Here is a 72,089-nt window from a genome sequence, read left to right on the forward strand (position 1 = left end):
ATGTCTTTTAAGCATCTTTTTATTTGACACTGGATTCCTGAAAGCAAAAGGTGTGAACTTAATATAGTTTATTGTGGAGTTCTTAGCAAATGCTTCATGTTTTTCATATATAACTTAATTAACTTATCTCATAATTATCATCATACATTTCAAATATCTTGTGTTTTCTGAACTGTCTCTAACAACCTCATTATACAAATACTAAAAGTATGGTACAGAAGCAATCAGTAAACTGGAGTTCCCTAGGCATTATGTTTGATCCAATAACTTCCTCTTAATAAGTTCCCAACTACAGTGTAATTTAAAAAAAAAAAAATCCCTCTTTCCCGAACAAATAACTCTGTTGACTATTGTCATGAAATGTTCTAGTGTATTTATTTCAATTTACAAAAACAGCAATCCATGGATTCTTAGATTTGTAAAAAAACTGAGACCATGCCAGTCCTACTTCTAAACCAAGAGAAGATTCAACAGGTAAGGGAGGGCAGATGAGAACAATAGGAAGGGGTTGCAGATTGAGAAAAGAATCTTACATTTTATTTTTTTACCTTAGCTTGACACTTCATTATTATTGTTGTTCAATGGGCTACTACTATGTTGTGCAAATCCAGGGAGCATATAGGAAATAAATAATGTAACAATTAACTTATTCTCTGTATGTATAGGTCTGATTCTGCTTTTTGTCTTTCTGCTTTTTTTTTTTTTTTTTAGATTCCCCATTTAACTGATGGCTGCCAGAGAAGAGGAGGGCAAAATGTATGAAAGGGAGTAAGAAATGGAGACTTCCGGGATCCCTGGGTGGCGCAGCGGTTTAGCGCCTGCCTTTGGCCCAGGGCGCGATCCTGGAGACCCAGGATCGAATGCCACGTCGGGCTCCCGGTGCATGGAGCCTGCTTCTCCCTCTGCCTGTGTCTCTGCCTGTGTCTCTGCCTCTCTCTCTCTCTCTCTGTGACTATCATAAATAAATACAAAAAAAAAAAAAAGAAATGTAGACTTCCAATTATGGGATGAATAAATCACAGACATGAAAAGTACAGCACAGGGAATATAACCAATGGTACTGCAATAGCATTGTAGGGTGACAGATGTAGCTACACTTATGGTGAGTATAACATTAAAGTATGGACTTGTTAAATCACTATGTTGTACACTTGAAACTAACGTAGCATCATGTGTCAACTATATTAAAAACATATAAGTAATGTAGTGGCCCTAAAATCTTGCAATATGGGAATCTTGGGGAGTACTCACTTAGCCACGTTCTGTGTGATACTTTATAGTATGTGAATCATTGCAGGACGCAAATGTGGGGGCCATGGCAGGCCACTTGAAATGTGCCACCTAGGCATATTGATTATTTAAAATAGAAATTTTTTAAGAAGACAGCCTGTGCAAGGAGGACACTCTGATCCTCCTATGTCCCCCTGAAAACAGGAATGAAATCTCCCGTGAAAGGTACCAGGAGGTAGAGAGGTAGAGACACCAGATGTCTAGAGCCTAGAAGGCTGTATAAACAACTCTTATTACATTTTACTAATTTGCTACCATGGACCAAATTCTGTTTGAAATTTCTTTTTTTTTTTTTTTAAGATTTTATTTATTTATTCATGAGAGATAGAGATAGAAAGAGAGAGAGAGAGAGAGAGAGAGAGAGAGAGGCAGAGACACAGGCAGAGGGAGAAGCAGCCTCCATGCAGGGAGCCCAACGTGGGATCACGTCCTGGGCTGAAGGCGGCACTAAACCGCTGAGCCACCATGGCTGACCCTGTTTGAAATTTCTTAATTAAAACTTGAGAGTTCAGTTCTCTTTGTTCTGCCAATCTCTTACAGATTTATTATCCCTTTGTAAACGTAATATATAAAAACTGCCTGCCTTGGTCATTTCTTTAGATCTCAAATTCATTACCGGGCCACTGTGAGCATGTAATAAAATCTTGTGTTTTTTTTTTTTTTTTTTTAATGCCTGCTTCGCTGTTTCATGTCAATTTCATTCCTAATTCACCTAGAAAACCTCCAAGGATAGAAGGAAATTCCTTTCCTCCACTAACAAGAACAGATGTATATGTGTCATTAAAGTCTACTGTTTACTCCAGTGTATAGTGATGCATTTCTGCTCTATATGTTATCCTATTGAAGTTAATTTATTTCTTTAAACCAAACCAAGTAATGCCAGATTTGTGTGTTCAAAAAATAATTTATGAAGTAATAAGCACAACCAGTGTATGGGTGATTTTTCTTCATCTGATCCTCACTAGGGACTAGACAGGGGCATAGTCTTTTATAATGGTTCCTATAAATCTAGATCACATCATAGGTTAAAATCATTAAAATAAAGTATTCTTGATGTGGGAAAAATGGCTTTGAGTGATACATTTCAACAGCCTTTTTATTTATTACTATACAAACATACTGAATCTCCTGCCTTCAGAGATACTATTGTAAGTAAGGCCAAACTCAAACCAAGTAATTGCAATAATTTGCCACCCATTCACCTGAAGACATAAATGCAGGAGTGGTACCCTAGAACCGTACTATCATTATTTACTTCTCTGGTTCATATTAAAGGAATGATATTTATTCTAGGTCACTTTATATGATTCCTTTCTAAATTCATTTTTACATCAGGTGTTTCTCTGTGTCTAGGAATGACAAACCTCTTCAGGTGTTATGTATACTCTGTTTAGATAGAAAGTAAATTTACCTCCCTAAGCTTGACTGCTCCTTAGATCATCTAGTTTCACTTCCCTTTAAACTTTTCCATTAAAATCTGAGCCTTAGTGAGTGTATTATTATTAAAAATTGGATAATTAACATCTCAAAGGATTTGTATTTAACTGAAGATGGCTTTCTTAAATAATGAAAGATAATGACTTTGTTGCAGTGTAAGACACCAGAGACGAACAAGTAAGGAAAAAAAGAGTATCTAAACGGCTTCTCTCGTGCCACTTTGATGGATGTAGGCAACTCTACTTATAAAATCCATCCCTCAGAAAGCAGTTGCACAGCTGAGTCATAAGCCTTTGTGAATAAGCTTAGTGCATGATAATGATATCAAGGAAAACAAGGTTTACTAAGTCTCCTTGTTGCTGAAAATAACATTAGAAGGGCTTACAGGTTAAATAAGACATATTTGCTTTATTAAAAGGATAGCAATTTTTAATAACAAAAGTCATGGTTATTCATTGAAATATTCTATGAAATTTGCACCATTTATTTTATAAAATACATATTGAACTTTGTTGTCTACATGGCCTTACTAGAGATAAAAATTTATAATAATAAAATTCTGAAATTTCCTACAATATAATGGTGAATATACTATGTTTTGGAAAGTTACTTGATATTTAAAATACATATAAAAATAAGTAGATGATAAGTATACCCCTAGATAAATGAAAGCAAAACAAAACAAAACAAATACCTGTAACCAAGACACTGTCCAAGAAGTAAAACATGACCAGAATGACCAAAGCCTTCCACTTGTTACTTTCTGAATTACTAGTCTCTTATCCCCAAGGAATATTTACTTTCTTACCTCTTATCACAATAGATTAGTTTCATATTTTTTGAGTAATATATATGAAAATTCCTGCCTTGTATACTGTGTTATTCAACAACATACTTGTGTAATCCAGTTCATTCCTTCTTATTGCTGTATATACAGATATAGCATTATTGATTTATTTTCTCATTGATGTGGACACGAGTTTGGAAAGGAATCATATAAAGTGACTAAGGTTAAATCCCATTCCTTTAATATGAACCAGAGATGTAAATAATGGTAGTAAAGTTCTAGGGTACTATAAATGCATTGGTGTCTTCAGTTGAATCGGTGGCAAATTGATTTATCTACTTTGATTATAGGAAATTTCAGATAGGTAGTCAAGTTAATTTCCCTTTTTCTATTCCTAATATTGTTGAATGGACATTCTCATATATGCATTCTAGTAGAGATATACATTTATTTATTTTGTGTATGAAGCCAGGAATAGGAAATGTGTGTTCACATGCGCATGTGTATGTGTAAAATTTAGATTTACCTAGTGTTAGCATACAGTTTTCCCAAGCAGTATACCAATCTACACTTCTGCTATCACTCTCAGTGAGTGAATCCTGTGTGTGATCCACATCCTCACTAGTAGGTAATGTTGTCTGCTATTTTAATTTTGGCTATTTTGTGGAGTACATGATTCCAAGTTGGATATCCACTTTTATGAAATGTGTCTTAAAGTCAAAATGAAGAATAGAAAGTCAGTTGAATGGGTCCACCTTCTTGGTATGGGAGCTCCTACAGTCAATGCTATCTGTCTGTCATTAGTGCCAATTCCATTTCAGGTCAAATTGGCCTGGGATTATAATATAGTCCCACCCATCTGTTATATTCCAAATCTCCCCAAAGATAGAAGTGGTTTTATGCATTATGCATTTAGAGAATCATATCAGTATGGGTACAAAATGTGGTATCTGGAATGCACAATGAGGATTATTCAGTTTAAAAATCCTCTTTTGATAGAGTGAAAACTGTGGCCCAAAAAAGAAGAATGATTTGGTGAAGGTCACAATTACTGTGACTTGATAGTAGAGAGTCACACCCAATTTTGCTGTCATTGCTTTTCCAATACACAGCGTGTTTGCAGAGTTCAAGCAAAATTTGCTTTCTCTGAAGAACTACACAACTACCAGTTTGTGAGAATTATTACTGTTTTGATTTAACAAATTTTTCTAACCAGCTCTTCCTCAATATAGAGCTGATTGCTTTAATCATTATACACATTTCCTAATCTTTTATCACAGTAACATTAATGTTTAGGGATGCCAGTCCCTGGTCAGAATAAGAAATTTTTAAAAAGAAAGACCTATAATATTGACTCATTACATAGAAGCATTGATAAATGAACAATAATCGCTGCCAATTGGTGGTGGGTATATTATGAGAAGCATATGATTTATGGATAAAGAGAGTCTAAGAAATAGTTAGGATTAAATTAGATAAAATGAATTAAAGTATTTTGTTACTAACATTCCCTGATTTTCTATGGAAAATAAAGATATAAGTCTTCTGTAGGTCATTAGCCCAAGCCCCTACTTCATTCATTAGTTCCCTAAGTGATTATTTATCCTCTAGTATTACAAGTTTAGGCATAGGCATATCACAGATTTTCTAATTCAACTCCCTTTTTTGGACACCCTTTTATTGAACTTAAAATACCTCATTTAATAGACTTAATATTTTTTTCTCTAATTCATGCATTAGACTTAGATTTGCTTATAGAAACCAAGATTCAGATCAAATACATTACAATAGTCTTATGCGAAAGTAGTGTGCTAGTTGATGGCATCTTTATGACTCTAAAGACACCCCTCTGTGTTTGGGATTTAGTCTGATTCAAATCTTCTGCTGTCCTGATCTTCAAGACAATGCCTAATTCATAGGTAAATTTTTGAAAAAAAAAAAAAAAAAACAAAACAGAATCATTGAGGAGAGATTGTAACTAAAAGAAGCATCCCCTGCTTGTTTTGTTTACTGTTTGTTTTACTTTTACACCTCCTCCTTCCATGTCTCAGAATCCCAGGAAAAAATATCATCCTGGACAACAGAAGGAGCCTCATTATTCTACATGAGTTTTATTGGCAATCTGAAAGGTTTTCACCAAAGCCTTTTATAATGGCACCTAGGTAGCATTAAACATTAAATAACTTTAGCTTATGTAATTGTAGAAAACATTTAAGAGTGCCCCTGATTCTTGTATGGGCCTTCAAATATGTCATTGTCCCTGCTTACCAAACAAGTCACCGCAGTGATTTGATCATCATCAAACTAGAGCAGAGCCAAGGTTAGTCACAAATATCTTGTAAATGCCTGAAGCTCTTTGGTTTAATTATTTTCCAAATAACTTTGCTCTAATTATTTTCCAAATGATTTGTACTTCTTTAACTTTTCCTTATGTTTAGCATCCACAACCATTTTATGTGCCTATATATATGATACAAAAAATGTATTTAAGACACATACTTGAACTCAGTGATTTTTTTTCTTGCTGCCCATGAATAAATATTCAATAAAAATTAACTTTTTTTTTTGTATGTTTCTTCCTTTCTTAACCCAGATGCTATGGTGGTGCTCAGGTAAAGAGAGACAAATACATAGTCCTTAAACTCTGAGTGTTCATTACCCCATATTGAAGGGAATAATTTAGGAAGCAGTCATAGATTCAACAATGTTCCCAGACACGGGGTGGTGTGTGAACCAAGATTAACAAATGCTGGAAGAAGGAAAGCCCCTGGAGGAAGTGACTGATTTGTGAAATGTGGCACTAGAATCTACTGGTTTTCTTTAAATTCTACAGTAACTATAAGGTCTTGTGCCACTGACAACCTTCTAGTTGCTGATCCATCTGCATAGAATGGTTTCTCTACTTACATGCCTCTCTCCATTGATGCTTACTATTCATTTAGATCCCAGATTGTCTCCATTACCAGAAAGCACTTTTCAACATTCTTCACTCTATTTGAACATTGTGCATGGTTTCATAGGGCTCAATCCTTTTACTTCATGGCATAATTACAGTTTATCATAAAAAATTTGAAAAATATTTAATTAATATTTGTCATTTCCATAGGAAGACAAGATTCATCAGCGTGAAAACTACTGGATTTGCTATAAAATGCAAAACACATAGAAATGGAATAAGTACCTAGAAAACGCTCAATAACATTTAGAAAATTCAATTTATGCACAAATGAAAGATTGAGGAAACAAAAATGTGGCAAACTAGGAGTCTAGAAATTTTCAAATAAATGCTACCAAATACAAACTCAAGACATAAAATGAAGCATGGAGTATTTAGGGAATGACACATTTGGGTACAGCAGAAACGTATTACAGATATTTTTTAGATCATACCATATTAGTCAAAACAATTTTGATTTTCTTGAATTATAGGGTAAGACTGGGAGAAAAATATGCACATGTAAGTTTTCAATGAAACCACTTTTTATTTTTAAGTTTCTTCAGGGCCTCTTTCACATCCTTGTTCCGTAGGCTATAAATCAGAGGGTTTAGCATGGGAATCACAAGGGAGTAAAACAATGAAATAATTTTGTCTTGATCAAGGGAGTAGGAAGAGCTTGGCCGGAAATATATAAAGAGCAGAGTTCCCTGGAAAATTGCAACAGCAGTTAAGTGGGAGGTGCAGGTGGAGAAAGCTTTGAACCTCCCCTCAGCAGAGTTGATCTTTCTCACCGCTAGGATAATATAGCAGTAAGACACAAAAAGCCCTGAAAGAGTAATCAGTTCAATGAAGCCAAAAATGGTGAATATCACTAACTCATTAACTTGTGTGTCTGAGCAAGATAACAAGAGGAGAGGTGGGACATCACAGAAGAAATGGTTAATCACATTCGACTCACAGAAACATAACCGGAATGTTAATATTGTATTTACTGAAGCATCCATAATTCCCACCAAGTAAACCCCAGCCATCAGCAGGGAGCACACTCTGCTGGACATGCTGACTGTATAGAGCAAGGGGTTGCTAATGGCTTTGTACCCATCAAAGGCCATCACTGCCAGCAGCAGATACTCAGAATCTATAAAGGTACAGAACACCAACCATTGGATAGCACAGCTGTAGAAGGGAATTGAGTTGTTCTTGGCAATGAAGCCTACCAGCATCCTGGGTCCAACTGCTGTAGAATAGCAGAGGTCACTGAAGGAGAGATGGCTGAGGAAGAAATACATGGGTGTGTGAAGCTGGGAGTCCATCCTAATTAAAATGATCATCCCGAGGTTTGCAACAAGAATGATGAGATAGACAATTAGAAATGTGATAAACAGAGTCACTTTAACTCCAGGCTTATTGCTAATTCCCACGAGAAGGAATTCATTCACAGAAGAGCAATTTTTTCCATCCATTCTTCTTGATTTTTCTAAAATGCTACAGAAATGATCAAGAAATGGTATATCAAGGTTTTAACTCTTTTTGACACTCAGAAAAATATAATCTATGTGTCAGAAAGGATTTATTTCAGAAAAAAACCTGGACATATATCATTGTTATATTGCTGATAAAGTTAAAATTGTTTGATATAGTATTTAGGGAAAGTTTGATTCTAAATTTGGAGATCACCCACAAAGTATATGGCTTGTGTGCACTTTCCCTGCTTTATCTCAGTAGCCAATTAAGAATGAAGTCTCAACACAGGTCAAATATAATTTGAAAGACATCTAAATTAAAGACAAAGCTGAATATACATCCTTGTATCTGAAAAACAAATATCCAGTTGAGTATGAATGTAATTACACTTACCAAGTTCAAGAATTATGATTTCTTTAAGAATGTATTAAATTTGATAATAGTAAACAGATATCCAATTTTAAAATAATAAAGAATACAACATTTTTACTGCTTTGCCACATTTTTATTACTTACACTCAGGGGTAGTCTGGTGCTAGAAGTCATGTCCCTTGACCAGCAAAGGGAGAAATGCTAAAAACAAATGAAAGTAAGAGAACTTAACATATACAGTTCCATCTTTTTGGTTATTTAAGTTGACTTTTTCATAAAAAATAAGACAAGGGAGTGACACTAGGGTAGTGTAATTGGTTAGGCATATGCCTCCTGGTTTTGGCTCAGGTCGTGATCTCAGAGTGGTGGGATTGAGCCCCAAGTCAGGCTCCACACTCAGGGTAGAGTCTATTTAAGATTCTCTTCCTTCTCCTATTGCTCCTCCCTCTGCTTTCACACTCTCTCTCTCTCTAAAATAAATAATCTCAAAAAATTAGAAATGGGAACAAAATATATATTTTTGATATTTTGCAAATTTTATTTGTATTGTGATATCTTATTATTGGTTTAAAACTAGAACAAATGATTAAAAATGATTTTCTTTCACATGATTAAAAATGTTTTTCTTTACTTTGGTTTAGGTATAAGTAAAACTACACATTTGCTAATGAAAATTACTCCAAAACATCCTACTTTATAAGAAAAAATATATTTTTGCCACTAGATTGATGATTATTATCCAAAGGAAGAAAAGTAAAAAAATATTCATTTACAATTTTCTTAATATTTGATTACTCATTTTTTCAAATGTAACATTTTTTATTCTTCATTCTTTAAATTTAGTGACTTGGAAACCTACCTGTGATGAGCAAGTCCTTCTGTGCTTGCCCCTGTTAGCTGAATACAGATTGCATTTTGTTTTTATTTAGTATCATTTGGGACTGAAGTATCTCAAGCCTCTGCCCTTACACTTCTTTATTATACAAACATGTGATTAATTAGATTTCTAGTTCTGTGTTTTCCCCCTTGAATGTTGCAACAGTTTTAGCAAAGGCTGAATTTAAATTCTTTGCACTTGAACCAGATGGATCATCTTTAGGACCGTAAAATGATTTTTATAGTGTGATTCATTCTACCCTGAGTCTGTACCATCTTCCTCCAGACTTCTAATGAAATTTAAATAGACTATTATGTAATTATTTTATCTCAATTATTATTCATTATGCTTAATTTATTAAATAAAATTACTATTTTATTTGTTAAGCATTATGTATTACTAATTACTTTTATAGTGTTTTTTTTCACTTCAGAAACAATCTCTTTTCCTTTCCCATTTAGAAGTATAACCATTCTTCAACTGTTATATTTAATACGTTTTTATCATGAATCACATTTGATGCCATTCTTTCAACTACATGTTATCCAACAGGATTTCAATTATTTTATGACAATAACATCCATATACCTAGCAAACGTTTTCTTGAATTATTTTTATTTCATTCAGATGTATGTCTTTTACTATACTGTAAATTCCTTAGAAATAATAGCTGGCCTTGGCTAATTTCTGTATATCCTATAGCCCTAGCACCAGGATTTGCACAAGCAATGTCTAATTTACTGCTAGTCGGTAAATATTTTAAGTGATTAGATGAATTGGTGACAGAAAGAAGAGTAGATAAAGAGGTTTTACAAACTACTTCAGCTTATAGAAGTCATACATACATTTATACAGAGAAGAGGCCTGGGATGCCTGGGTGGCTCAGTGGTTGAACATCTGCCTTTGGCTCAGATCAAGGTCCAGGGGTCCTGGGATCAAGTCCCATATCAGGTTCAAATATCATTGTTATATTGCTGATAAAATCGCTTCTCGGCCTTTTGGCTAAGATCAAGTGTAGTATATTGCTGATAAAGTTAGGGTGCCTGCTTCTCCCTCTGCCTGTGTCTCTGTAGGTCTCTTTCTATCTCTCATGAGTAAATAAATAAAATCCTTTTAAAAAAGAAGTTTTAGGGAACACCAGGGCTCTATTTGTTTCTGTTTTGTTTTTTTTTTTTTTTAATTTTTTTTAAATTTATTTATGATAGTCACACACACAGAGAGAGAGAGAGAGAGAGGCAGAGACACAGGCAGAGGGAGAAGCAGGCTCCATGCACCGGGAGCCCGATGTGGGATTCGATCCCCGGTCTCCAGGATCGCGCCCTGGGCCAAAGGCAGGCGCCAAACCGCTGCGCCACCCAGGGATCCCTGTTTCTGTTTTTTTTTTTAACAGTTTTCTTTCATTCATTGCAACTTTTACAAAGTTAAGAAGTATTGAGATGTAATTTTGTGTCCTCTCCAAATATTTTTAAAATAGCCATCATATTACCTACAGTTATCTACATATTCAATGCAATCCCTATTAAAATTCCAATGGTCATTATCACAGAAATAGGAAAAACCATATTAAAGTTAGTATGAAACAAAAAAACAAGTTTAAAAAGCCAAAGCAATCTTGAGAAACCAGAACAAAACTGGAAACATCACACTTCCTGATTTCCAACTGAACAGTAATTCTTCCAATATATAAGCATGAATTTATATATTCTTATATAATTCTTATATAATTCTTCCAATATATAAGCATTTATTTGTGTCTTCTTCAATTTCTTTTATCAATAACTTCTAGTTTTTAGTGTATAGTTCTTTCACATCCTTGATTAAATTTATGCTTAAGTATTTTATTTTATGTTAATGTAAGTGGCATTTTATTTTTAAATTTCTCTAACAAGTCACTGTTGGTGCATAAAAAAACAACTAATGTTTTGTATATTGATTTTATATCCAGTAACTCTACTGATATATATAATATATTATTTACTATCATATATAATATCTAATATATATTTTTTATAATGTATAACATATATATTATTAGTTCTGGTTTTTTGGTGGAGTCTTTAAAGGTCCTATATATATTATATCATGTCATCTGCAAATAGAGACAATTGGATTTCTTCCTTTTCAATTTGGAGGATTTTATTTCTTTTCATTCTTAATTGCTATGGTTAGGATTTTCAGTATTTTCAGTATTGTTTTCAATAAAAGTGGCAAGGGTGGATGTCCTTGTCTTACTCTTCATGTGAGAGGGGAAGTTTCACCTTTGCACTGTTGAGTGTTATGTTAGCTGTGGGCTTTTTATATATTATCTTTATTTATGTTGAGGTAATTTCCCTCTCTACCAAGTCTGCTGACAGTTTTATCATAAAAGATTGTTGCATTTATTGAGATGATCATATATTTTTTTAAACTCTTGTTTTGTTAATGTAGTATAAGACATTCATAAATTTAGGGATGTTGGAAATTCCTGTATCCCTGGATTCTTGATTATTGCTTATGATTCTTTTTACTCACTGTCGAATTTGGCTTGTGAATATATTGTGGAAGCTTTTTGTATCTATGTCCATCAGGGATATTGACCTTTAATTTTCTTGTAGTGTCCTTCTTTGGTTCTGGTATCAGGGTAATGCTAGTCTCATAAAAGAGTTTGGATTGCTTCTTTTTCTAATTTTTGGCAGAGTTTGAGAAGATCTTTCTATTACATCTTAAAATATTTGGTAGAATTCACCAATGAAGATATCTGGTACTGAATATTCCTTTTGAGGAGGTTTAATTTTTTATTTATTTTTTCAAATATTTTATTTACTTCTTCATGAGAGACACAGAGAGGCAGAGACATACACAGAGGGAGAAGCAGGCTTTCTGTGGGGTGCCTGATACAGGATTTGATTCCAGAACACCAGGATCACAACTTGAGCCAAACAGATGCTCAACACTGAGCCACCCAGGTCTCCTTTGAGGAAGTTTTAGATTACTGATTTAATCTCCTTGATAGCAATTAGTCTATTCTGATTTTCTATTTATTTGTGATTCAGTCATGATTAGTTGTGTGTCCTAGAAACTTACTTTTTACTTCTAAGATGTCCAAATTGTTGGCATATAATTTTAGTTGTGTGTCCTAGAAACTTACTTTTTACTTCTAGGATGTCCAAATTGTTGGCATATAATTGTTCGTAGTAGCCTCTTATGATTCTATATATTTATGTAATATCAAGTGAAATGTATCTTCTTTCAGTTGTAATATTATTTATTTAAGTCTTCTCTGTTTTTGTATTGATAAGTCTAGCTAAAGATTTGTCTTTTATCTTCCCAGAAAACCGGGTTTTAGTTTGATTGATCTTATTTATTTTCTTTTTAGTGTCTCTTTCACTTATTTCAGCTCTGATCTTTGTTAATTCCTTCCTACCACCAACTTTGGGCTTAGTTTGTTTTTCTTTTCAGGTTCCTTGAGGTGTAAAGTTAAGCTATTTATTTCATTTCTTTTTTTTCTTTATGGTAACATTTATCACTATAATTTCTTACTTAGAATTGTTTTTGCTGTATTCCTTAACTTTCGATGCATTGTTTCCATTTTTCTATCAAGATATTTTTTGAGGTATTTCTGAGTTTCATCTTTAACCTACTGTTGTTCAAGGACATGGTGTTTAATGCCCACAAATTTGTGAAGTTTTTGTCTTCTTTTTGAGTTCTAGATTCATACCATAATGGTTGGAAAATATGCTTGAAATGATTTTAAAATCCTATGGTATTGCTGAATGGAAACACTGTTGGCTATCAGAATCCGATGATGTGGGAATACATTCCTAAGAATACAGTTGCAAAAACTGGGGTGCAGGCATGTGTACAAACTCTTTCCCGGGAGATATTGGTGATTTGGGGTCAACGGGAGGGAAAGTTGGGGACATATCCATAGGCTTCTCTGGTGTACATAGAGGATCCCAATCAGCTCCTAGAAGCATGCAAAACCAGAAGCCTGACACTTAGGTTTCTAAATTGTACAAAAGACAAGACTGAGAGATGGGCTTTTCTGTTATCTTTGCTCTGAGCTCTGGTGTGATAGCTGGAGCTCTTATTTTATTTGCTATAGTCTTATGAATCTTGTGATTTAAGACTAATTGGCCTTTGGAGGGAGAGGATTTGGAAGTCAGTCCCTTTAGTGGGACTATTAAATGTTGGGACATTGGATGTGGGGTATAAACCTTTCACTTCTCATGGAGAGGCTGGGAGCCAGGGGATCCCTCCCAACTATATGTCCCTGTGCCAAGGGTGGGGTTTATAGCAAAGTTGTGTCTTAGCTTTTCTTCTGATTTAATGTGGATATTTTCTCATTTGTGCATTCGGTAATAGTTACTCAGATAGTTTCTTGTTTTCTTTTAGAGGGAGTTGTACTGTCTGTAGCTGTTAATTTGGGGTACCCATGGGAGGAGGAGAATTTGAGGTCTCTTAAAACATCATCTTTAAAGACCTCTCCTTTACTCCAAAAAGCTGCATTTTGACTATAATATTTGCTATCAGTCATTTGGTATATGTGATACAGAGATTATGGAGGGAAGAGAATGATGAGGATTGAAGTAGGCTAGAATATATCAAAGCCCTTTGATGTGAGGTTCCTTATTTAGGTAAAATAACAAGATAGAAGAGTTATGGTAAGCCATATACTCAAGCTTCTATATGAAGCACAAATCCCCTAAAAATTGTTCCCCACAATTGTTACTAAACCTCTCAAAATTCAGGGAAAGGAAGTTCATAATTAATTAAATTAGTCAATTCTACATTTGAAATTACATTTTTTGGGCTTAGAATTTCCTTCTCTTTAAAATCTCCTTCCCTCGAAAGATGAATGGATAAAGAAGATGTGGTTTATGTATAACGATGGAATATTACTCAGGCATTAGAAATGACAAATACCCACCATTTGCTTCAACGTGGATGGAACTGGAGGGTATTATGCTGAGTGAAATAAGTCAATCGGAGAAGGACAAACATTATATGGTCTCATTCATTTGGGAAATATAAATAATAGTTAAAGGGAATAGAAGGGAAGGGAGAAGAAATGGGTAGGAAATATCAGAAAGAGAGACAGAACATGAAGACTCCTAACTCTGGGAAACGAACTAGGGGTGGTGGAAGGGGAGGAGGGCGGGGAGTGGGGGTGAGTGGGTGACGGGCACTGAGGGGGGGCACTTGACGGGATGAGCACTGGGTGTTATTCTGTATGTTGGCAAATTGAATGCCAATAAAAAATAAATTTATTATTAAATATAAAATAAAATAAAAAAATAAAATAAAATCTCCTTCCCTCTAGTTCAAACTCACTAGATCTGATAAAACTGCCAATATATAGATCAAATTAGTCTAAAGACTGATGTCTTTAGATGTTGTTAATATATAGCTGTTGAAAGGGAGAGAGATGGGTTAACTAAATAACATATCACATTCCCTAAATTACCAACAATCTACTTACACCTTACTTTTTTTGTACAATGTATTTCAAATAGTATTTTCTACTATGCTCCTGCTCATAAGTAACAATTTCAAAAGAATATGTGTTAACTGAGGACATACGGTTCAGATACAAACATTTAAAGCCTTTTGTATTAAAAAAATATGCTCCATAGATTTTTTTTCCCCAACATGATACTGTATGACAGGTGAGGGGTCTCACAAATGCTCCTTTGAAAACTGGAGAACCTTCTTGGGTTTATGTCTTTTTTTAATATGTTTTTATATGAAGGCATTTCAAAATAGCAACTAGAAAATCTAAGATATTCAATGGCTTTTTAAAAAAAAGATTTATTTATTTGTGAGAGAGAGAGAGAGAGAATGCACAAGTGGGAGAGGGACAGAGGGAGAAAATCTTTAAGCAGACTCCCTGCTGAGCACCAAGCCCAAAATGGGGCTCAATCACATAAACCACGAAATTATGACCTGATCCAAAAACCAAGAGTCAGATGTCCAACCAACTGGGCCACCCAGGTGCCCCTATATTCAGTAGCTTTTAATTTTTATAATTGTAATTAATAATTAAGAGTGTCCTTGCATCTTATATGATCCTGCAAATATATGCCATGCCCATGTTGTCTCAACAAGCGAATGCAGTGTTTTAACCATCAGGAAGTAGAGTACAGACAGATGAAATGGCATATATCGAGCAAGTACATGGAAAGACACTCTATTTCTAGTGTAATTAATATGTAGTTCTTTATAGATCCATTACTTTAGTATCCACACCATTTTATGTATGTTCTGAAGAGATATAAAATATATGTGTATGTTTATTCAATCCATATCTCATACCCTCAGTTAATTGTGTTATTGATGTCTAATAAGCTCTTAAAAATGTTACTTAATATCTCATTTGATGTATGTTTGTTCTGCCATTTCTTGTCTTTGACAAGACACAGGTGCTTAGGATAACAGGTATAGAATGCTCAATCCTTGAACAAAGAATGCTTACTATCTTATACTGGAGGTAGTGATTTAATAAACCAAACAATATTAAAACAATACTTAAAGGAGATGGTTGCCTATGAATTATAAAAAGGGACATTTAACCAGAGCTAAGAAGGGGAAAGATGTTAAGGAAACTTTAAATTACTCATCAAGATGTGATGGACTTAATAATTTCAGCACAATGATGTAATTTACCAAGGTACTTTACATCACTCTTTATAACCTATACATGTTGGACTTTGTGAATTCCAAAAATACCAAAAAGGGATAAGGTATAGAACTATTCACCTCAAGACTTCTGTAACTGTCAGACTCTCTGCCTAGAATCTTTTACTTTCCAACTTGCATTTTTTTTTTAAGATATGAAATTGAATATCATCATCCAGGGAAGTCTTTCTTCTGCACACTAGCTTTTGACATTCTAGAATTTTTCCATTTATTTCTAGATATTTTTCATTTTTTTTTGATATTTTTCATTTTATCTAGATTAACTCCTAATATTTTACTTCATGAGAGTTTTAAGGCTTATTATGAACTATTTGAGTGCTTAGCTAATTAACATTTGTTTATTCCTCTAGATTATGGAATTAATTAGTTTAGAACTACTGGGTTTGTGATGAAATGCAAAGCCTGTAAATGTACAAAAAGTACATAATGACTACTCAACAGTAAATCAGAGTATACTTGTAATAATGCTTAAATGAAAAATATACAAATAGATATATGGCAAATTTAGAAGAGTCAGGATGTTTTGCATAAAGTAGTTTCATAAATAAATTGAAGACCATAGTGAAGCAAGATAGGTTTGAGGAACTAGAGCATTTTCCTATGGATGAATTTTAGTACAGATACTAATTTATTTAAGTATTTGAGAAAATTGTGTTTTTCATAGATCATACCATATAATTTTATGAAAATAACAATCACTATGTGTGCATGTGTGATATATAAATACTTAAAGACATATTTTATTTTTCAATTTTTCTAGAGCCCCTTTCACATCTTTGTTCCTTAGGCTATAAATCAGTGGGTTTAACATGGGAATCACAAGGGTGTAAAACAATGAAGTAATTTTGTCTTGATCAAGGGAGTAGGAAGAGCTTGGCCGGAAATACATAAAGAGCATAGTTCCCTGGAAAATTGCAACAGCAGTTAAGTGGGAGGTGCAGGTGGAGAAAGCTCTGAACCTCCCTTCAGCAGAGCGGATCTTTAAGACTGATAAGATTATATAACAATAAGAGACAAGGACTCCTGTGATGGTACTCAGTTCAATGAAGCCGAAAATGGTGAATATCACTAACTCATTGACCTGTGTATCTGAACAAGAGAGCAATAGGAGAGGAGGTACATCACAGAAGAAATGATTAATCTCATTTGACCCACAGAAACATAAACTGAATGTTAATGTTGTGTGTATCAAAGCATCTGCCGTTCCCAGCAAGTAAACTCCAGCCATCATCAGGGAGCACACTCTGTTGGACATGTTGACTGTGTAGAGTAAGGGGTTGCTAATGGCTTTGTAGCGATCAAATGCCATCACTGCCAGCAGTAGACACTCAGAATCTACAAAAGTACAGAAGATCAAGAATTGCAGAGCACAGCCTATGATAGGAATTGATTTGTTTTTGGCAAATAGATCCACCAGCATCTTGGGCCCAATTGCTGTGGAATAACAGAGGTCACAGAAAGAGAGATGGCTGAGGAAAAAGTACATTGGTGTATTCAGCTGAAAATCCATTCTAATTAGAATAATCATTCCAAGATTTGCCAGGAGATTAATGAGATAAATAACCAGAATGATGGTGAATAGGGTCACTTTCATCCCAGAATTATTGGTAATTCCCAAGAAAAAGAATTCAGTCAAAGAAGAGCAATTTCCTTTGTCCATCCTTCTTTCTGCTTCTTCTGAACTGTTTAAAAAATGATCAAGCAAGTGATAGATCAAGATTCGACTTTACTGAATACACAATACACTATCTGTAAGACAAAATATGATTTAATATTATCTTCTTAACCCTCAGGAAAGAGCCCAATGAGTGTCACATTCAAAGAAACATCATTGTGTTATGAAAAAACTAAACATGTTTGGGATAGAAAGTTGATAACTGTGGGTTCTAACTACATATGTCATTCCTGAGATATGTTACTTGTCTAGGCTTCTGTTGTCCAGTGTCAAGTACTAGATCTGAAAAAACTGAAAGTTTGCTCTAGATCCCTAATAGTATAAAAGAAACTACAAATTGTTGAGAAAACTCCAGAAGATACTGGGCAATGTGTGTTAGACAATAATAACTTAAATAAAAAATAATAATAATTGCATGTGCTGCTTTATTACAGAAAAATAATTGAGTTTATCACTGAAAATGATATTGCATATAATACATGAAAATTATTATGGTATAGTGTTTGATGTATGGGTGTATGCTGACTTTGGCGTTTACTGAAATATGAATATATTCTATACAATTATTCTATCACTCCTCCTCACTGGTTTGCCACAGCATTTAGAATGCATTTAAAAGACTGACCTTTGCTATAGGACAAATCCCTTGAAAGACAAAGACTGTGATAAACAGAAGAGGAAATAACAGACTATCATGTATAAATTTGCATATCTTTGGGTTTTAAGTTGTCTTTTCCATCAAAATAAAAAAGGAAAGAAGAAAAACAAATGTTTCTGAGATATATAACCTCCTGTCTTGTGTTTATATACACATTCTGTATGTGTGTGGGTGGTGGTCTCATTTTTATTTTTCTAGACTTAAATACTAGGATATGTAGTCTATATACACTGGGATTTATTTGTAATGTGTTATCTTTATTATTTTTTTTATAAAACTAGAGCAAATCTCAAGTTTACATGTACAATATCACTTGCATGGTGATAAACAGTGATAGTGTACCTATTGAACTTGGTTAAAATATAACTAAGTAAAATCTTTACTAACCTTACACAAATGACAAACAAGGTCAACTCCACACAGGACTCATAAAGAAATATCACTGTTTGGATGATAGGTTGCAGAATTTGTTTAACTTAGTTAAGCAAGTATAAAATGATTCATTTATAAATTCCTTAATACTCAATTCCTAATTTTTCCAAAATTAGTAAGGTACTCTGCATCCTATGCTTTTAAAATTTAGTTATTTAGAAACTTACCTGAAATGATCATATTTCTGGTCTTATTTCTGGCACATGAACAGAAAGCAGATGGCATTTTATTTCTACTGTGACTTTGGGGACTTTAATCTCTAAAGACTGCCTTTAGTCTTCTGGGTTATATGAACATGATTAATTAGATTTCTGCTTCTGTATTTTCCCTCATGAATGTTGCTTCAAAAGCTAAACTTTCAATTCTTTGCTCATTACCAACTGATTGTCAGAAATTTACTAGAATTTATTCCAATGCTATGCTCATGGCCATGAATCTACAGCCTCCTCCAGTGAAAACAAATGTCTAATTAAATTCAAATAGACTTTCAACTTAATAATTTTCAGATCCTTTTCATTGTTCACCCTGTTTCTTCCATTTCTGCTTCATCTTCCATTTGAAAATATGATAATCTTACATACTGCTTTTTTAAGTAGTCATTGTTTCCTTTCTCTCAACTACATCTCAACCACCTATATTTTTGATTGTGTAGAGGTGCAAAACTTTTCCCTTCTTGTAGGTTCTTTCAGTGGCCTAGTAATTAAATTGGCATAAGACAGATTAACAGGAGAAAACAAATTTAATTTCATACATATGAAAGCCCCATATAAAATATGAGATTCAAAGAAGTAACCAAATCAGGCAGCCTTTGTACCTTTGGTCAAGAAATTGATAAATCTGTGAAGAATTGATAAGGCAGAGGTTTGGCCTCAGGGTAGTATATTAGTGAGGAATTAAGGTTTTGTTTTTTTTTTTACAGCCTTCTTGGGCCTAAATTCCCTCTCTGGTAATAAGGATATCACTGTACTACCTGGTACAGGGAGATTAATTTCCTGCTTTCAGAAGCCTATTCTGCTCTCCTTCAACTGTATAACATTTACTATACCTAACATCCCTTACTGTTTTGCCTATTTGTGTCTTTTTACACTCCTACAATCCTTAATATAGACTATGCATGAGTAATGAGTCAGTAAATGTGTGGTATTAAATATTTTCCTGTTGTTAGGCTGGTAGATGTTCAACAAAGAGGAGAAGTAAATGTTTCTACTTATATAGTTCACGTGTGTGAGAATGAACTTTTATTCTTTAATTTTTAAAAAGATTTTATTTATTTATTTCAGAGAGAGAGAGGGAGCATAAGTGGGGGGAGGAGAGGCAGAGGGAAAGGAATAAGAAGACTCATTACTAAGCAGGAACCAGGACATGGAGCTCAATCCTAGGATCATGACTTGAACAAATGTCAGACATTTAACTGACTGAGGTACTCAGGTACCCTATGGGATAAACTTTAATTAAAAATGTGTTGGAGGGGAAGCCCAGGTGGCTCAGTGGTTTTGTGCCGCTTTCAGCCCAGGGCCTGATCCTGGAGACCTGGAATCGAATCCCACGTCGGGCTCCCTGCATAGAGCCTGCTTCTCCCTCTGCCTGTGTCTCTGCCTCTCTCTCCCTCTCTCTCTCTCTCTCTCTCTCTGCCTCTCATGAATAAATAAATAAAACCTTTAAAAAAAATGTATTGGAGGGCAGCCCGGGTGGCTCAGCGGTTTAGCGTCGCCTTCAGCCCAGGGCGTGATCCTAGAGACCCAGGATGGAGTCCCACATTGGGCTCCCTACATGGAGCCTGCTTCTCCCTCTGCCTGTGTTTCTGCCTCTCTCTGTGTGTCTCTCATGAATAAATAAATAAAAATATAAAAAAAATGTATTGGAATATTCCTTTAAAACAAAACCAACTTTTGTTTGTTAAAAAAAAAGTTTTTGTGCTATTATTTTTTTATTTTTTTAAAGATTTTATTTATTTATTCATGAGAGACACACACATATAGGGCATTATTTTGCCCTATAAAATGTCTCTATTCCGTATCCTGTAACCATACCTTTTAGCATCTCTTTATTCAACACTAGATTTGTGATACAAAAAGTATGGAGATCTTACCAAATTCTTTGTGGTTTTCATATATTATTTAACTTATCCATATATATTATCACATGTTTTTACTATTATCTTGTATTTTCTGAGCTGTCCTTAATAACCTCATTATACAGACTCTGAAAATGAGAGCCAGATAAAATCAGTAAACTTCTGTGGTTTCATAGTATTATGTTCTTAAGAATCAAAGAACTTGCCCTTAATAGTTTCCTGACTACAGTGTGATGAATTGCAGCTCATTATGCTAAGTGAGCTAAGTTAGACAAAAAATAAAGACACTGTGTGATATGACATATATATATATATATATATATATACACACATGAGATATATATATATATATATATATAAAATCTAAAAAAAGCCAAACTAACAAAAACTTGTAAAATGTACAATGGCGGTTACCAGGGACAAGAACTGAGTGGGGGAATTGGGAGATGTTGGTCAAAGGATACAGACTTGTGGTTATAAGATGAATAAATTCTGAAGATCTACTGTAAAGCATTATGATTATAGTTACAATATAATACTGCATGAGATACTTCAAAGTTGCTAGGAGACTAGATAATAAAAGTTCTCACTACAAAAAATAACAATAATTACATGATGGAATGGAGATGTTAACTAATGCTATGATGGTAATCATATTCCAATATATAAATGTATCAAATAAACACTGTATTTCATAAATCCAGGAAGCCAAGAAAATAAGTAAAATGGTGAGTTTCAGGTTGTGCAATTTGGCAGTCTTGGGGGACACTCTGTGTTGACTGTGTTCTGAGTGACATTTTAGAATATATGAATCATTGCAGGATGCTAACAAGTACAGATGTTTGTATGTTGTTAAAAGTCCACCCTTGGTTATAATGTAAATAATATATTCTTGCTCTATATTTTGCCTTACTGCAGTTAATGTATTTCTTTAAAAAAGTCAAGTAAATACCAAATCTATGTGTTCCAAAAATAAACATGTGCTACCTAGGAACTTTATTTTCCAAATCCATTTTCTCATCAGATGAGAAATGCCTCCAGGGATGAAAATTCTCTTCAGGTTGCATTCTGTTTAAATAAAACTTAAATAATCCTTCTTAAACTTAACTGCCTTATAGGCAATTTAATCTAACTTCCCTTCATACCTTTCCATTAAAATCTGAGTTTCAGCGACTACATTATTATTAAAAATTGGAAAATTACTATCTTAAAAAGCTTTGTTTTTAATTCAGTTGATTTTCTTACATTATGAAAAATTGTCAGTTAGAATTTAAGACATGAGGGTCAAACAAGTGAGACAAAAAATCTTTGCCTGCATGACTTCCCTGACACCATGGTGCTTGTATATGTAATCCTATATAGGCAAGTGCTTACTTATAAACTCCTCTCTTTGCAAAATAGTTGTATGGCTTTGAGACATGGGCAAGTGTGTCATGGGCCACTGTGAGGAAGTTTAGTGCATGAAAATGGTGCCAAGAAAAAGCAGGTCACTAAATTTCCTTGTTGCTTTAAAGAGGATGAAAAGTGCTTACGGTTTGAGTAAGACAATTTTGCCTTTTTCTTTACATTAACAGTAAAAGATATAATTATTCACAGAAATATGAAAGTTGCCCCATTTATTTCACAAAAATATGCTGGATTTATTGTGTATAAAACATTTCTAGGGATGAAATTTTATAATAATAACATTCTGAAGTTTCTTATAATCTAAAGATGAATAGCCCTTGCTTTTGGAAAGTCTTTCTGATGTATAAAATAAATATAGAGAATACTTTAAAAATATATATTTTTTACACACATAATATATATAACATCTATAAATACATGACATAACATAATATGTATTATATTCATATTCATATACATATATATAGAGAGGGGGGGGGGAGAGAGAGAAAGAGAGAGAACTTAAATGATAAGTATACTGCTGGATAATTTTTTTAAAAATACCCCTATATCCAGGTGGTATTTTTAAACACCAGACCTAGAACAGGAACATTATCAGAATCAACAAAGACTTCTACATGTTCTTTCTTAAGTCATTAATTGTCTAGTCCTGAGGAGTAAATAATTTCTTGACTTTTATCATGATAGATTATTTTAGGATTTTTTTTTTTTACTCACACTTTAGTGGATGCCTACAGTATGTGCTGCTTCATTCTAAAACATACTTGGGCAATCCATTCGTGTTATTTTCTCAGTTACAGTCCATGTAACTCTCATTATTGAATAGTATCCGTCATAGAAAAATATCATTATTTATCTAACTTTAATGTTAATAGGCAATTGAGTTATTTTATTTTTTTCTAATACCAGTAATGCTAGTTTGAACATTTTAGTACTTTGGTGGAAGTATGCATTCACTTATCTTGCATGTAAAACCAGAAGCTGGAAACATGTGAACACACATGTATGTATAAAATTTAGATTTATTTAATTTATTTTTAAAAGAATTTTTTTAAAAGATTTATTTATTTATTCATGAGAGATACAAAGAGAGAGGCAGAGACACAGGCAGAGAGAGAAGCAGGCTCCATGCAGGGAGCCTGATGTGGGACTCGATCCTGGGTCTCCAGGATCACGTCCTGGGCTGAAGGCGGGAGCCAAACTGCTGAGCCACCCAGGTGTCCCATAAAATTTAGATTTAATAAATATCTTTACATAGCTTTCTAAAGAAACATGCCAATCCATGTTCCCAGTATCACACTTTCAGTGTGTAATCCTTCTGGCTGTTCCACATCCTTGTCAACACTTAATGATGTCTGTCATTTTAATTTTAGCTATTATGTAGAATATGTGATTTCCCAAGGACTAATAAAGTTGGGTATCCACTTATATTAAGTGTCTCTTAAAGTTAAAATGCAGAGCAAGAAGACAGAAAAATGAGTCCAGTTTAATGCTATTGAGGTTCCTACAACCTATGGTATCTGTCATTATTACCACCCTTTATTTTGGGTCAAATTGGACTAGTGATGTAATGTGGTCCTTCAGTACGAATATATCCCCCCATATCTGTTTTTATTTTTTAATCTTCCCACAGATAGAAGAAGGCTTGTACATTATTGATAGAATCGAATCAATTCAGATACAAAACATGGTACCTGGAACATATGATAAAGATTATCTAGTTAAGACCCCTCTTTTGAAAGGGTGGTACTGAGACCCAAAAAGGAAAAGTGATTTGTTAAAGGTCACTGTTATAGTGAGTTGCAAACAGATTCAGACCCAACTTTTGTTGCTGCTTCTGCAATGCATAGCATGTTTCTAGGGAGGATATCAAACTAGGTTAAATTCCCTGCCTCTCTTAAGAAAGAGCCACACATGGAGTGCCTGGGTGGCTAGTCAGTTAAGTGACAGACTCTTGATTTTGGCTCAGGTCATGGTCTCCGGGTCATGATATCAGCATCCTGAGATTGAGCCCCACCTCAAGCTCTGTATTCAGTGGAGCATCTGCCTAAGATTCACTCCCTCGACCCCTCCCTTAGTCTCTCTCTCACTCTCTAATGAGGACATGGACCCATATGATTGACACATTACATGCAGACATTGATAATGTCCTCCTGGGACAGTTATATTTGCCACCAGTAAGTAGTGGGTACATTATGAGAAGCATATGAGTTACAGATATAGACAGTAAAGGGGATGATAAGGATTGGATTTGATAAGTTAACATAAATTATTTTGATAAAACACTGTCTGAATTTCTGTGGAAAATCAAGAGAAATTTCTCTACTGACCTTTTGCAGGTCCTAATCCCAAGCTCCTATCTTGGTCTTAAATTCCCTAGTTTTTCATGAAATGGTCACTCATCTTCCACTCTCACAAATTTAGGCACAAGGATTTCACAAATTTTATAGATCAGTCAGTTCCATTTTTGAACACTTTTTTATTGAGCTTAAAATGCCTCATTTAATACACTTCACGTTTCCTTCTTTTTAGTTCACACATTCGACTTAAATTTGCTTATAGGAGCCAAGATACAGATCAAATCTGAGCTTAAGCCCACTCCAGTTGTCTTAGGGAAGAGTAATGTGGTAGCAGGTGGCATCTTTCAGATTCTAAGATTGACACCCATCTGTGCTTGGGCTTTAGTCTGATTAAATTACACTCCTGCCATGCTGTTCTTCATAAGAATACCTGATTTATAGGTAAAATGTCCAAATAGCATTGACTAATTAAGAAGACATTGTGACTAAAGGAAACATCCTCCATTTATTTGTTTGTTTTTTACTTCTATACCACCCCCTACCAAGTCTCAGAATCTCCAAAAGAATTTCATCCTGGACAACAAAGGACTCTCATTATCTTACTTGGGCTTTACTGGCAATCTGAAAGATTTTCACCAAAGCTAACAATGACATCTAGGTAACCTTAGACATTGAATGGCTTTTAGCCTGTGTAATTGTAGCAAACAATGAAGATTTCCCCTTGTGCTTTTCTTTTTTTTATTTTTAAGATTTATTTATCCATTTGAGAGAGAGTGAGTGAGTGGGGGGAGGAAGGGAGTAGAGGCTGAGGGAGAGTGAGAGAGAAAATCCCAAGCATACGCTGTGCTGAGTTTGGAGCCCAATATGGGGCTCAGTCCCATGACCCATGAGATCACGATCTGATCTGAAACCAAGATTCAGACACTTAAGTGACTGAGCCACCCAGGCTTCCAAGGATGCCCCTTATTCCTGTATGATCCTTCAAATGCAAGTCCTTATCTCTGTTTACTAAACAAGACACTTTAGTGATTTTGATGCCCGCAGGCTGCATCCAGGGACACAGAAGGAGGTCCTGCAGGGTCAGCCAAAAAAGACTTTGCCTTCATGCAGGAGAGAAATCAAACCTGAGCCAGCAGGAGATAAAAGCAGAGTTTATTGAAGATATATATGTATGTATATATATATATATATATATATATATATATATAGAGAGAGAGAGAGAGAGAGAGAGAGAGAGAGAGAGAGAAATACAGATGGATCATCTGGGAGATTTGGAAAAGGAAAGAGGGAGTCTTTTCTTTGTTTGGGTTTGAAATTTTTATTGGTGATTATGGTCTGGTGCATGTGTTTTCTCAGGCATCCAAGAACTGGTCGGAAGAAGGATGGGGTCTAGGTGTTTTTCAGAAGTCACTCATTCCTTGAAGTCAGGGATCTTTTTTTTTTTTTAAGATTTTATTTATTTATTCATGAAAGACACACACACACACAGAGAGAGAGAGAGAGAGAGAGAGAGAGGGGTAGGCTCTATGAGGGGACCCCCATGTGGGACTCAATCTCAGGACTCCAGGATCACACCCTGGGCCGAAGGCAGGTGCTAAACCGCTGAGCCATCCAGGTGTCACCAGGGATCTTGACCTTGAGATAATGCCAGTGGTCTGCCCTAGTCACATGACTAGGCTCCAACATTCCTTATATATCATCTACTGTGCAGGAGAACTACAATGCTATCATTACATCTTTGTCCTTTACAAGGAGGACATGTGTTATTTGCATTCCAAGGCATGTGTAGAGTGGGGTGGGGTGTAGGTGCTAGCAAGAATAGAAGCCAGAGAAGAAGTAAAGGGAAAAAAAAACACAGCTTTTTCTCTTATGAGGTCCTTCCAGTTTTCCTGTCTCAATTTCACCATCAGCAAACTAGAGCAGAGCCAAGTTAAGTTGTCAAATATCTTGTAAATACCCAGATAAGGGCTCTTTGGTTTAATTATTTTCCAAATAATTTTTATGTCTTTAACTTTCCCTTAACTCTTAGCATTCACAATTATTTTATGTGCTTACATAAATGATACAAAAATGTATTTAAGGCACATACCGGAACTCAGTGATTTTTTTTTTTGCCCCCATGAATAAACATTCAATAAAAATTAACTTTTTAGAAAATATTTTTTTCTTTACCCAGATGCTATGATGGTGCTTGAGGAAAGAGATAAAAATGATTGAACTTGGAGTGTTCATTAGCACACAATGAAGGGAATGATATAGGAAACAGTCATGGGTTCAACAATGTTCTCAAGCACACCACGGTGTGTGAACCAAGTTTAACAAATCCTGTAGGGAAGAAAAGCCTCTGGGGGAAGTGACTGAATCTTGAATTTCAGTGATAGAATCCCGCCACACTGGTTACCTTTAAATTCCGCAGATGACTAGGTCCTGTCTCCCTCAGCACTCTCTAATTGCTGAACCATTTGCATAGAATGCTTTTTCAATCTACCTAAATCTCTCAGCTAGTCCCTATTTTATCTTTAGTTTCCAGATTGCATTTGTAAGAAGTATTTTTTAATTTATGGGTTTTTTGGGGGATTGTGGGGGAGGCAAATAAATGCTCAGAGACTGAGTTTGTCTTTGCTAGCAATTTATGTAACAGAAGTTCCCTGTAGAAATGTCACTAGCCTATAGCACACACAATAAGGTCTCTTCACAAACCAGTAAAGGAATAACATACTCCAATCAATAATAAATGAATCACATTATTGCTCCAGGTAGGGGGAGATGAAAGGAATGAAGTCTAAATTTAGTTGAAGTGGAACTTTATAAGAGTTGGTACTCAGCAAAGACAGCTTTGCCATTATGTCTAGCTGCCAGTGCAAAAGTAAAAGTCCCGTATTGCTAGAAAGAATTACTGGAGAATGACAGATTAAGTGTTGATGAGCAGGATGATCTTCATAGGCTGCTACCTGGCTATCTGTTATCACCACTGCCCCTAGAAGAGTCACCTTTACCAGACAGAAGCTACTTGTCCCAAAATCATTGGAGAGCTAATTAAAACAAACAAAACAACAACAACAAAAACAACTTATTTCATTCTTCCATCAAAACACATTACTCTTTATTTTTTTAAAGATTTTATTTGTTTATTTATTTTAGAAAAAGAGACAGCATGCATAGGAAGAAGGCCAGAGGGAGAGAAATGCAAACAGACACCCTGTGGAGCATGGAGCCCAATGTGGGGCTCAATTTCACCAACCTAAGATCATGACCTGAACCAAAGCCAAGAGTGAGAATTTCAACCAAGCAAGCCACCCAGGGGCCCCCAGCTCTACTCTTATAGACAAATTTATTTTCTCATAAACAAGTAAATTTGAAGTCATCTCAAACAACAATTTCCTTCACTATATTTGAACAGTGTACTTTGGGGTCATAGTGTCTAGTTTTGTTTGTTTTACATATGGGTAATTATAGTTTATTATAAGTAATTTAGTATTACTTAATTAAAATTATAATTTAAATTAGGTGATAAGATATATTAGTAAATAAATTGCCAGAGTCACCATGAAATTCAAAGCTCATAAAGGTACTTAGAAAACACTTAATAACACTTAGAAAAGTCAATTCATGCACAAATGAAAAATTGAAGAAACAAAAATTTGGCAAACTAGGAGTCTAGAAATTTTCCACAAATAGAGAGTACCACATATAAATTCAAGACATAAAATGAACCATGGAGTATTTAGGGAATGACACATTTTGGCATGGCTGGGACATGGTATAAATACTTGTTGAATCACACCATAGTATTCAAAACAATTTTGATTTCCATGAATTATAGTGTAAGATTGGGAGAAAAAATACATACATACATGTTTTCAATGAAACCACTTTTTATTTTTAAGTTTCTTCAGGGCCTCTTTCACATCCTTGTTCCGTAGGCTATAAATCAGAGGGTTTAGCATGGGAATCACAAGGGAGTAAAACAATGAAATAATTTTGTCTTGATCAAGGGAGTAGGAAGAGCTTGGCCGGAAATATATAAAGAGCAGAGTTCCCTGGAAAATTGCAACAGCAGTTAAGTGGGAGGTGCAGGTGGAGAAAGCTTTGAACCTCCCCTCAGCAGAGTTGATCTTTCTCACCGCTAGGATAATATAGCAGTAAGACACAAAAAGCCCTGAAAGAGTAATCAGTTCAATGAAGCCAAAAATGGTGAATATCACTAACTCATTAACTTGTGTGTCTGAGCAAGATAACAAGAGGAGAGGTGGGACATCACAGAAGAAATGGTTAATCACATTCGACTCACAGAAACATAACCGGAATGTTAATATTGTATTTACTGAAGCATCCATAATTCCCACCAAGTAAACCCCAGCCATCAGCAGGGAGCACACTCTGCTGGACATGCTGACTGTATAGAGCAAGGGGTTGCTAATGGCTTTGTACCGATCAAAGGCCATCACTGCCAGCAGTAGACACTCAGAATCTACAAAGGTACAGAACACCAACCATTGGATAGCACAGCTGTAGAAGGGAATTGACTTGTTCTTGGCAATGAATCCTACCAGCATCCTGGGTCCAACTGCTGTAGAATAGCAGAGGTCACTGAAGGAGAGATGGCTGAGGAAGAAATACATGGGTGTGTGAAGCTGGGAGTCCATCCTAATTAAAATGATCATCCCGAGGTTTGCAACAAGAATGATGAGATAGACAATTAGAAATGTGATAAACAGAGTCACTTTAACTCCAGGCTTATTGCTAATTCCCACGAGAAGGAATTCATTCATGGAAGAACAATTTTTTCCATCCATTCTTCTTGATTTTTCTAAAATGCTACAGAAATGATCAAGAAATGGTATATCAAGATTTTTAACTCTCTCGACACTCAGGAAAGCATCATCTGTAAATAAAAAATAATTTATGTCAGCACATTCTATTCTTTATATTCTTAATTTTCAGACAGTAGTCAAGACAAATTTCATTGTTATGTTGCTGACAAAAGTTAAATAACGTGTTTGGTATAGAATTTACAGAAAGTTTAATTCCAAATTTGGAGACATCCAAAAGGTATATGATCAGTGTTCACCTGCAGTGCTTTTATCTCAATGGTTGATCATGAATGAAAGTTCATTACAGGTCAGATATAATATGAAAGAAACAAACACAAAATTGGAAATTGCATTCTTATATTTTAATAACCAATATAGAATTGAGCATAAAATGTTTACATTCACTGACTTCTTCAAGAGTCACGATTTGTTTAAGCCTCTGTATTAAATTCGGGAAAAATGAGCATCTTTGATTTAAGAATAATGAATATGTTTGTAATTGTTCCCATTCACATTGTTTTTTTTTGTATTTATTGAGACATTAGATATATTTTAATAAACTTGTCTCTAGTAGTATATTACTACTTTGCTATGTTTTTATTACTTACCATGCAGGAGTTCTGGTGCCAAAGGGTGCTTCTTTTGACCAGTAAAAAAAAAAATACTAAAACCAAGTGGAAAATACAGTATTGAACACATACATTTCCATCTCTTTGGATTTTAGACCTGACTTGTTTATTAAAAATGGAGACAGGAACAAGAGTAATAAATATATCTTTTATAGGCTTCCAAGTGTGTATGCATGCACCTGTCTTTCTGTTGATATGTGAAAACTGGCATATGGGTGATGATCTGATTTTTTTTTTTAGATTTAAATAAATATGATTTGTGGTTTGTCTGGGTTGAATTTACACAAATTAGTGTTTGTGTTGTGATACCTCAACTGTTACTGGGAAAAAATAAAAATAAAGTCAGTGTTCTTCTTTTTAATTTTGATTAGGATATAAGTAAGTAAAAACTGTTCATTTGCTAATCAAAATGATTTGACTCACCCTGCTTAAATGGGAAACTCCTTCTTTTCTGCCATCAGATTGCAGACTATGAACCAATGAAAATAAGTAAAAAATCATTTTTAATTTTGTAAATATTCAATACCTCATTTTTCCAAATATAAGCATTTTTTTCTTGATTCTTTAAATTTAGTGCCTCAGAAACCTACCTGGGAAGGGCAAATCATTCTGTGCTTGCCCCTAGCAGCTGAACAACACAGACACATGCATTTTATTTTTACTCCATGTCATTTGGGACTGAAATGCCTCTGCCTCAAGCCTCTGCCCTCACACGTCTATATATACAAATGTTATTAATTAGATTTCTAGTTCTGTGTTTTCCCCCGTGAATGTTGCAACAATTTCAGCAAAGGATGAATTTAATTTTTTCATACTTGCACAGAATGGACCATCTTTGGGACTATAAAATGATCTTTATAGTATGATTCTTTGTTACCCTGAGTCTATACCATCTTTCTCCAGTCAGATCAGAGCTTCAAAGAAACTCTAATAGATCTACTCAGTTACTTTATCTGTTAATTATTATCTATTCTGTTAAATGTATTACATTAATAAGTTTATGAAATAAAATGATTATTTTCCTGTTAATTATTTCTTTTTTAAATTTTTATCCTGTTTCTTTTATTTCTGTAACAAACTCCTTCACCTTCCCATTTACAAATAAAACGATTTTTCAATGGTTATATCAAATACATTTTTTTCATTAAGTACGTGTGATTCCATTTCTCCAACCATGTCACCTGATTGGATTTCAATTATTTTATGACTATCATATCCATTTGTGCATAGCATACTTTTTCTTGCATTATCTTTGTTTTATTCAGATATGTGTCTACATTGTAAGCTCTTTAGTAAGAATAGCTGCATGAGCTAATTTCTGTATATCCTGCAGCCCTAGCACTAGCACTGTTACAAGTAATTGAATCTTTGTTCTTATTTTAGGTAGATAGGTTATAGGTGACAGACAAATAGTTGAAATAAAGAGGTTTTTAGTTGCAAATGGTTTCAACTAATATATATCATATATACATGTGTGCATAGAAGAGTGTTTAAGAAAAAACAAGGTTCTATTTGTTTCTTAAAATTTTTGTTTTTATTTTACTTATTGAAATTTTTACAAAGTTTATAAGTATTGGAGTGTAATTTTGTGTTTTTTCCAAATCCCTTCCAACAGTTATGATGTAATGCTCAATGATCCCTGAACCTTTTCCTGATATCTTTGTCCCTGGCACCACTGATATCCATCAGCAGTAACCAAAGCTAATCAATCGTTCACACCAGCCTGACTGATACAAACTTCCATTTACCTTTCCTTTCTGTAATGTGAAGTTCAAGTATATTTTCAACCAGTGCATTTTGTTCTGTGTATGCCTGTAAGGAATAGGAAAAAATTCATTCACACGTACTTATGTATTTAATTTGAATATATGAAAAGCTAATAACAAAAGAATGGGAAAATGAAAATTTTCAAGGTTCTACTACTGACTGATGGTAACTGTGTCTAATTAAAGATGATTTAAAATTCTGACATATCTCCCATGGACATATAATGTCTCCCCCCCCCCACCCCTTACATTGAGCTGGCCTTTGACTGCTTGGATGAATACAGTATGGAAAAAATACTTATCTTTCTGGGATTAGTTTTCAAGAGGTATATACTCTTTACAAACATAATTATTTTAACAAAGTTAGTAGTGATCAAAACTAGAAATGAAGAGATGCTCATGAATAGGGTCATAAATAAATGGATTAAGATAGCTCCATTATATGGAACATGATATAATCATTAAAAGGAATATATGAGAGTCCTTTATATAGGTGCAGAAAGATTTGCAAAAGATTACAGTTAATTGGGATATTTAACATGCAATGAATTATATATACACTATTTTCTGAAAAGCAAGTGATGATCATATATTAACTAATGAATGAGCACAATGAGAAACTAAGAAAAGATAAAGAATAAGCTGTTATCATGGGTCATGGGATTTTTGAGCTGTACATTAGAAAAAAAATGTAGAATACTAGAGATGAATGTGTGGAATAGAGTAGTGAGGGGAAAGATCATCTACTAAGAAAATAAAATTTAAAAACTTTAAAAAAGTATATGTATGTATGTGTGTGTTTTGTGTGCATGTCTTTTCATTTATGTATTTCCTTGAGGATATTATTTCCTAGTTTTACTGAGATATAATTGACATGTCACATTGTACAGGTTTCTTCCCCTTTTTGAAAGTGTGTGTTACACTACATTTTTACAGAAGATCTACATTTGTACTTGCTTTTGCTAACTTCCTGATGTGTAGGAGTCACTCAACTAATTTCTTGATCTCTTTCAGAAGGAATTTTACCATGTGAGCTACTCATTTGGTGTGTTTGTGGAAAGAGAGGTATTGGAGTCTCCTATGTTGCCATATTTAAAGACTTTCCCTTGGCCCTGGTAATACTGCCTTTGGAAACAGCTAATTTCTATCAGTCCCTGGGGATATGTGAGAAGGATATGATGTAGAATGACTCAGAAGGGAAGAGAATGATGAGGATTGAAGTAGACAAGCAAGAATACAGAAAGCCTTTTGATGTGGTGTCCCTTATTTATGTAAAGTACTGAGATAGTCATTATAGGCCATCTGCCCCAGCTTCTGTTTGAGTCACGATTCCCTAAAAAATATTTTCCATAATGTGTTATTCAATTTCACAAATTCAGAGAGAGGAGGCCCATGATTAATTGAATCAGTCAATTCTACTTTTGTAATTTCTTTGGTAGGGCTTAAAATGTCCCATATTTTTAGTTTAAAAACCACTGGATCGGATAAAACAGCCAATGCATAAATCAATCCATTTTTAGATGCCATAATATATAGCTGTCATAAGGCAGAGAGATGAGTTAATTTTATTACAGGTTTACACAGTCTTAATTAGTAGTAATCCACTGACATCCCATCTTCTTGGACAATATATTTCAAACAATGTTTTCTACCATGCTGATGCTGATAATACCTTCAAAAGAGTAGGTATTAATTGGAAAAAGATCATACAGGTGAAAACCCTAACAGCCTTTTGTAATAATAATAATAATAATAATAATAAAATTCTTCATAGGTTTTTCCAGCGTGGTACCTCGTGAAAAATCAGATTATCCCACAAATGCTCCTTTTAAAACCAGAGACTTTTCTTGGACTTTACATCCATTTTGAAATGTTTTCACACAAAGGCATTTTGCAATAGCACCTGGAAAATCTAAGACAAGTCGCTTTAAAAGGCTAGGTAGTAGTTTTCATAAATCATTTCTTTCATTACTTTAAACTATCACATATTTACTATGTTAGCTCATATATTCCAACTGGTTATTAGCAACCTCCTCATATAGATGCAGACATTGCATATGGAATCTCAAAGACACTAGGTTTTTCTTGCTGCAAAACCCTTGCTCTTAATAGACTCCTGATGACAGCATCATGAAATAAGTTCCTTTTAGCAAATAATTCTCTTGGCTAATCTTATGGAAGGCTAAAGTGTGTTTACCATTAAGTTTCATTTGAAAATGAATAAAACCTCGTAACTCTGGGAAAAGAATAGGGGGTAGTGGAAGATGAGGTGGGCCGGGGATGGTGTGACTGGGTGACAAGCACTGAGGGGGGCACTGGAAGGGATGGTCACTGGGTGTTATACTATATGTTGGCAAATCAAACTCCAATAAAAAAATACAAAAAAAGAGAAATAAAAAACAAAACGAATAAAACCAGGGAGGACAGGTTTTCAAGATTCTCAGCATCTGCGAACTCCTCTAAGTATGCTCTCTAATGCAGCAAGATTTCAGTCTGTGTGATGAATGACTGAGAGGGCAGCCTAGACGGAAGGTCATCAGATGGAGCCATGGTCTATGTTATATATTATAATTGAACTCTTGAACCTCACAGACATTAGTGTGAAGAGAAAGTAATGTGGAAAGTGGCTGCACTGCACAATTCCAGAGACTAAATAGAAAATAAGACAATTGGTGGCCCCTGAAATTGTGCACCATGGAAGCCCCAGGGGAAACTCTCTGGACTGGCCATGTTCTGAGTGACACTTACAATATGCCAATCAAGACAATACGCCTGACATCACAGATTGCTATATATTCATTGATGATCTACTGTTGATAGATATTTCCCGATAATGTATAATAATCATGCACATCCCCTGTATTTTCTGAGTCTTACTATAGTTAATTTTATTGTTACTAAACCGGTAAATACAAAACTTGAGGAGGGAAGAAAGTAAGTTGTGTTAGGCATAGACTAGTTTCTGTTCTTGAGTACTCCAGGCACTTTCGTGTTTATTCAGAAACTTCACCTGGAGGTTAGCAGAGGCACAGGGTTTCTTCTTGTTTTTGTTTTTTTTTTTTTTTTTTTTTCTCTTTTATTACTGTGTTGCTTTTGTCCTTTGCTTTCTATAAAGCTGGAACAATCCTCAACGAAATTAATACATTTTTAAGTTTGGGAAAAGTGGTTCTTAGTGACAATTCTGATGCCTTCATATATTTCTTTGTCATTCTTTGTGTGATGGTCCCAATACTAAGATACCAAAAGCATTCCTGTGGGAGATATTGTGGAGGCATGCAACCAATTGCTAATAATTGTTCACCTGTTAAACTCAAGAAACTGATGCATTTGTGTTCCTCAAGACATTTTCTATCATTGTTTACTTCTTTGATCCATATTTGGAGGATGTGGAATTGTCCTTTGTCCTTTCATCTGATTCCTTTCAAATTAATTGTTCCCTCAGGGGACTTCCCTGTCTAGAGGGATGTGAAAATTCCTCAGGTTCCATTTTGTTCAACCAGAACCTGAGTTTAGCCTCTCAAGCAGGGCTTTCTCCTCAAGACCATTCAGTCTACTTCTTCCCATGATTTACACCTGAGCTTATGTGACAACATTATTACCGCAAGTTAGAAAACCTAATTTAATTCTCAATGGATGTCAATTTTCGTTAAGAATAGAGTTATAAACAATTGAAAAAATAATGCTTTTAGGATAAATTCTATACATCAGTTAAAAGCAAGTGAGGAAAAATTATCTCTAACTACAGGTTTGTGGATAACCATGGTGATACTAAAGCAATACCAAGTAGGTGACCATCTACCCAGAAGATCATATTCTTCCAAAGTAGTTATCTGTCCCTGAAACATTGAGTATCATGACAGTGTTCCTGACATGATGCTGGTACTAAAGTACACTAAGTTTCAATTGTCTGCATTTTTTATAATCTGGAGGGGAGTCATAATATACTACATTTAAGTATTCATTTTTATTCCTTGAATATCAAGAAAGTTGGATATCCATTTTAGAAGTGTCTACGAAATTTTGAATTTGCATAACTGTCCACTAAAATGGGTCATATTTACAAATATGTGACCTTCTGAAATATACATTACCTGGCTTTAATTTTAGGAAGAGGAAGCCCACAATCAATCGAATCAGTTCATTCTATTTTTTAGAATTCCATTTCTAGGGTTTAAAAGTTCTATTTCTTATTTCAAGCTCACTAGATCTAATAAACTAGACAGTATGTGGATCAAATTAGTCTTTAGATGCTGTAAAATATGGCTGCCATAAGGGAGCAAGGTTGGTTAATCAGATTACATATTAAAATTCTCTAAGTTGTTTGTTTGTTTGTTTTTAATGATTTTATTTAATTATTTGAGAGAGAGAGAGAAGCATGGAGAAGCATGAGCAAGGGGGAGGCAGAGGGAGAGGCAGAAGCAGACTCCCTGCTGAAGTGGGAGCCCTATGCAGGACCTACCCCAGGACCCTGGGATCATGACCTGATCCAAAGGCAGATACTGACTGAGACACCCAGGTGTCCCCAAAATCCTCTAAGTTTTAACAGCAATCCACAACCTTTCTATTTTTCTTGGACTTCTATATTTAAGGCAATGTTTTCTTCCATGCTGCTGCTCATAAGTAACAATTTCAAAAATGTATATGTTCCTTGAGAAAAAAAAATGTACACATAGAAACCTTTAAAGACTTTATTTAAAAAAAAGTAAATTTCTTTACAGTTTTTTTTTTCCCCAGCATGATTCCTAGTGACAGGTCACACTCTTCAACAAATGCTCTCTTAAAGAGCAGAGGAGCTGTTTCTTCCACTCTGAAGGGTTTCTGCCCAAAAATAATTAAAACAGCAGCTACAAAATCTAAGAAATTCAGTGGCTTTTAGCTTCTACAATTGTAATGGATAATTAAGAGTGTAATTGGGTCTGATATGGTTTTTCAAACTTAAGAGTATTTCCATGTTATTTCAACAACTTGCCTTTGCTTCAATCATTAGAAACTAGAGAGATGAAATAGACCAATTTCAAGAACATACACACATGAATACTCTTTACCTCTAGTGTAATTAATACATAGGTCTTTATTGATTCATTACTTTAGTATCCACAACCATTTTATGTACTTTCTTAAAAGTTATAATATATATAAGAATATAATGCATTATGATACATAATATACATATATGTAACATATATAATGTATTATATATACACTATAATGTATATATAATATATATATTATATATATACTGGCCACATACCATATAGTCATATAATTGTGTTAATAAATTCTAATAAACACCCAAAAATGTTATCTGGTGTTTTAAATTTCTTATTTATTTGTTTTTCCATTTTGTGTCCTAGAGTATATACAGGTGCTTTGGATAATGGGACTGAAATGCTCAATCCTTGACAAACAATGCTCCCAATTTCATATAAGAAGCAGTGAGTTAATAAATAGAATTATATTAAAACTGTTTTTAAAGGAGATGTTTAAGATCTGAGACTCAGTATCTCTAGCCAATGAAGCTTTTCTTTTACACTAGATTTAGATATTTTCTTTGGATAAAGCCCCCTGTCTTTACTTCATATTGAGTTTGAGATTTGTGAATTATTTGGTGCCTTGTTAAGTATTGTTGGTTACTTTGAATAGATTATAAGATTCATTAATATGAACACTACTAGGTGTACTATGAAATTCAAAGCACTTAAATACCCAAGTTCACTTAGTAAGCACATAGTACATCTAAATGTAATAAATTCATGTTTGAGGGATGCCTGGGGGACTCAGTGGTTGAGCATCTGCTTTCAGCTCAGGTGGTAATCCCAGGGTTCTGGGATGAAGTCCCTCATTGGGCTCCCTGCCGGGAGCCAGCTTTTCCCTCTGTCTATGTCTCTGCCTCTGTGAGTGTGTGTGTATGTGTGTATAATGAATAAATAAATAAAATAAAATAAAACAAATTAATGTTTGAATGAACAAATGAACACATAAAAATCTGGCAAAATTAGAAAGGTCAGAAGAGTTTTCCACAAAGATGGAGTACCATATATAAACTCTAGACACCTAATAAAGTATGTTATATTTAGGGAACTGCAAAATTTTGTGACAGAGCATTAAAACAAACTCATTTTGTTAAATTAAGGTTTTGAGACAACTTTATTTCTCTTGTGTGATGCAGTATAATTTTACAAAAACAACAACCATGATGCCTGTGTGTGTGGTATAAATATTTAAAACCACTTTTTAATTTTCAGCTTTTTCAGCGCTTCTTTCACATCCTTGTTCCGTAGGCTATAAATCAGTGGGTTTAATGTGGGAATCACAAGGGTGTAAAACAATGAGGTCATTTTATCTTGATCAAGGGAGTAGGAAGAGCTTGGCCGAAAATACATGAAGAGCATAGTTCCCTGGAAAATTGCAACAGCAGTTAAGTGGGAGGTGCAGGTGGAGAAAGCTTTGAACCTCCCCTCAGCAGAGTGGATCTTCAAGACTGATAGGGTTATATAACAATAAGAGATAAGAACTCCAGAAATGGTACTCAGTTCAATGAAACCAAAAAAGATGAATAATGCCAACTCATTGATCTCTGTATCTGAGCATGAAAGGAGGTAGAGTGGAGGTAAATCACAGAAGAAATGATTAATCTCATTTGATCTACAAAAGCATAAGTGGAATGTTAATGTTGTATGTATCAGAGCATCTGCCATTCCCAGCAAGTAAACTCCAGCCATGAGCAGGGAGCACACTCTGTTGGACATGTTGACTGTGTAGAGCAATGGGTTGCCAATGGCCTTGTACCGATCAAAGGCCATCACTGCCAGCAGTAGACACTCAGAATCAGCAAACATACAGAAGATCAAGAATTGAAGGGCACACCCAAAGAAGGGGATTGATTTGTTTTTGGCTAAAAGGTCTACCAACATTTTGGGCCCAACCGCTGTAGAATAGCAGAGGTCACAGAAAGAGAGTTGACTAAGGAAAAAGTACATTGGTGTGTGAAGCTGGGAATCTATTATAATTAAAATAATCATTCCAAGATTTGCAAACAGATTAATGAGATAAACAACAAGAAACATTGCAAATAGGGTCACTTTCATTCCAGGGTTATTGGTAATTCCCAAGAAAATGAATTCTGTCAAGGATGAGCAATTTCCTTTATCCATTCTTGTATATTCTTGTCTCAACTTTTGAGAAAATGATCAAGAAAATGATAGATGCACATATAACTCTTCTGACAACCACAAAATATCTGTAAAGCAGAACACAATTTCTTTTTGAGATTGTCTTTTATACTTATAAAATTACTTGGTCAATAGTTACTCTTTAAAGAAGCACTACTATCTAATATGGCAATAACAGAAAATATCTATGGTAGGTGGTTGAGGAACGTTGATCTAAATCTAGGTGTCAGGATCCCTGGGTGGCACAGCTTGGCGCCTGCCTTTGGCCCAGGGATCCTGGAAACCTGGGATTGAGTCCCACATCGAGCTCCTGGTGCATGGAGCCTGCTTCTCCCTCTGCCTGTGTCTCTGCCTCTCTCTCTCTCTCTCTGTGACTATCATAAATAAATAAAAATTAAAAAAAAATCTAGGTGTCATTTACGAGGTCTGTGACTTTCTATAAGCTCTTTGATTTCCCTGGCCATTATCTTCCTTGTGTCAAGGAAAATATTTGGATGAGCTAATAGATCATTACAGCTTCAAAATTATATGGAAGAAACACCAATGTTAGACCAGGATGCAAGATGTAGGACTAAGCATTTTGTACACTTGAAAATGTTCCATGAACACACAAAAAAAGAGTAATTATTATATCCTTTCAATAACATGATTAGTTTAAAAGATTTTTTTTTCTTTTAGTTTTAGAAACAATGACCATATTACACACTAATAGTAATGAAAATAATTATGTTACTGATTCTGGTCTGAGTTGACTTTAGCTTTTGCTGAGACATGAAATAAGCATTATTGACCTTTCTCTGGAAATGTATTATTGCTTTGCCACCGTACTCACGACCTATTTGTGGAGTGGTCTGGTGCTGAAGAAGGAGTCTTTTCACCAAAGAAATGTGCTAAAAACAAAAAACAAAAAACAAAAAAAAAAAACAAAACAAAAAAAAGTGAAAACAACAGAATGTAACACACACATTTGCATCTCCTTGGATTTTGAACGAACGTCTATAATATAAAATGGAAATAAGATAATGGCTGAGTCAGCTAAGTGTTTGACTCTTTGTCTGAGGTCATGATCTCAGGGTCACTGCAGTCCCACATAGGTCTCCATGCTCAGCATGGAGTCCACTTCAGAGTCTCTCTCTCTGTCTTCGTCTGTCCCTCCACACCAACCCTGTTCTCTGTCTCTCAAAAAAACAAAAAACAAAACAACAACAACAACAAAAAAACACAACCAAAAAACCAAAAAACAAAAAAGAAAAGGAATTAAGATGAAGTACATCAAATGCTTCTAAATGATAACAGTCTTCTCTTCCATATGTGTTTGTGTATGTATGAATGAATGTGCCATATATTTGCATGTGTATATGTCTCTGTTGTACCTGAGAATAGAAAGTGGACAATGGACTTGTTCTTTAGACTGAAGTGAATATGGCATGTGGTTCACATGAAAATGCATTTGTGTATATTGCTATTTGTAAGGTTGTACCTACATTATTTTTTAAAGAAAGCAAAACAAAACAAAACAAACAAACAACAACAACAACAAAAAAACACTTAGATTCACATATATAATTATCCAGTGATGAAAGGAATAGAAGCCTGGTTGGTTCCTGTAAATCAACATCAAAGTAAAATAACCAAAAGATTATATTGTGAATACTAAGTTCAGATAGATCTTTTCAGTTTTGAAAAGAAAATATATTTGGTCATTAAATTGTGGAGTTTCTTTAATTGAGTAAGCAGGAAAAAGATGCTTTTAGAAAAACACAAACCTTTTTTTCCCCTATACAGTAAGGATTTTTCCTTATATTCTATAAGTTGGAACCTTGAAGCCTACCTGAGATGAGCGGGTCTTTGGTGGCTATACAATAGGCAGCTGGCATTTTATTTTAGCAGATGCTTTGGGGACTTAAGTCTCTGAAGCTACTGCCCTTAGGCTTTGATGTTACACAAACATGTCATTAATTATATTTCTGGTTCTGTGTACCCTCTGTGAATTCAGAAACAACTTTAGCAAGGGCTGAGCTTTAACATTTCACTACTGTCACCAAATCGATCTATGCCAGAAAGAAAACTTCAAATTATTATTATTATTTTCAAAGATTTTATTTATTTATTTGACGGAGAAAGAGAGAGGGAGAGAGAGAGAGAGAGCGAGAGAGCACAGGCAAGGGGAACTGGAGAGGGAAAATCAGGCCCAGCTGAGCAGGGAGGAACCCAGCACCCTGAGCCAAAGGCAAATGCTTAACCGACTAAGTCACACAAGCACCGCACCCCCAAATTATTTTTATAGTATGCTTCAGCTTCTCCATATTTATATCATTCTCCTCTAGTCAAAGAGAAAATCTAATGAAACCCAAGTCGACCCCTCTTAATCATTTCTAGCACCTTTGGATTGTACATTTAGTTTCTTCTGTATTTGAAACATTCTCCTTCACATCCGATTTAGGTATGTTACTACAATTCCATAATACTTTATTTTTTTATTAAAGTGTCATTGAGTGCTGTAAAACTTACTCTTTCAGAGTATACAGTTTTTTTGGTTTTTAACATATTTTCAAGGTTGTTGAGCCATTACTACAGTCTAATCCCAGGGACCAATAACCAATTTTCTAATCTGCACACTGCCTGCTCTGCACATCCCATAGAAACAGCATTATATGGCATTTGTTTAAGTGGGATGAAACTTCTTTCCTCCAGCCCAATAATTATAAAGTTCATCCATGATTATGCTTGCATCAGAATTCTTTTTTTAAAGATTTTATTTATTTATTCATGAGACACACACACAGAGAGAGAGAGAGAGAGAGAGAGAGAGAGCGCAAAAGACAGAGAGAGAGAGAGAGAGAGAGAGAGAGGCAAAAACACAGGCAGAAGGAGAAGCAGGCTCCATGCAGGGAGCCGGATGTGGGACTTGATCCCGGGTCTCCAGGATCATGCCCTGGGCTGAAGGTGGCGCTAAACTGCTGAGCCACCCAGGCTGCCGTTGTGCCAGAATTCTGTTTCATTTTACGGCTGAATAATATTTCAGTTTCTGGATATAATACTTTTGGTTGATTCATTCTTCAGTTGCATGAACATTTGGGTTGTTTCTGCCTTTTGGCTATGTGAACAAACGTGCTAAAAGCATTCTTGTCAGTTATGCCTTGCTTGCCAGGCTGCTGCTCATGAGGGAGCATATCTTCTTCCCACCCCCCACCACACATCATCCAGCATTTCATTGCCTTTAAGATTCCATCACCTTTTCTATACCTAGTATATCCTTTACTGAATTATGTTCCCTTTGTTCATATAAAAATATATATAAGAATATATAAAATCTACTACATTTGAGACACTTCAGGAATAAGACCAGCTTTTATATTTTGTGTTCTCTAAGCTTCCTAGTACAGGATTTGCAAAAGTAACTGCTCTGGGATGCCTCGGTGGATCAGCGGTTGGGTGCCTGCCTTTGGCTTGGGTTGTGATCCCGAGATCTGGGATTGAGTTCTGCATCAGGCTCCCTGCGAGGACCTGCTTCTCCTTCTGCCTATATCTCTGCCTCTCTCTCTCAGTCTGTGTCTCTCATGAATAAATAAATAAATCTTAAAAAAGTAACTGCACTAAATATTCATTACTGAGTCTTTTTAGCTATTTAAAATGAAAGATGATATGCAAAGAATAGTAATATATTGGATTTGGAGATTTTTCTATTAATATAACTCATGTATCTAAGGATAATGCATGTAAAGAATTTCACCTAGATGCTGGTAATTCTAAAAAGGCAGAGAAAAAGAGGTAGCCCCTGTCTTATTACTCCTAATGGCACACTAATGAAAAATTTGCTTCCTATCCTCACAATTTTAGGGGCTGTTGGCCTTTATTTAAAAAAAAAAAAGTAGAGATGCCTACCTGGCTCAGTGGTTGAGACTTTAGCTCAGGGCATGAACCCAATCCTGGGATCAAGTCTTTCATCTGCCTCCCTGTGAGGAGCTTGCTTCTCCCTCTGCCTATCTCTCTGCCTCTCTCTGTGTGTCTCAAATAAATAAATAAATAGATATAAATAATAAATAAATAAATAAATAAGTAAATCTTAAAAAAAAATTCTTAAACAGGGAACAGAAAGTGGTTCCAATGAACTAACACCTAGACTGCATCTGGTCACTTTGACCTTATGCTACTTAGTCAACAGGCAAACAGTAGTTTCTCTACCATTTGAGGGTGATTGTTCTTAAAATAAGGGGAACAGGTGATTATTAGTATAGAGTTAAGGTAATGAAGCGTGTTTCTGGAGTGTAAGAGAGCCACTGGGGGTACCTCTGAGAACTCCCATGCCTGCTATTAAAAAGAGGATGGAAGGATGCCTGGGTGGCTCAGTGGTTCAGCATCTGCCTTCAGCTCAGGGTGGGAATCCCAGGATCCAGGATCGAGTCCCATATTGGGCTCCTTTCAGGGAGCCTGCTTCTCCCTCTGCCTCTCTCTCTCTCTCTCTCTCTCTCTTTCTGTCTCTCATGAATAAATAAATAAAAATCTTAAAAAAAAATATAAAAAGAGGATAGAAAACTTAAAGAGACCCAGATAAAATGATCTAGAAATGATACCTATATTGAGGGATAAAGCTTTGGGCCATTTCACAAGACAAAAAAAAAAAAAAAAAGAAAGAAAGAAAGAAAGACAACTAGGATGCTTCTTAAAATTAAAGGGGATACAGCAGAGGCTGTGGAGGAAAGGAAATTCTATGTACCAGCTATGATCATGTGGCCTGTGGGGAAAACAAGACTACTATAGGAGTTATAATGTTGCTTTTCCTTTGTTGTGATATAAATATATTGACTAATATTTCTTTCTCTCCTGTTCCCCTTATTCCTAACATAAGATACATAAGATACAGTGAGAAGGTTTAAACTTTTATCTCAACTTTTTGCAAGTTACAGAGTATCAAAGATGTGTGACTTAGCCTGGAGGACCCTGGACCACTGCACAAGGATAAATTGGCATAAATACTTTACATTGCATCTTTTTTCTTTACATTCTATGCATGCATCTGTTAGCAAAAGTAAGCATACTTTTGCTGTTGTCTTATTTGAAAGTTGATTTTGTTTTCAAGATGCCTCTGAATGGCATGTTGAAAAAAGGGGTGGATTATTTGAGAATCTGCTGCCAATGTGGTTGTGGCTGAAAGCTGCATTTCCCAAATCTTCCCAGCTTGGTTTCGATTTAGCATTATTAAAAAGAGAAATTTGCATGAGGTTTGGGCATAAATCGCCTCCTTCCTTAATGTTTATAGTGGCTTTGCTTGTATTATCAAAATGCAGCTTCAATAATACGGGGCCACACCGCTTCAACACAAACCACAGAGGAAGGCCCAGTTAAGTGGGTGGCTTCGGAAAGTTCAGACCATGCTGGAGCTAAAATATAAATTTAGGCCATGGAGGCAACCATGCAGTCTTGGGAATTTAGCAGGTGCCTGTACTCCCCAGGGATGAAATATAGGATGCTCCCGGTGGGAAAAGCAGTGTGGGCCATCTAGAAAGCTTTGCAAGTACCAGCAGCCCTGTGGACCTTGAAAAAATTACAATACCCTATAATTTTATATGTGTCTTCACTTGGAAATGGCTATATTTTCTCATAAATAGTGTAATATTTGGTGCCATGATTATTGAGCATCAAAGGCAGTGCTGTTGCAAAACTAAGAGTTTCATGAGCAGCTGGATATGTAATATTGCACCATACACACTCTGCCTAATAGATACTTGTGTAATTTTAGAGCTTAGCAAACATGAAAAGCTGTAGATAATTACTCATCTGATGTGGCTTTGTGTGATTTTCTATAATCTCAGACAAGTAAATCTTGCTAAGAAATATAAACTTAATATTGGAGTACTTTGGTGAGTGTGTAGCTGTGAGTGACTCTTCCCTTCTTAGCAAATGAAACAGTCAAAATGCTCAGGAGAAACACTATTGGTCAGAAATCCAAAGATAAGATTCCTGCAGGAATTTAAAACTGACAGTGATTCACACTGTGTCTTTTGTGGATCTTTGCAACAAAGAGTACACAGATTTAAACATACTTTGTAAACATTGATATTTCCAGGTCAAAGCTTATAAATATTTATTATTATAGAGAAAAAATAATATAGTAATAAAAATAATGTACAGTAGAAAATTTTAATTATGGAAATACACTTTGCAGGTACATGCCTCTCATTTCAGTCCTCAAATGTCCCACCAGGTCATGTGGGTTGATCTCTGCTTGAGGATACAGGTGATATATTGTGGGGCTGATTCTGTGTCTGAGATGCCAGAGAAAGATGTTCCATCCCTCTAGTAATACTTTGGTGTTTAAGATAAAAATATAGACAGGAAGGCAAATAGTCTTCCTTGAAATTGATCTATATTCTTCAAGGTGCTACTTAGACAAAGTTTCCAAATTACTTTGGAGTAGATTGGGTAGAGAAGGTTAGCATCATATTATTAAACTGAGGTTAAGAAAATGGATTTATTTTGTATTATTGCTTCCAAGACATTCCATAACCATCTCATTCTACATGTACATTTCAATTAATTGAGCTATTACACAAATATATGTACTTAACATCTATCAAGGGCTTAAAGTGGTGCAGGTATTATTTACAGCATAGTACTATTCACGTTCTCATCCGTAAATCTACCACGTGAATGAGATACACAACACACGAACAGACACATGCACACCGCTACACACTTTTCTGAGGTATTTACTATATCCCTTAAGACAACATGATAAAACACATTTTAGCATTAATTTCAAGCAAATAATCTTTCAATAGTAGTCTTATTATTTAGCAGCAATTTTGAAACTTTTAAATGCTTTCTTACACTGTGATTTTGGCTGTATGAAAAACAAGTGTTTGATAACATCCATTGTGTATCTGCTGGTAGGCATGTCACAAATTCCATTTAGAGTTTGTAACTGGGGATTTAGATGAATCCCAGAACCTTATAGCTCATGAGGAATCCACTTTTAACCTTACAGCTCTCTTAGCGGCATCTTTTACATCTTTATTTCTCAAACTATAAATCAACGGATTCAACACTGGGATAATAATGGTGTAGAACACGGAGATAATTTTATCAGTGTTGGGAGAATACAGATAGCTGGGCCGTGAGTAAATGAAGAGAAGAGTCCCCTGATAGATGGCCACAGAAGTCAGGTGAGAGGCACACGTGGAGAAGGTTTTCTTTCTGCCACTGGAAGAGCGGATCCTCAAGACTGAGCGCAGAATGAAATAGTAGGAGATGACAATGACGATGAAGCAGATAATTTCCACTGAGCTGCCATATGTGGAGAGAAGCCACTCATTAACTGAGGTGTCTGTGCAGGATAGCTTAAGCAGGGGAGGGAGGTCGCAGAAAAAATGATTAATGACATTTTTATCGCAGTATTTCAGAATAAAGGCAAAGGATGTGTGAACCAGGGAACTCATGTTACCTCCAATGTAGGACAAGACAATCAACCATACACAGATGCCCCGGGACATCACAACTGTATACAGTAAAGGATTACAGATGGCAACATAGCGATCGTATGCCATGGCAGCCAGGATAAAGGATTCTGTATCAGCAAAAGCACAGAAAAAATAAAACTGTAGGGCACAGCCATAATAGGAGATAGATTTATTTTCCGAGAGGAAATTGACCAGCATTTTGGGAACAATGACTGATGAGTAACAAAGATCTGCAAAAGATAGGTTGCTAAGGAAAAAATACATAGGGGTTTGAAGGTGAGGGTCGGTCCTGATTAACATCATCAGTCCAATATTCCCTGTTAAAATCATACCATACAATGTCAGAAACATGAGGAATAGGACAATCTGCAGTTCAGGGCGGGTTGGAAACCCTAAAAGAATAAACTCCGTCACCAAGGTGTAGTTTCCATCCATCAATTCCATATTCTGTGTTGTTTTCTTTCTGTGAGAATTCAAACATCCTAAAACAGTATATTGAGGGAAACAGAAAAGAAGATATAATAATATGGGTATTTTATTGTTGTGGTGAACAAACAAACAAGCAAGCAATAAAAGACTCCAAGCCCAAACTCCCTTTCAAATATAAACCTGAGAGATGTATTTTAGAATTTAGTAGCTATTAGGTCCCATGGCTGTAATTTTATCTTACTTGTTTGATGAATGACTGTCTTCCATTGGACAGTTGGCTTCTGCATGTAGGGATCTGAATTTGCTTACTTTTTTGTACCTAAATATTTTACAATAGCTGGTTCAGAGGATTAAAGAATTGATGGATTAATGGATGGACTGACGATGATAAAAAGAGAAGACTACAGCTATTATTAAACAGAAATTGACTTTAGAGTCTGCCTTAGAATGATGGCTAGAGATGAGTTTGCTCTTTCTGTCCAGATTCTATAGATAGTGGTATGCTGTACTCTTGGCAGAGCAGATGGTGTGGTATAATGAAACATTCTGGTTATTTTTTAATTTAAAGTATAAGTGATAATGATGAAGTGAAAACAAATGCCAGGAAACATCATCTGTGAGTGTATTTTTTGATAGGAAGGAGTTTAGGGTGACTCCACAAATCCTCTCAAGACACTAAACCAAAATGATTAAATTAATAATTTCTCCATCTTTGGCATTTACTAGAATTCTTGGTTTCTAGTGAGTGCCTGATGAATATTAGTTGGCTGATTGAGGAAAGTGGGCAAAAAATTAGTTATAAGTTGTCTTCTAATTAAAAAATATTACTTTATTGGCCTCCTCACTGATTATATGTTCTGTGCAAACAAAAATAGTTAGCTGCCATTTACTTTCATGCTAATATAATTCGGGATGTTGAGTCTAAAAATTCTGCCAATGCTTGCTTCTGGGGTCTCTGAATTTTTCCAGGAGTGGAAAAAATCAAACTCGAGCTTGAAATGCAAAAACTTTTCTCCTAATCTTAAAAGATATGCTTGGAAATATTTAAAGCAAACAAGTAAAGTATTCAATGAGCTGTGTTAATATTGCCAGCAAGGGAACAAAATGTTTTTGGTTGTTCTCTCATTTATGTAAAGCATATCCTGTCAGTGATTGTGATGTGAACTTCATTTGTTTTTGCCATCTAACCATTCAAACACCCTGTGGGGCAGGCACAGAGAAACCCAAGGGAACTAGAAGGATTAATAAGCTGTCATGTTATTGCCTTGGAGTGTGAATGAGATGTTGGACTACAATGGACTACAGTGGGACAGTGGTTCATTCATTCTTTTGTATGTTTTCAAAGTCATCAAAATATTTGAAAAAAAGACAGGATTTTACTCTAGAATTAATAAGAATTTGGTTAGAGTCTCATCTTGGCCACAAGTGAGCCATGTGTCCTAGTGCAATTTAACATATAAATCTTCATCTGTACTGTAAAAATGACAAGTATCTCACAAGGTTGCTGCATGGTTTTGAAAAATTTATCTGTCGGTCTGTCCCTATCTATCCATCCATCCATCTACCCATCTATGTATCTATGCTCCTTTTTTAAAAATTTTTATTTATTTATGATAGTCACACAGAGAGAGAGAGAGAGAGAGAGAGAGAGAGAGGCAAAACACAGGCAGAGAGAGAAGCAGGCTCCATGCACCGGGAGCCCGACGTGGGGTTCCATCCCGGGTCTCCAGGATCCCGCCCTGGGCCAAAGGCAGGTGCCAAACCGCTGCGCCACGCAGGGATCCCCTGTATCTATGCTTCTATGTGGTCAAAATTTTACAGAGACTGACACATGGGAGGTAAACAGCAAGTATTAATTTCAATTGTTCCCCTGCTCTCTTCCTTCCTTAGCTTATGAGCAGCCCTAAGTAGCAAGGCTTTATTACTAATGGCTATCTATTATATAATGGTTATCACATTCAATGCAATATTCTAAACACATTATATAGAATTTGTCAGACACACACACACACAATAACAAAGTAAAAGTGATATTAATGTGTGAAAACAAATGCCAGCCAACATCAGCTGTGAGTATATTTTTGACAGGAATTTCAGGGTGACTCCACAAATCCTCTCAAGACACTAAACCAAAATGATTAATCACTTCTCTATCTTTGGCATTTATTAGAATTCTTGGCTTACACTCATTGTCCTCTCTCTTTTTCAGATGAGGAAACTAAGGTACAGAGAGTTTGAGAGGTAAGATGTGAAAGAAATGAGATTGAAACCCAAACTCCTGACCTCAAAACCTTGTGATATACTGGGTCTCTTAAAGCTGCATTTCTATTATTAATTTCATATTTTAGATATAAACATTATGAGTAATATGTCACATCATTCAACTACTCATTGATAGGTGTAATTCAAATCCAAGTGGGTTCCCTGCCAAAGCTCATGAGAGTGACCATGTGGTGGTTGGAATTTTAAGGAGGGGTGGCTATGGTGAGACAGGCTGAGATGCAGATAGGTGCTGAAAGGGGGAAGAAATGCTTATATGTTTATAGAAAAGCAGGGATGTGTTCACGAGAACTTCTGATTGGTCACCTTTTCCATTTAGAGAGATGAGGGAGGCATGTGGGTCAAGGTAAGAGAAGATAATGAATCTTAGATTCTTGCTTCAAAAAGCAATGAAAAAGATTAAATCAAAATATTATGATTCAATTGTTGGTGGGAATGCAAACTGGAAAACAGTATGGAGTTAAAAATAGAACTACCCTACAATCCAGCAATGCACTAGTAGGTATTTACCCAAAGGATACAAAATACAGATTTGAAGGGGTACATGCCCCCTGATGATTACAGCAGCATTATCAATAATAGCTGAACTATGGAGAACACTCAAATGTCTATTGACTGATGACTGATGACTGGATAAAGAAGTGGCATTCATATATGTATATAATATGAATAGGTTATATTCATTATATTCATATATAATATATGCATATATATGTATATATATAATGGAGTATTACTCAGCCATCCAAAAGAATGCAATCTTGCCATTTGCAAAGACATACTTAGAGCTAGAGTATATTATGCTAAGCAAAAAATGTCAGAGAAAAACAAATATTATAGTATTTCACTTATTTGTAGAATTTAAGAAACAAAACAGATGAACATATGGGAAGGAGGGAAAGAGAAAAAAGAGAGTGAGAGAGGAAAGCAAATCATAAAAGAGTCTTAATTGTAGGATAGAAACTGAGGGTTATTGGAGCAGGGAGGTGTGCAGAAAGATGGGTTCAGTAGGAGATGGGTATTACGGAGGGCACTTGTGATGAGCACTGGGAGTAGTATGTCAGTGATGAATCACTGAATTCTAATCCAGAAACCAGTATTGCACTGTATGTTAACTGAAATTTAAAGAAAAATTTAAAACAACTATAATTCTAAATTCTTCCCAAAGCTATAGCAAAATAATCTTAGTATAGAAAATAATTTTTTAAAGATTTTATTTATTTATTCATGAGAGACACAGAGAAAGAGGCAGAGACACAGGCAGAGGGAGAAAGAAGCAGGCTCCATGAGGGGACTCTGATGTGGGACTTGATCCCAAGACTCCAGGATCAGACTACCTGAGCCAAAGGCAGACACTCAACCACTGAGTCACTCAGGCATCCCTATAGAAAATAAATTAATTCAAACAATCAGCCAGTCATGCTTCAGTTTTCTTATCTGTAAGAAAAAAGCGTATTTAAAACAGAAGTATTTTAGACCCCTGTAGAAGCTATGTAAAAAAGAATAACCCAAGATAGATTATGCTGTGGGTATAATACTAACTGATGCGTGTGATTTCTGAACCATTTAGACACAGTTTGGTGATTCTTGCTCTCAAATCCACAAAAGCTTGTTTCTGTGCCATTAAAGCTAATCTAGTAACCACAGAAGCCACTTACCAAGGAAGGAGTTGTTTTCCAATTACCTGTGTGAATAATTTCACCAGCAGAACCACAGGCCTTTACATGCATTCTCATGTCCTTGGGGACCTAATAAATGAAGGATTCCAAACATGCTCATTTCCAAAGGGCACCTAGAGAACAATTAACAGGTCATTGCTATTGTGAATTACTTTTCTTAAAAAAGGGTTTGTAATTATAGTAGAAATTATTTCAGTATTAATTTGAATAGACAATTTTCATTATAGTAATATTATGGTTGTTTGTAATGACACCTGGAATCCTGCAGGAACCCCATTACAGTGGAGATTCTTTGGAATAGTTCAAATATTTGAAAATAGATCACTATTTAATTTTTTCCAAAAACCTAGTGGAAGCCCAAAAATTGTTAATTATTATTATTATTATTATTATTACCAGTATTGAAAACTTGTCATTTTTCCTCGTGTCCTCAAACCTGATAACAGCAGGTGCTTTCTGAGAAGATGGGAGGATTTACAGATGAGTATGTTTTGCCAGAAAACATAAATGGCAGAATCATCCCAGTTAGTAAGAACAAGCTCTCCTCAGCTAATTAGTCTCTCTCTCTTTTTTTTAAAAAGATTTTATTTATTTTTTCATGAGAGACACAGAGAGAGAGAGAGAGGCAGAGACACAGGCAGAGGGAGAAGCAGGCTCCATGCAGGGAGCCCGATGTGGGACTCGATTCCGGGTCTCCAGAATCAGGCCCTGGGCTGAAGGGGGCGCTAAACTGCTGAGCCCCCCGGGCTGCCCTAATTAGTCTTATATACACATTATCTGACAGTTTTACTACAACAATGGTATTTAAAGGCTAGTGGTAATTAGCAGAACTCTGAATTTTTTCACAGCATAACAAGGGTTTATTAATGACTCATATTTAAGAATCTTAGAGGGAATCCTGCTAAAACTTATAGCCATTGTAAAGGTCTACTTCTAATTCAGGATTGTAAAATGGCCAGCCAACTTCAGTTTAATTGTTTCTAAGGGCAAGAGTTTCACAACTTCAATTTATTGTGGGTTTTCTAATCTTTGAAAAATTCTCCATTAGAGTGAACTCCAACTGAATTTATTTTTCTACTTTATTTGCAGTGTGATTTTCTCATCTATATGCAAGCTGTATTGAAATTATTTTCTTTAGTGATTAGGTTGACGGACTATAAGCTAATAATTTAAGCAAAAATGAAAGTTCTTTTAGCATACGTGGCTGTTATGGATTTTAACAATTAAAAAATTTATTGTAAAGAAACAAAAATAAAAAATAAAAAAATTTACTGTGATAATAATGATGGTAATGAAAAAATTAGGAAATGTTTTAAAATAAATAATTTTAATAAAAATGATTTCCATATAAACTTTCCATACAAATTTACATTTTAAAAATGCAATTATTTAGAATTTCATCCATTAAAAGATAAAAATACCCATTCCCTTTCCCTATTCCTACCTTTCAAAGAGGAGAGTAATAACCTAACACCAACTGAGTGATCTATTTGACCCACAGGTGGAGGTCCAAGTATTTAAGACTGTTGTAAAATGCACTAGTAACAATGCTTCTGTAGTAAACATTTGGAATCTTGGTATAAGTCCTGAGGTTTTACATTTTTCATGATAATTTGAAATGTCCCTGCCATAGTATTCAGGAGAGCTAGAAGGCAAGGTGGAGCAAAGGGAATCTTTCTTATAACGATAAATTAATTATACTCATTTTTGGAGTGTTCTAGAAAAACACAGATGTTTCACAAATGGATACAGTTGAAATTTTACTTTTTAACATAAGATCTACTGGTATATACCAAGAATACTATTGGCTGTTAATTTTAGATCTTAGTTTGCAAAGAAGGCCCTACAGGTGATATTGCTTTGCTACATCTAATTGTATACTATCTGATACCAGAATTACACAGGACTTTGTAAGCAACTGATCAGATCTCTCTCATGTAGGAATTATTGAGAGGAGAATGAGATAATCGCTTCTTGGCCTTTTGGTTAAGATCAAGTGAGGAGAAAGAGATACAGTATTTACATAACTCAATATTCTCCATTATTTCCATAAAAATTAAAAAAAAAACCAGCTTTTCATTTGAGGTAGAATGTGATCAACCATAGTAGCTTTTGGTTTCATTGATAATTTTTTGGGGGGAGAGGAAGGTAAATTAAAAATAACATATGGAACAGAAACTGTCTACCATCATACTTAATCTGGAAACAGAGAACTACCTTAACATCTACATTAAGATGACTTAGCTATTGGGGCATCTGGGTGGGCTCAGTGGTTGAGCATCTGCCTTTGGCTCAGGTTGTGATCCTGGATTCTGGGATTAAGTCCCATATCAGGCTCCCCAAGGAAGCCTGCTCCTCTGCCAATGTCTCTGAATCTCTCTCTGTGTCTCTCCTGAATGAATAAATAAAACCTTAAAAAAAGATGACTTAGCTATTCCTCTGTTTTTATTATCATGACTATATTTATCTAAGAGGGTTTGCCCGGGCTAATATTTTGATTGTCTGTTACAATAATTTAGACAACCCATAGACTCTTCAATGGAAAACATCAACAGTTTACTCCTCAAATTCTTTGGCTCTCTTGCCACAAAATCCTCTTTTTGTTTCCACAAATCTGATCGATTGTCTCTTGACCTCTAGCTAATTCTATCAAATCCTTGCTTTGAACGACCTACCTTAAACCAAACTTCCAAGTCTTAATAAATTCATTCCTTATTTCCCCTTCCCCATGGAAACAGTGAAAGCTCTGTGAGGTGATGTTCTCCCTTATGAAGGTGAGCAGTAAACACACCTTTGTCTTATCAACTGTTTACTTTGGTGATATGCGAGGAAATCACCTTTTGCATCATATATGTAGACTCATCATTATGGACTAGAGAACCTCAAGAAAGTTTATACCTGTGTAGAGGTGAGCTGAAAACTTACCAATGACCCTGTAGGAATTTATCAGGTATGAGTATGGGCAAGACCCTGAGAATATGGACTTGTCTAGAACTTTTGGCAGTTACATTGGGCTGGAATAGCAAAACGGAGGATGTAAGGAACCTCAGACAAATGGTAGATTTTCTCTTCAAGACATTTTCTAAATTCAAAGCTTTAGCATGTGGTAGACAAAAAAGCACCAAAACATTTGGAAAAGCAAAGTGGACTTCCTCCCAATTTCTTGTGCTTAGGATATAGAGTGCTATGAATTTGGATTCTGAGAATAAAAATGTGTAAAACCCCTGGAGGGATTTGACCTAACAATCAGAAACCACATTTCCCTGAGAATCTAACCTGAGAATATGGGTCTGGGCCCTAGAATAGACTTCAGCTGGATCAAATAAACAAACAAAATCAGAAACCAGCAAAAGCAAAAAAAATCCCCAAAAAACCCAAAAACAACCACAAAAACCAAAACCCCCCAAAAAACTTGCTGAACTGTTGGTAATAACACACAGAGGAATAATTCAAAACTGGAAATTTGTGTGTTCTCAAATGCTAGCGCTCTTCCCTGCATGGCATTTGCCAGATTCTAAATTCGGTCTGGGTGGGAGATTAAAGATCTAAACCAGAAACCTCCAAACTACAGGAGATTCTTTCATTCTCTTCTTGCTGATGAAACAAAGAAAGCCCGGGTTTTTAAGTGTATATCCTGGATTGCCATGCCCTAGAAATAGGGGTGACCTGGAGGTACACTGAATCTTGCCAAAACTGTAAGGAAGATTCAACTCAGATCAGCTTCTGATTGAATTGAGATTATTAGCCTTAACTTCAGTGGAGGAATAATTTAACCCTCTTTGGTAGGTGAAGTCATCTGGAACATTTTTCTTTGTTGTCATTGCAATGTATGTGATAAAAAAACTACGGAGAGGGTGGGCAAGATTTATGAGCAACAGACAAGGAGAAAAAAGGCTAACAGCAAATGAAGATTGAGCCCTATACTGGAGTTGGCAAGTAAGAACTTTAAAATAATTGCAAAAGTGTGTTTAAAAATTTTAATTCGAAAAATGACAAAAGAGAGATAATCACTGAGAAATTGGAATCTAACGAAAAGAATTTACAGTGAAAAATCTATCTATAATGAGCAACTTACTGAACTAATTTAACTTAGTGAATGGTGCATTGAATATTAGAAAACAGGGCAATGAACGAACGTTGATGAACCAGAGGGCTCATATTCGGATCTTTGCTTGGAACCTGAAACCAATGTGGTACAGAACGTCATCAGAGAAGTATATGCTCTGTCACCCAGATATCTAGAATGCACACCTTGAACCTGCTCTTAAGAAATCAGATTTTCCCAGCAAGGGCTCTTTCACCCTGGGAATGCTTGAGAAGGAATGAACTCAGCACTTTCCTTTTGCCCCAGAATCTACAGAGTTGTTACATCTTCTACACAGTGGATGGCACCAGAGACAACTACGTCACCACCTAAGGAGTAAATCAGTCCTGAAGCCAAACCTAATCTTCCAGTGTTCTTAGATAACGTTTGGTGTGATTATTATTTCGTTAGGCTGGACTGAATTGGATTTATCATCCTGAAGGGGTGTTTTTCAGATTTTGTTATTTTATTTTAAAAGACACTTCTGTTAATTGGGTAAGATATATCTCTTCTCTCTGCACATGATATTCTGACTTTCAGCCCCAATAAAGCATCATTAAACAGTAAATCCTGATTCTACACCTTCCCACCCTGTGGTGTCAACAGTTCTATAGGTTGAAATAAGTTTATGCCAAACTGGATAAAATACAATAGATTTAATATTAAAGTCATGTTTGAGGCACCTGGGTGTCTCAGTGTGTCTTTACCTTAGGCGGTGATCTCATGGTCCAGGGATCAAGCCCTGCATTGGTCTACCCCATCATGGAGGCCTCTGCTTGTCCCTCTCTCTCTGCCCCTCATCCTGCTTGTGCTCTCTCTTTCTAAAATAAATAAATAAACAATTTAACTTAAAAAATATTTTAAAAATTGAACCCATGGTTTAAAACGAGTATCAAAATAGCAAAATTAACGGTAATTTAACCATAAATATGTCCCACAGAAACCGTCAAAGCAATGGGAAAAGCTAGTTTTTCTGAATGAACAAATATCTTGCAAAGAGTCTCTACTTTTGTTACTGTGACAGCCTATGATATTCATTTTTTTAAGGATTTTATTTATTTATTCATGATAGACACAAAGAGAGAGAAAGAGAGAGAGAGGCAGAGACACAGGCTGAGGGAGAAGCAGGCCTCATGCAGGTACCCCACTGCAGGACTGGATTCCTGGATTCCAGCATCATGCCCTGGGCTGAAGGCAGGCACTAAACTGCTGAACCACCCAGGGATCCCAAGCCTAAGGTATTCAGACCAGCTATCTTACTGAAAACAAAATCATGAATAAAGCTATTTTAAATCTACACAAAAGCATCAAAGGATGAACAAGTAACTGTATCTTTACTAGACTGAGTACGAAAACAAGAAAATCTTCATCACCTCACTATGTATGAATAATAGAGATATTTAGAGCCAATGGGGACATGAATCTAGTTAAATTGCAGCAAATTCCAGACCAAGCTCAACTGACAATTTGATGGACTCAGCCCCTCAACCTAGCAGTTACAAAGAGGATTCATTCATAATTTTGAGGGAAAATATTATCTACTTAAGTCTCTACTGTTTTATGCAAAATCTTCTTACAAAAATTGTAGCAGCCCAAAGGACTTGTCTGGTGAACTCTAAATATTTTAGCAAGAAACAGTTTCAAAGTATGCAAAATTATTAGGAAGATAGACAAATATAGCATACTGTTATTCTTTTTGTATGAAACCCAAATAAGCTTAAAATCAAACCTGAGAAGAACCTGAGAACAATGAGAACATTATAATCTGAGTTATGGAAATAGATGCAAAGATGCCCTTAATAAAGTATTAGTAAATCAAATCCAGTGTTACTTAAAGTAGATAATGTAACATGTCAAAGAAGGACTTATTTCATTAATTCACGTGTACTCAATTGACTCTGTGCACACACACACACAGACACACACACACACACACATGAATGCACAGACATGTTTTCATAATTTCCCACTGATACCTTTTCCTTTGTTTGGAGAACCGCCTTAGTATATCTCTTAATAAAGTAGATGCACTGGTGATAGATTCTAATACTATTCCTTAATCTAAGAACAGTAAGGATGTTTACAGCATGGGAATCATCAAATGCTACAAAGGGACAAGAAGATGAATCATAATTCTTTGTGAGACCATTTGTAACTACTTAGCAGACTTTATCTTAAGGATAAAATATTAGTTACAGGAACTTATTGTTATGGTCGTATGGATGTTCAAAGGAAAGTTAGATTGAAATAAAAAATAATTTTTATTAACTTATTTGAAAGAGAGTGCATGCACTTGCAGGGGGGAGAGGCAGAGGAAGAAGCTGGCTGCCCCCTGAGCAGAGAACCAAAGGTGAGGATCCATTCTAGGACCCCAGAATCATGACCTGAGCAGAAAACAGACACTTAACCAACTGAGCTACCCAGGTACTCCTTAACAATGTTTTTCAATGCCAAAATGATACAGGAATGGCAGCAAAACTGATGAGAAAGTGAAATATTTTTTTAAATATAAAAAATTTGTGAAGAAACTACTTGCAAATTATCAAATATCTGGCTTATGATATTATAAGAGCTGTACCTAGAGAAACATACAACTCTTTGTTTTAAAATATTAGTGGATGATTCCTAGAACTTTCTTGCTACTTCCCCATTGCTACTTGGAGTATATTGAATTCTTGTAAAATACTACTAAAAGGTGTTTGTGTTCACAACTGTCTATATCCTCAGAAGTTCATATATCAGGTGAAGGTGTGTTAAACACATGCAAAGTGAAGAAAAGCATCCTTAAACACCTGAAGTATTTGATCATAGAAAAATACCAGAACCTGCCTTCCTGAGAAACATTTCTTACCACAAAAGGATTTTCACACCAGCCAAAAATTACCTAAGAAGTACTATCCATCACCAAACCTTGTGAAATATTTATATTGTAGATATTTTCTCCTTTAGAATTGCATGCAGTCGTATACAATGAAACATTTATTTGCATCACACGCCAAATTTTCTAGGGAATGGGGTAAATAGTCTAGGGCTTTTTACCTCAGAGGGCTACATTTCTCTCATCTTCCTGATTTTTGATTCTAAATTTGACCTCTCCAATCTGCCAAGAATGAGAGAAAATGGAAGTAAAAGAGCATATCTACATTCATCCCGTCATCCAGCATTGAGTCATCTGCTCATATTTAGCTAGAAGGGGGGCTGGAAAGTTGGTATTTCAAATCCTCAAATGTATAGTTAAATTGGTTATAAGATAGAAGATGGAGGTCACTATGTTCTGAGCCCATCTACAACATCTCCGACATCATTTTGCATGAATCTGTGTATTAGTTTCCTATTTCTATTGTAATAAATTGCCACAAATAGATTGAGTCATAATAATACACATTTATTATCTCATGGCACCGTAGGTCATAGATTGTACATGGATCTCAGTGAACAAAAATCAAAGTGTGGGCAGTGCTGCACTTCCTTCTACAAGCTCTAGTGCAGATTCCATTTCCTTGCTCAATTAGATTATTGGCAGAGTTCAGTTCTCTGAGGTTGCAGAACAGAACACCCTGTCCCTTTGCTGGCTATCAGCCAAATGTCATTCTTAGCTTCTAGAGGTCACCAGAGAAAATAGGCCACATACCACTTTGTGACTTAAAGTCACTATGTTCAAACCTTTTATATATGCTCTAAAGATACATGTATATGTCATATACAATTCTTTGATAAAATAACCTTTTAAAAAGTAGCTTTTATAAAATATAATCACTACATTCTTATAGGTAGTTGTGTTTCTTAATTTCTAAATATTTTCTTCAGAGGAACATTATATCCAAGTTGTTATTTTGTTGAGGAAAGAATGTATAAATAGCCTTGGGAAGAGGGAATCTTTTACATATAACAAGCTTCATCCAAAATGAATTTAGACAAGAATGTGTACGTTTCCTTTCTCATTAAATATATATTGTCAATGAGGTATTTATTGCCTAGGCTATTTTTTAAAGAGTTTGAAGATTTTATTTATTTATTCATGAGAGACACACAGAGAGAGGGAGAGGTAAAGTGAGAGGGAGAAGCTGTCTCTCTGCAGGGAGCCTGATGCAGGACTCCATCCCAGGACCCTGGGATCATGTCCAGAGCCAAAGGCAGAAGCTCAACCACTGAGCCACCTAGGTTCCCTTACTCACCTATTTTGAAATAACGGACAATCTAAATCCTTAGCAACTGGTACAAGCCATGTATTGCATTCTGCATATATTGGGTGGCCAGAAGTCAGTAAATGATGCTATCTAGGAGACTGGTGTGATATAAAAATCAGAAAAAAAAAAAGAAAAGGAAAGTTGCATGAGAATAATTTCTTGGTCTCTCCTTCAAAAAATGTGTGCAGCCCTCACTAGCAATCATGGCTTAGTTAAAGTGTATGTTAGTTTGAATGCCCATTTTTTCATAAACTATGTCAAAATTTCTTTTTATTATTTCATTATATTATATTATATTATATTATATTATATTATATTATATTATATTTGAGGGAGAATAACAGAGAGAGAGAGTGCAAGTAGGGGGAGGGGTAGAGAGAGAGAGTGAAGCAGACTCCCTGCTGACCAGGGAGCCCTATGAAGGGCTGGATTCTAGGACACTAAGACCTTGGTCTGAGTCACCCTTAACTGACTGAGTTACCTAGTGGCCCCTCACAGTTTCTTTTTAATCAGCCTCAAGCACTGTAGCTAATAATGGATAGCATATATAATCAAGTGAATCCAGGGAGTAATTTCTAGAAGCCTCTTCATTGTGAATTGACAGACTGGGAAGATGGGACAGAGATACAAAAAGAGAAAATACAAAAGTCTCAAGGAATTTTTAAAAGTATAAAAGAAATCATAATCCTACAGATGTCCGTTAATATTTTATTTGATTACTAAGGAATATTAGTTTTTGTTTTTGTTTTTTTTTTAGGAATATTAGTTTTGTTCCATAATTATTGTTTAGTATACCAAAGAGTTGAGTAGCACATTTTTGAAAGACTAACAATTAAGAAAGTAAAAAGAAAATAATTCTAAGGTGTTTTTAAGTAGATTTTCTTCCAAAGGTAATTAATATTGTGGAATGTCCATTTTTTCTCAAAAAATAGCATCAAATTGTTTACCTCTATGAATATGAGTATAAAACAAAACACTAGTGATTTCACTAAGAATTATACTGAAATACAGCCAATACTTCCATTTTTGGTGCTTTAAACCATCCCAAATGCTTCTCCATGTTAGGTGGCTAGTGATCGATCTTTATAATGGTCCTGGAAGTTCATAGAAAATAGTATGTTTTTACCATTTTATTAATTGTGAATTGTTAAAGACAAGACAACAGGCTCAAAATGGAGTCATTCTAAGTCCCACATCACCTAACCAAAACTTAGTTCCAGTTTTGGCTCTCCCAAGAATGGAATCTAAGACCACACAATCCGGAATTACCTGGTTAACATAAGCTAGGTAATATACCTGATTCCTCCCTGCCATGCCCTATAAGAAAAGTAACTTTGCAATAACCAATTCAATTTTTCTGTTCCTTGTTCCTGCTCCTTTCTTCCTATAAAACCCCTTGCCTTTTGTAGCTCTTTAGAGCTCCTTTCTACTTGTTGGATTGGATGCTACATTTTTCATGAAGTGCTGAAAAAAGCCAATAAGATCTTTAAGATTTACTTAGTTGGATTTCTGTTCTTAACAGAATATACTGAAAGAAAGTGCTTAATGAACTTCTCAAGGTATTGGTAAAAAGATTTAAGTCGAGTTATCTGAACTCCTGGGATAGCACTGTATCTGTGACATCATGATTCCTGCTTTACTAAATTTCAGAAACAGCAAACACCACCACTACTATCTTTATCATAATCATCATCTTTATCATCATTATCATTACCACCACCATCATCACCACCATCATCATCATCTTCAGCAGCAGCAGCAGCAGCACCGTAGTCTTTATCATAGGCATACATAAATTTCTTATGTAAAACATTGAATGAGATGGGTATAAACATGTATATTTCCAAGGATAAAATACAGAAATAAATGAATGTGGTACATGATGTTAGGTGGTAGAGGATGTAGATGGCTTGATGAAATAAAATATAACCATCTAAAGAATGGGAACTAACATTGTCATATAGGCATATGTATGATTATAGCTAAAACTGCAGAATGTCATAATTGTAAAAGAACTGCTAATAGATGTTCTCAGGGACAGATGCACTAATCATGTCTTCATGCCAGTGACTAATATGAGAACTTGGAACTGGGAGGATAGGCATTAGTGGTTCTGTTGGCAGGTGCTCACTTTCCTTGATGAAACCAGTTCAGAGGTTTAATAATTTCAGATTTTTTAAAAAATATTTTATTTATTTATTCAAGACAGAGAGGCAGAAGGAGAAGCAGGCTCCATGCTGGGAGCTTGATGTGGGACTCAATTCTGGGTCTCTAGGATCACGCCCTGAGCTGAAGACGGCCGTAAACTGAGCCAGCCAGGCTGCCCTAATTTCAGACTCTTTAGAAAGGGTTAAAGGCATGAAAGTTTAGGCACCCATCTATGCGGACTTTGAGTAGTTCTGCAAAAAATTTCTAACACATTCCTTCACTTTCCAACTCATGGATATTTTATTTTCAAAATATGAATTGATGTAGGACTAGCTGTTTGGAGTGCCATGAAAGAAGAGGTGAAGTAATTCAAAGCAAATTACTTTGGGACAAAATAGTTAAGTTAAATACAGAAGGATGTTATTAGAAAAAGAGCTAAGTGAATGTAAGGTTTTCTTTTGGTGTTATGTTTAGAGTAATTCCACATGGCTGTGTAGTATATTAAATAAGTGCATTTTTTTTCTAAAGATTTTATTTATTTATTCATCACACACACACACACACACACACACACACACACACACACAGAGGCAGAGATATAGGCAGAGGGAGAAGCAAGCTTGATGCAGGAGCCTGATATAGGACTGGATCCTGGGACTCCACAATCACTCCCTGGGCCAAAGGCAGGCGTAAACTGCTGAGCCACCCAGGCATCCCAGATAAATGCACTTTCAATGTTTATTGATGCTCTGAAATCTCTCGATTTTGCCAGATGTCTGAGGTGTGTCCTAGCAATATTCATTTACCCATTAATCTATTTAATCACTCATCCAAGAGAACTTTATGTATGTATGTATGTATGTATGTATTTATAAAGATTTATTTACTTATTCATGAGAGACACACAGAGAGAGGCAGGGACATAGGCAGAGGGAAAAGCAGGCTCCTTGTAGGGATCCCGATATGGGACTTGATACCAGATCCTGGGATCACATCCTGAGCCGAAGGCAGATGCTCAATTGCTGATTCACCCAAGACATCTTAGAACATTTACTATTTAGCTGCTATTTTCAATCTCTGGGTATAGAATCAAGGAATGGTAACAAATAGAAGTGTGAAGATTTAGGAGATTATTTATGTAAATAATCATATATTTTTAGGATAATCAATCCAAAATTCTTAGCAGATTGAATTTTATTTAATACAAATTTTATTTATATTTGAATTTCATATGAAATGAATAGTACACATTACTATTTTATTCATGAGGGGGGCTTATTATTTAGGCTTGGAGCACTGAAGTCAGATTAATTGCCTGGTATGTATCCAAGCACAGTAAATTGTAGGTTGGCAACTAGAAGTATGTAGAAATACATCATAAGCTGGAAGTGGCTACCTTCTTACAAGGGAATGTAGAGATTTGAAATGTTCCTCTGATCAATGTGTGGCAAGCAGCTAAAGCATTTACAATTAAACTCATCACACTATTTTTTTCAGTAACAGTCTTCGGAGTGCTGCAATCACATCCTTGTTCCTAAGGCTGTATATCACAGGATTAAACATCGGAGTCACAATGGTATAGAAAAGAGAGAACATCTTGTCAGTTCCTGCAGAATGATTGGATTTGGGCCTTAAGTAGGTGATGGTAGCCGATCCAAAGAATAAAAGCACAACAATGAGATGGGAAGAACAGGTGGAGAAAGCCTTGGCCCGTCCTCTGGCTGTTGGCAACCTCAGAATAGTGGAAATGATTTTGCTGTAAGAGGCAAGTATTAACAGAAAAGGCACTGCAACAAACAACACAGCTAGTACATAGACTGCTATCTCATGCACAACAGTGTCCCCACAGGCTAGCTTGAGGATGGGAGGTATGTCACAGAAGAAGTGGTTGATTTGGTTAGAATTACAGAAATGTAGAGAGAAAATCTGCCATGTTTGTCCTATTTGGCCTGGGACTCCACCAATCCAGGAGCCAACAGCCAGTTGGATGCACATCTTGTGGTTCATGATGAGAGGGTAATGCAGAGGGTTACAAATGGCCACGTAGCGGTCATAGGCCATCACAGCCAGGAGGAAACATTCAGTGGCTCCCAGCATAAGGAAAAAGCACATTTGAGTGGCACAGCCCAACCAAGAAATACTTCTGTCCTGAGTCCAAAGGTTCACCAGAATCCTGGGGAGGGTGACAGACACATAACAGATTTCCAAGGAGGAAAAATTTGCCAGGAAAAAATACATGGGTTTCTGGAGTGCAGCATCAAGACTGGTTATTATTATTATGAGGCTATTTCCGATTAAGATAATAACATAAACGATGGAGAACACCCCAAATAGTAACCATTGGAGGTTTGGAAGGTCAGAAAATCCCAAGAGTACAAATTGTGTTATTGTGGAACCATTGTCTTCTGCTCTCATCTCTTCAATGTCATCTGTGGGAATGATTGAATCAGAAGTCCAAGTTACTCTGATTTCTTTGGTTCTTGTCTTCTTGCACACAAACAGGATGGCATGCCTGCCAATTTTTCCCATCCTCTGTTAAAACAAATCTGTAATTGCCAGCACTCTAGAAGTGTGGTGAAATGTAATTTTCATTATTATTAAATGTATTTGTAAGAAAAAAGTCCCCATGGCCTTTTTTTCTGATATGAATTATATTGCTTTGCTTCTGAAGATAAGATATGTACTTATCATGTCCCTCTCCATTGTAACACTCAAAAGTACAAAATATGAATTTATGTTCACTTGTAACAAGGATTCCATTCTTTCACCTCCTATGTTTTCTCCCCACCCCTCAACTCTGTTTTCCACTATTATCAATTCAAAATGAATCTCACTGCACAAGTAAATATTTTGTAAGCCACCTAAATTGGCTTTCGGGCTGAATACAGTTCATTTTTAAAGTAGTGGGTTTTTTTTGGTATTTCTAAATCTCTTTGAGCTTTTACATTCTGCATGCTTAGACTATTTTTCTGTAAAACAAAATTAATGAACCAAACACTAAATATCATGGGGTGTTATTTTATCTTTAAACTGTGTATTTCAGTGTAAGGTCCCTGAAATCAGCAGTCACTTTTTTTTTTTCAGATTTTGCAGAGTGGAGAAAAGGAAGTCAAATCCATTTTATTTCTCTTTTTAAATTTTTATTAATTAATTCATTTTTTAAGACATTATTTATTTATTCATGAGAGACACAGAGAGAGAGGCAGAGACATATGCAGAGTTCTGGAGAAGCAGCTACATGCAGGGAACCCTATGTGAGACTCTATCCCGGGACTCCAGGATCACACCCTGCCGAGTTACCCAGGCATCCCACAAATCCATCTTCTTAAGTTCAATAACATGAACTAACCTTCTACACCCAATCTACTCCAAAGTAACTTGGAAGCATTTTCTAAGTAGCAGCTTGAAGAATATAGGTTAATTGCAAGCAGACTATTTGGCTTCCTGTCTATCTTAACTTTAATACGCCAAAGTCTTATGAGAGCTATGGAAAATCTCTCTTTGGCATCTCAGAAACAGAAACAGATTCTCTCTCTCCCTCTGCTGGCTCCCCTCAACCCTGCTCTCTCTCTATATCTCTTAAAAAAGAAAAAGTAAAAGAAAAAAGAAAAAGAAAGAAAAGGAAATAAGATGAGGAACAATAAATGTTTCTGAGAGATCCAGGATTCCCTTCTTTGTGTGTGTGTATGTATGTATGTGTGTGTCACACTTTTACATGTATGTATGTTTCTGTTGTACCTGAGAATAGGAAGTGGACAATGAACTTGTTCTTTAGACAGAGGTAAATATGGCATGTGGTACACATGAAGACACATTTGTGATTGTCGCTAATTGTAAAGTGCTGCCTACGTCATATTTTAAATAAACAAAACTAAACAAGAAACACTTAAATTCATAGATATACTTACCCAGGGATGGAAGGAATAGAAGCTTTCTGTAAACCAACATCAAAATAAAATAATTAAAAAGTTATATTGTGAATACTAAGTTCAGATAGATTCTTTCAGTTTTGAAAAGAAAATACTTTTGGTCATTAAATTATGGAGTTTATTTAATTGAGTGAGCAAGGAAAAGATCATTAAAAATCTTTTTTTCCCTAAAAGTTTAGTTTCCCCCCCCCTATATTCTTTAAATTAGAACCTCAAAGCCTACCTGAAATGAGCAGGTCTTTATTGGCCAAACAATAGGGAGCTGGTATTTTATTTTAGCAGATGCTTTTGGGACTTAAATCTCTGAAGCTATTACCCTTGGGCTTTGATGTTACACAAACATGTCAGTAATTATACTTCTGGTTCTGTGTAGCTCCCTGTGAATTCAGAAACAGGCAAAGACTGAGCTTTAATGTTTCACTGTCATCAAGTTGATGTATGCCAGAAAGAAAACTCCAAATTATTATTATTTTTTTAAGATTTTATTTATTTAATATTTATTTTAAAGTTTTATTTATTTATTCATGAGAGACACGTAGAGAGAGGCAGAGACACAGAAAGAAGGAGAAGCAGGCTCCCTGCAGGGAGCCCAATGGGGGACTCAGTCCCAGGACCCCAAAACCATGTTATTTGTTTATTTTTCAGAGAGAGAGAGAGAGAGAGATCACAGGCAGGGGGAACTGGAGAGGGAAAAGCAAGTCCTCTGCTGAGCAGAGAGGATCCAAGGACCCTAGGATCATGACCTGAGCCAAAGGCAAATGCTTAAACTACTAAGCCACCTAAGTGCTCCCAAAATTATTATTATTATTTTTATTGGTGTTCAATTTGCCAACATATATAATAACACCCAGTGCTCATCCCATCAAGTGCCCCCCTCAGTGCTTGTCACCCATTCACCCCCACCCCCCACCCACCTCCCTTTCCACCACCCCTTGTTCGTTTCCCAGAGTTAGGAGTCTTTCATGTTCTGTATTCTTCAGCTTCTCTGAATTTATATTATTCTCCTCTAGTCAAAGAGAAAAATCCAATGAAAATTAAGTTGACCCTCCCCCTCAATCATTTCTAGCTCCTTTTGATAGTTCATTTTGTTTCTTCTGCATTTGAAACATTCTCCTTCATAATCAGTTTAGGTATGTTACTACAATTCCAAGGTATTTTCTTTTTTTATTGAAGTGTCATTGATTGGTGTAAAATTCACCCTTTCAGAGTATATAGTTTTTTGGTTTTTAACGTATTTTCAAGATTGTTGAGCCATCACTATAGTCTAATCCTGGAACTGTGAGAAACCCATTCCTGTTAGGTGCCACACTCCTTGCCCCCTTCCAGTTCCCAGGGACCAATAACCAATTTTCTTACCTGCACACTGTGGGGCCCAGGAAATTTAACAAAAACCCCCTACCCCTGGACAAGCAGAGCAGGACTAACTCCATTTTGTGCTACACCCGCCAGCTCCTGTATGACCCCCACATGACCTGCTTATTGCTTAAGGCGCTGCCCCACCCTAGTCAAGCCGCTGGGCACACCCTAATTGGAAATCAGCTCATAACAATGTAACCCTGCCTTGTGCCCGCCAAAACTGCGCACAGATTCTGACCCAAGTAATAGGCCAGCTCAAATGGATGCTATAGGGTAAAGGATCCCTGGGTGGCGCAGCGGTTTGGCGCCTGCCTTTGGCCGAGGGCGCGATCCTGGAGACCCAGGATCGAATCCCACATCGGGCTCCCGGTGCATGGAGCCTGCTTCTCCCTCCGCCTGTGTCTCTGCCTCTCTCTCTCTCTCTCTCTCTCTGACTATAATACATAAATAAATAAAAATAAAAAAAAAGGGGGGGTAAGATGTAATTCAATTGGCCACCTGCATGTGGATCGACATGATTGTGCAACTTTCTGTGTATCCCATTGGCCACTGGCCCCTATAAAGCTTCTACGCCTCTTAGTCTTGGGGTCCAAGTCGCTGCTCTGCTGTGTTGGGTACACTTGGACCCAGGCTCGAGCTTGTAAATAAACCCTCGTATGTTTGCATCGGTGTCGGGTCCTCAGTGGTTTCTCGGATTCGTGAACTTGGGCACAACACACACTGCCCGCTCTGGACATCCCATAGAAACAGCATTATATGGCATTTGTTAAGTGGGGTAAGACTTCTTTCCTCCAGCCTAATGATTACAAAGTTCATCCATGTTTATGCTTGCGTCAGAATTCCGTGTCATTGATGGCTGAATAATATTTCAGTTTATGGATCTAATACATTTAGTTGATTGATTCATCAGTTGCATGAACATTTGGGTTGTTTCTGCCTTTTGGCTATGTGAACAAACATACTAAAAGCATTCTTGTCAATCGTACCTTGTTTGCTCATGAAGGAACATATCTTCTCCCACTCCCCACCACACATCATCCACCATTTCATTGACGTTACGACTCCATCACCTTTTCTATACTTAGTGTATCCTTTACTGAATTATGTTCCCTTTGTTCATAAAAAATTATATATAAAAATATATAAAATATACTACATTTGAGATTTCAGGAATAAGACCAATGTTTATATTTTATATTCTCTAAGCTCCCTAGTACATGATTTGCAAAAGTAACTGCTTTCTAAATATTCATTGCTGAATCTTCTTAGCTATTTAAAATGAAAGGTGATATGTGAAGAATAATAATACATTGTATTTGGGGATTTATCTATTAATAGAGTTCATATGTGCAAAAATAATGCATTTAAAGAAGTTTATCTAGATGCAGATTATTCTAAAAAAGCAGAGAAAAAGAGGTAGCCCCTGTCTTATTATTACTAATGGTCCACTAATGAACAATTTGCTTATTATCCTCATAATTTTAGGGGCTGTTGGTCTTTGTTTAATAATAAAAAAATAATTCTTACATCAGGGAACACAAAGTGGTTCCCTTGAACTAATACCAAGACTGCATCTGGTCACTGACCTCATGCTGCTTAGTCAACAGGAAACAGGGGTTTCTCTACCAGTTGAGAGTGATTGTTCCTGAATATAAGGGGAACAGATGATCTTTACTATAGAGATAGGGTAATGAGGTGTGTTTCTGGAACGTAAGAGAGCCTCTGGGGGCACCTCTGAGAACTCACATGTCCAATATTAAAAAGTGAATGGAAAACTGTAACAGACCCAGATAAAAAGAACTAGAAGTGATACCTATATTGAGGGATCAAGCTTTGGGCTACTTCACAAGACAAGGAAACAAGACAACTGGGATGCTAATTGAAATTAAAGGGGTTATGGCAGAGGCTGTGGAAAAAAGGAAATGCTATGGTACCAGCTATGATCATGTGTCCCATGGGGAAAACAAGACTGTAGGAGTTACGATGTTGCTTTTCCTTTGTTGTGATATAAATATATTGACTAGTATTTCTGTCTCTCCTATTTCCTCTGATTCCTAACATAAGATACGTTGAGAAGGTTTAAACTTTTACTTCAAGGTTTTTGCTTGTTATGGGATATGAAAGCTGTGTGACAGCCTCAAAGACCCTGGACCACTGCATAAGGATAAATTGGCATATGAAACTTTGTGTCACTCCTTTTCTTTCCATTGCATGCATGCATCTGTTAAAAATAAGCATATTTTTGCTGTTGTCTTATTTGAAAGTGGATTGTGAGTAAAAGACATGCCTCTGAATGGCATGTTGAAAAGGGGGTGGATTATTTGGGATCCTACTGCCAATGTGGTTGTTGCTGGGAGCTGCATTTCCCAAATCTTCCCAGCCAGGTTTCAAGATAGCATTATTAAAAAGAAAAAAATTGCATGAGGTTTGGTCATAAATAGCCTCTTTCCTTAATGATTATAGTGGTTCTGCTTTTATTACCAAAGTTATGAATTAAGCAGCTTCAATAATACGGGGACCACAAAGGCTTCAGCACAGACCAAAGAAAAAGAGGGCATAGCTAAGTGGCTGGCCCCAGGAAATTCCAACTATGTTAGGGCTAAAAAAGAAATTTGGGCTTTGCTGGCTACCACAGAGTCTTGGGAATTTAATAGGTGCCTGTACCCCCGGAGGAAATATAGGATTCTCCCTGAGAGAAAAGCAGTGTGGACCATCATGAAAGCTCAGCAAATAACAGCAGCCCTGCAGACCTTGAGAAAAATACCAATACCCCTTAATTTCAGGTATTTCTTCACTTGGAAATGGCTATTTTTTTTAAGTGGTGTAATATTTGGTGCCATAATTATTCAGCATCAAAAGGCAGTGCTGTCACAAAACTAAGGGTTTCATAGGCAGCTGGGTATGTAATATTGCACCATATACACTCCTCCTAATAGACACTTATGGAATTTCAGAACTTAGCAAACTTGAAAAGCTATAGATAATTACTCATCTGATATTGTTTTGTGTGATTTTCTATAATTTCAGACAAGTAATCTTGGCTAAGTAAAAATAAAAATATTAGAGTACTTTGGTGAGTGTGCAGCTGTGAGTGACTTACCACATGAAACAATCAAAATGCTCAGGAGAAACACTATTGGTCAGAAATCCAAAGACAAGATTCCTAGAGGGATTTAAAACTGACAGTGATTCAGGCTGTGTCTTTTGGGGATATTTGCAACAAAGAGTACCTGGCTTTAAACATACTTTGTAAACATTTATATTTCCAGGTCAAATATTATAAATATTTATTATCATAGAGAAGAAATACTATAATAATAAAAATAAAGCACAGTAGAAATTTTTAATTATGAAAATACACTTTGCAGATTCATGCCTCTCATTTCAGTCTTCAAAGTCCCACAAGGTCATGTGGGTTGATCTCTGCTTGAGGATACAGGTGATATATTGCAGGGCTGATTCTGTTTCTGAGATGCCAGAGAAAGATGTTTCATCCCTCTAATAAAACCTTGGTTTATAAAAGAAAGAAGAAAGGAAGGCAAATGGCCTTCCTTGAAATTAATCTATATTCTTCAAGGCGCTACTTAGACAAAATTTCCAAATTACTTAGGAGTAGATTGGGTAGAGAAGGTTAGCATCATATTACTGAACTGAAGTTAAGAAAATGGATTTATTTTGTATTATTGCTTCGATAACATACTTGCCTCTCATTATCTCATTGTAAATATACATTTTAATTAAGGTGAGCTATTATACAAATATATGTACTTAACATCTATCAAGGGCTTAAAATGGTGCAGGTACTATTTACAGCATCTGCTCAGTTAACCATCCAACAGCCAATGATATGTGTACCATATTCTCCTCATTTTACAAGAAGTTAACTGAAGCATGAAAAATGAAGTAACTTTTTCAAAAAGTCACTCATTAGCTGAGTATGCAGCTGGCATATGAATCAAGAGAACCTAGCCTCCTTCATCATCCATTAATCTACCATGTGAATGAGATATATTACACATGAACAAATACATGAGTGCTTTACTATGTCCCTTAAGACAACATGATAAAGCACATTTTAGCATTAACTTCAAGCAAATAATCTTTCAATAGTAGTCTTATTATTTAGCAGCAATTTTTAAACTTTTAAATGCTTTATTGCCTCATTTTACAACTTGAGTTTAGGCTGTATGAAAAATGAGTGTTTGATAACATTCATTGTGTATCTGCTGGTAGGCATGTCACAAATTCCATTTAGAGTTTGTAACTGGGGATTTAGATGAATCCCAGAACCTTATAGCTCATGAGGAATCCACTTTTAACCTTACAGCTCTCTTAGCGGCATCTTTTACATCTTTATTTCTCAAACTATAAATCAACGGATTCAACACTGGGATAATAATGGTGTAGAACACGGAGATAATTTTATCAGTGTTGGGAGTATACAGATAGCTGGGCCGTGAGTAAATGAAGAGAAGAGTCCCCTGATAGATGGCCACAGAAGTCAGGTGAGAGGCACACGTGGAGAAGGTTTTCTTTCTGCCACTGGAAGAGCGGATCCTCAAGACTGAGCGCAGAATGAAATAGTAGGAGATGACAATGACGATGAAGCAGAAAATTTCCACTGAGCTGCCATATGTAGAGAGAAGCCACTCATTAACTGAGGTGTCTGTGCAGGATAGCTTAAGCAGGGGAGGGAGGTCGCAGAAAAAATGATTAATGACATTTTTATCGCAGTATTTCAGAATAAAGGCAAAGGATGTGTGAACCAGGGAACTCATGTTACCTCCAATGTAGGACAAGACAATCAACCATACACAGATGCCCCGGGACATCACAACTGTATACAGTAGAGGATTACAGATGGCAACATAGCGATCGTATGCCATGGCAGCCAGGATAAAGGATTCTGTATCAGCAAAAGCACATGAAAAATAAAACTGTAGGGCACAGCCATAAAGGGAGATAGATTTATTTTCTGAGAGGAAGTTGACCAACATCTTGGGAACAATGGCTGAGGAGAAACAAAGGTCTGCAAAGGAGAGGTTGCTAAGGAAAAAATACATAGGGGTTTGAAGGTGAGGGTCGGTCCTGATTAACATCATCAGTCCAATATTCCCTGTTAAAATTATACCATACAATGTCAGAAACACGAGGAATAGGACAATCTGCAGTTCAGGGCGGGTTGGAAACCCTAAAAGAATAAACTCGGTCACCAAGGTGTAGTTTCCATCCATCAATTCCATATTCTGTGTTGTTTTCTTTCTATGAGAATTCAAACATCCTAAAATGGTTTATTGAAGGAAAGAGGAAAACAGATATAATTACACGGTATTTTATTGTTAGTGAACAAGCAAACAAGTAAGCAAATAAAGACTCCAAGCCCAAACTCCCTTTCAAATATAAACCTGAGAAATGTATTTCAGAATTTAGTAGCTATCAGGTCCCATGGCTGATGGTTTTATCTTACTTGTTTGATGAATGACTCTGTCTTCCATTGGAGAGTTGGATTCTACATGTAGGGATCTGAATTTGCTTACTTTTCTGTACCTAAATATTTCACAATAGCTGGTTCAGAGGATTAAAGAATTGATGGATTAATGGATGGACTGATGATGATATAAAGAGAAGAATAAAGCTATTATTAAACAGAAATTGACTTTAGAGTCTGCCTTAGAATGATGGCTAGAGATGAGTTTGTTCTTTCTGTCCAGATTCAATAGACAGTGGTATGCTGTACTCTTGGCAGAGCAGATGATGTGGTATAATG

At 35.7% G+C, this 72,089-nt stretch overlaps 7 protein-coding genes across 7 annotated transcripts; all 7 read right to left on the reverse strand.

The window, feature by feature from the left end:
- Positions 1 to 6,979: 6,979 nt before the first annotated feature.
- On the reverse strand, positions 6,980 to 7,915 carry LOC112912040 (olfactory receptor-like protein OLF2). The gene has a single exon (XM_025988769.2). The coding sequence runs from the start codon at positions 7,913 to 7,915 to the stop codon at positions 6,980 to 6,982; it is 936 nt and encodes a 311-aa protein (XP_025844554.2).
- Positions 7,916 to 16,570: 8,655 nt separating this feature from the next.
- Positions 16,571 to 17,506, reverse strand: LOC112912036 (olfactory receptor 5W2-like). The gene has a single exon (XM_025988764.2). It carries the CDS (start codon positions 17,501 to 17,503, stop codon positions 16,571 to 16,573), a length of 933 nt encoding a protein of 310 aa, XP_025844549.1. The 5' UTR covers positions 17,504 to 17,506.
- Positions 17,507 to 28,249: 10,743 nt separating this feature from the next.
- LOC112911994 (olfactory receptor-like protein OLF2) lies at positions 28,250 to 29,185 on the reverse strand. The gene has a single exon (XM_025988723.2). It carries the CDS (start codon positions 29,183 to 29,185, stop codon positions 28,250 to 28,252), a length of 936 nt encoding a protein of 311 aa, XP_025844508.2.
- An 8,634-nt stretch (positions 29,186 to 37,819) lies between these two features.
- On the reverse strand, positions 37,820 to 38,752 carry LOC112912027 (olfactory receptor 5W2-like). The gene has a single exon (XM_025988756.1). The coding sequence runs from the start codon at positions 38,750 to 38,752 to the stop codon at positions 37,820 to 37,822; it is 933 nt and encodes a 310-aa protein (XP_025844541.1).
- Positions 38,753 to 45,729: 6,977 nt separating this feature from the next.
- LOC112912020 (olfactory receptor-like protein OLF1) lies at positions 45,730 to 46,674 on the reverse strand. Its single transcript, XM_025988749.2, has one exon. It carries the CDS (start codon positions 46,672 to 46,674, stop codon positions 45,730 to 45,732), a length of 945 nt encoding a protein of 314 aa, XP_025844534.2.
- A 15,842-nt stretch (positions 46,675 to 62,516) lies between these two features.
- LOC112912041 (olfactory receptor 10AG1-like) lies at positions 62,517 to 63,452 on the reverse strand. The gene has a single exon (XM_025988770.2). The coding sequence runs from the start codon at positions 63,450 to 63,452 to the stop codon at positions 62,517 to 62,519; it is 936 nt and encodes a 311-aa protein (XP_025844555.2).
- A 7,168-nt stretch (positions 63,453 to 70,620) lies between these two features.
- LOC112912021 (olfactory receptor-like protein OLF1) lies at positions 70,621 to 71,565 on the reverse strand. The gene has a single exon (XM_025988750.2). It carries the CDS (start codon positions 71,563 to 71,565, stop codon positions 70,621 to 70,623), a length of 945 nt encoding a protein of 314 aa, XP_025844535.1.
- Positions 71,566 to 72,089: the final 524 nt, after the last annotated feature.

The sequence above is a fragment of the Vulpes vulpes genome, chromosome 5 (genome assembly GCF_048418805.1).
Source record: "Vulpes vulpes isolate BD-2025 chromosome 5, VulVul3, whole genome shotgun sequence".
Classification (NCBI taxonomy): domain Eukaryota; kingdom Metazoa; phylum Chordata; class Mammalia; order Carnivora; family Canidae; genus Vulpes; species Vulpes vulpes.

Excerpts from the sequence above, each read along its gene's own strand:
- LOC112912021 (XM_025988750.2), bottom strand. The coding sequence starts at position 71,565 with ATGGAATTGATGGATGGAAACTACACCTTGGTGACCGAGTTTATTCTT.
- LOC112912027 (XM_025988756.1), bottom strand. The coding sequence starts at position 38,752 with ATGGATAAAGGAAATTGCTCATCCTTGACAGAATTCATTTTCTTGGGA.
- LOC112912040 (XM_025988769.2), bottom strand. The coding sequence starts at position 7,915 with ATGGATGGAAAAAATTGCTCTTCTGTGAATGAATTCCTTCTCGTGGGA.
- LOC112911994 (XM_025988723.2), bottom strand. The coding sequence starts at position 29,185 with ATGGATGGAAAAAATTGTTCTTCCATGAATGAATTCCTTCTCGTGGGA.
- LOC112912020 (XM_025988749.2), bottom strand. The coding sequence starts at position 46,674 with ATGGAATTGATGGATGGAAACTACACCTTGGTGACGGAGTTTATTCTT.
- LOC112912041 (XM_025988770.2), bottom strand. The coding sequence starts at position 63,452 with ATGAGAGCAGAAGACAATGGTTCCACAATAACACAATTTGTACTCTTG.
- LOC112912036 (XM_025988764.2), bottom strand. The coding sequence starts at position 17,503 with ATGGACAAAGGAAATTGCTCTTCTTTGACTGAATTCTTTTTCTTGGGA.